The sequence below is a fragment of the Tigriopus californicus genome, chromosome 12 (genome assembly GCF_007210705.1).
Source record: "Tigriopus californicus strain San Diego chromosome 12, Tcal_SD_v2.1, whole genome shotgun sequence".
Lineage (NCBI taxonomy): Eukaryota > Metazoa > Arthropoda > Copepoda > Harpacticoida > Harpacticidae > Tigriopus > Tigriopus californicus.
In genome coordinates this window covers 8,585,558-8,657,646 of record NC_081451.1, presented here as the reverse complement: position 1 = coordinate 8,657,646, position 72,089 = coordinate 8,585,558, and the positions used below count along the sequence as shown (strand labels likewise).

The following is a 72,089-nucleotide window of genomic DNA, read 5'->3' as shown; positions in this document are numbered from 1 at the left end:
ATGGAAACGACGTTTTGCGACCAAAAATCTCAATGCGCGTACTCTTCTATTACAGTGGCTTCTATTTATCACCAAACCTTTCCACTAAGCTTGGCTAAAAGTGTTGCGGTACTGATATTTTATGAATGTCAATTATTGCCAATAGTTATTGTACAAATATGTGACTAATGTCATTTTTCTAACCATTGATCGCATTTTCTTCAAACAGGGAACACAATATACTTAAAATGACTTCAGATTACGGCTTGTAGTACAATTGCTGAAAAATACCAATTAGGTGTTTTGATAAAATAAGAAACTTGCTCTAAACATAATAGAGGTCATTTTTTTCTTTTGCCAAAAAAGTGTTTTGAAGACAAATGTTTCCAGCACATCGTGACCAAATTTCAAGTAATTTGGTAACCTTATTATGAAGCTATGGGTTTCACTCTGGGAATGGCCCTAAAACCAAAAGTAGGTATATTGTTGCTCAGAGCTATCATATTGTTCTTTAAATTCATTTGAAATTGTGTTATGATAAATCTTAACAAAAGGCACCACCTTTTTGCCTTTATTGGATGCTTTTGTTGCACCAAATTTACTGAGTCCAAAACTCAACTTGAAATTTGTTGCATTGGACTTTGGTACTATTCTGTATACACAGTCAGGCAGCCTTTATTACATAAGCTCACTATGAAGTATAATTTAATTTCCAGAAAAACCCATCCATTCTCTAACACTACCTGGTGTTTCTTTGGTCAAATGGTGAATAAGGCAAAATTATATATTGTCCATCCCAGATATTCAAAGTAAGTTAATGCTTATGTACTTTTGTTGTCTATTTCATCCACTTAGTCATGAAGTCCAGGCTCAGTGTAACTCCTCCTCAATTGATCTTAAGTATTTGTTTCTCTTCGTGTGTCCTACATAGGATCTTGTTCTTCTTGTTCGGTTCGATTTTTCACGGGCTTTTTAACCACTGGAAGGAAACATAATCTCTGATTTTATTAAAATGAAACGTCATATTTCATCTATTTTCACCTTTTAAATTAACTTTACAATGACATTTAGTCTTTCAACAAGTTTGAGTTGGTGACCGACCGACTAAATAAAACCTTACATTATTATCAAATTTAATTTGTTATTAGGGAAATGAAGCATTCACACACTTCTGATCTGATAAACAATAATTAGTTTTTTTGTGTGATGGCTTTACTCATTCAGACATACAAAGGCATATATTTGGCCAAATCAACATTAAGTGCTAGTTTGGAAATTGCTTTCCTACAACTTCCCATATGGAAAGGTCTTTCCCTCAATCTGGTCAACCTGAAGAAAAAGTTAGCGAGTTAATTTAAGTTATTAATGCTTATGTGAAGCTTTCCATCAATATCAGGTTGATTGTGGTTGTAGACCTCAAGACATCAGAAAAGGAGAGCAGACATGGAAGGCTCTTCCTCTTGCAAGGGGTTCTGTTGTCACCCGTGACATTGGAATCTCCAGCTTTGGTGTTGGAGTAGAGATACTTGGGCATCCCCTTCTAGGCTTACACAGGTTTCAATCACTAGAACGTGATCTTGACGTCTACTGTTTGTTGCGTTTTTTGCTCCTGATACGTTGAAGGAAGCAGGAACGTTCAAACGGAAATAGAATAAATGTGAAAAAATGCCCTGAATGTGTGAAAACCTCAAAGAAGCTGTATAAAGGGGAATAAATCCCAAAAAGTCTGAAAAAGTGTGGAAGAAGAAGAAGAAGAAGAAGAAGAGGAAATTACGTTTTTTTGAAGTGAATTGTCAGGAATCTTCGTATTTTTTCCTTTCAATTTGAGGGTGGTAAACGACAACATTGGATGTTCACGTCGGTTATGGCCATACTATCTAAAAAATGGTAAAAGGAACGAGTTTTGATTCCACACACAGCTTGACCATTGGGGCAATCTGATGTGAGAGTTCCAGAGGGCTGATATTTGAATCAGGACATGATGGGTCTGCCACAATCCGGTGCTTGGGCAAAATAACTCAAAACAAGTCAATCCATTATCATGTAGAAAGAAGAGAGAAAAAAATGTGTCAATGTTGGGAATGTTGCTTCCAATGTGATTTGCATAGCATTTACTTCGATTTGGTAATGAAATGAAAACTGATAAAGGGAGACAAGAGGGAAAATGTAATGCTCATCTCTTGAAATATAAGCGCCAAATCAGAGGTAGTTATTATTTCTAATGAAGTATTTGCTCAAGTGCCAAGATCTTGTTGTTGGTAATTTCGATCAATATTTCTTAAATAAACTTCTTAACGTACTCCCTGGGGACAGACAAGAAGAAGAGAATAGGTGATTTCGCTAGGTTGGGCTAACAACAGAGGGGAAGAAATAAGAGTCGGTCGACTACGATGACCTACTCTTGGCTGACCACCTACCTAGCTAGCCTCAGCCAACAAACACCAACTCGACTACAGGAACAAGCTAACATCAATGGAATGGAATCGAACAAAGAAGGTTCTAGAACCCAATTTTGTATTGAAAATAGGAAACTAAACTGATTGTAAACAACAAGAAAAATCGACTACATTTACAAGTACATAAATGAACAAACCAAACAATAAAAACAAAATGAACTACTCATTAAGCCAAACTACTTGAAATAACCTAGAATTGGGATAAAAAATATTGACAGACGAAAAAAGTGAAATACGACATGAGCCTAAAAATAAAAGATATAAGACTAAACTACTAGAGATAGGAAGAAATGAAAGCTAAAGAACAAAAGTGTCTTACCTTAAGCAGCCACGCGACCACTTACACAACACAACACACTCAGACCGGCCGTTTGAAGGGATCAGGAACAACAATATGTTGCGATTGCTCTCGACAAAAGACGGGACCGAACTGAACTGAATTAAATCGAAGAATGACCAAAGTGTACTTTAACTAATCATCAAAAGCAAACGGCTTTTAAATTAGAATTAGAGTTGGCTGATCTAGTTATCCCTTGAATATAAGGTTGATCAGGAACTTTAGTCAAAAACTTGACCAAGTCTGACTTAAATCCTGCTACTGGATCAACGCCTACATAAGCCCTCCGAGTATTTGAGGGCAGCAAATTGAACAATGAAGGATTCCGGGAAGGAAGAGAGTTGGACTTCATTGATTTAACTAGCCTGGATTCTCGAGGGCTTGAAGGTGCTCTCAAAACGCACGTTAAGCCTCTACGGTCACTAGAATTGACCCTAAATTCCGGGTTGGGACAAAGTTAATGAATGCTTTTGAAACGTACAATATCAAATATCGTTCGCACCTTCTCTGAATACTGTACAATCCCAACCTTAAGAGCTCTCTCATATCCTCAATGTTTCTGGTAAAACATCTTTGGACCTGCTCAAGCTTTTGCAAACCTGCTGAAATCATTGAGGCCCAAATGGGTGAGGCATATTCAAGATGCGGCTGGACAATTAAACTGTGCAGAGTTAGTATCGTAATGGTATTTATGTGCGATATATCCAACCACATGTTTGAAAAGATTTCCAACTTTCAACTGGATGTGCTTATCGAACTTTCCATTATCTTGGAGGGCTTCACCTAAATCCTTCATGGATGAGACCTGCTGAATGCCCTTACCTTCATCATCTAATAATAGAGTGTCTAATGGCGTCGACCCAAAGGTCATTGAGCTGAGATCGGCCACAAAGTCCATGAAGGTACTGCCATCCTTTCTTATTTTGAACAAAGCCAGTCGGCTTGTGAATAGCGGTTTGTGCTCTAAGAAATGGTTTTCGAAGCAAGATAACGCGCCTTAATTGATGCAACATCATCACATGTCGCTATCGCATGGCTATCGTTGATAGCAGCACAGAGGTCGCTGTGAACATTGCTTTTTGTCCTTCTGGGTCTAATGCTTCGATCTGTGAGGCCTTGTAAAAGGCCTGAAATTTTCCCAAGCACATTCTCATCTCAAAAGGTTCAAATTCGGCTGATAACATGGGGGGTTTCAAGTCCGAAACAAGCTTGAACTCCAAGTTCTTGTTCAGTGGCAACATTGTCATATAGATCCATCTTCTCATCAATCTTCTTTTCCGCGTCCGCAAGAGGACGCCACAACCTATTAACGTCGGCCTCTGGTTTGTTGAAATCGTAGACGAGTTCTAACTTTTTCGAAATATGTGCCTTGCGGTTGGCGATTTGCTGATTTGGCTCATTTTCACGACTTCGTGACGAAGATCAATGATGGAGACAACGAGCTCCTCTGGGTACTCTTGTTGCGTGTCGGCGGATTGCAGGGCAGAAGAGTGAATAGTTAGGGGCGTGGTACAAAAACTATTCGGACATTTAGGCAAGCGCTGGTACCAGCAAACAAACTTGCCTGCCAATGCCAGTGATGCAAAATTGGCGTTTCAAACTGGTTTCAACGAAGCTGAGTTTTCCTCATATAGCAATGTGAAAGAAGGGTCAGCTTGTCAAAAACGTGTATGAAGCCCCAAACTTGCATCACTGACACTTGTACCAGCAAACAAACGAACCTCCCAGAGCTTGCCTAAACGTCACCATTGTTGCACCATGTCGAGTATGTGTGAAAGAAGATGTGAAATGAGAACGCCGGAGGAATGGAAGTCTAGGGATGAAGAGCCAAGAAGTGATGGTATTTTCAACGGCGGTAGTTATGGATCGCACACGAGCACTTTTCTGGAGAGCGGAACTACAGAATGCTACATTTGCGAAGTATGAAGTTTCGAATCAGTTTATGAAAGTTTTGGGATTAAAATTGAAAGAATATCGTTTTCCTGGTTTTTTTCCTTCAAATCTTCTTGACGAACATGAAAGTGCAAAATAGGTTGCAGGTATATTAACAGCCAATTAGTTATATATTTCATCCAACCCTTTCATAAGGCTCTGTATCTCTTTGATCTTGAGATTTTTGATGATGCACATGTTAAAGGCTGGGACGGAGTTTCATTTGTGTAGTGTACTTCTTCCTGAAAAATCTGACTCATCCTAACATGTTTCTTTGGGTAATGCAATAAATGGTCAGAAGATTAATGATTAATTTTGGAATGATTTGTCGTTTATCTGTATTATGTAATGGAATTTGGTTTAAATACAAACATTTCTGTTATACTTTCTTTTTTTTGGTTTGGTTTTTCACGGACTTTTCTAACCGCAACAGGGAATGTATTCCCAAGTACTATTAAAGTGAAAGGTTATAATTCGTCTATTTATTACCTTTCAATCTTTATATGATTTTGGTCTACCAACGAATTTGAGTTGGCAGACCGAGCTAGTCCTTGATTGTAGGGTTGATCTGAAATGCTATCTAAAAATTTGTCCAAGTCTGACTTGAAGAGATGCAACCGGATATCAGATAACCGAATATCAGAGGGAAGCAAATTAAACAATGAAGGAGCCCGAGAAAGAAGAGAAGTGGACTTCATTGTTCGAACTAGCCTGGATTCTCGAGGACTTGAAGGTCTCTCAAAACGCACATTAAGCCTCTACGGTCACTGCAATTGACCCTAAATCCTGGGTTGGGACAAAACTCATGAATGCTTTTGAAAACGTACAATATCAGATACCTTTCGTACCTTCTCTGAACACTGTACAGTCCCAACTTTTTTAGCCTCTCCCAAGATGAGAGCTCTCTCAATCCTGCGATGTTCCTAATGAAACATCTTTGGACTAGCTCGACCTTTTGCAAACCTGCTGAACTCATTGGAGCCCAAATGGGTGAGAAGCATATTCAAGATGCGGCTGAACAATCGACTTGTACAGAGTTAGCATCATGATACTATTCTTTGGAGTTACATGTGCGATATATCCAACTACATGTTTGAAAAGCCTTACCAACTTTCAACTGGATATGCTCATCGAACTTTCCATTATTTTGGAGACTACACCTCTTTCACAAACGAGATCTGCTCAATATCTTTGCCTCCATTATCTATGAGTGGAGTATTCAAAGGAGTTGACCCGAAGTCATTGAGCTGAATTTCATTCCGTTCAGGGCGCATGTTACTCTTAGTAACCTAAGAATAGATTATTTCCTGTCTTTACAAGGCCACTGGAATCTTGGCCATCTCTACCAGAAACTAACTTTGTATCATCAGCATAAGAAGAGAGACTGACAGTAATACTAAGCTTTTGAAGCGGGGCAACGAATTATTATAAAAAGGAGGGTCCTAAGATGGAGCCCTGGGGAACACCTGACTTGACATCATGTATGTCACTAAGAGATCCTCAACCTTAACAATTTGCTTCCTATCATGAATGAAGCTTCTTATCAATTGAGAACTTGCCTTGAATCCCATGTCATGAAGTCTATTCAACAAAAGGCCATGTTCTACCTTGTTAAAGGCCTTGGCAAGGTCGAGATAAAGTACATCGACTGATTCATGGGTCTCCACTGCCTCAATAACCTGCTCTAAATGCTCAATCAGTTGGGTAACCGTGCTAAAATGTGCTTGGAACCCGTGCTGGCTAGGAAGAAGGACTTCATTGACCTCAAGAAATTCAACAAGTATTGACTTCATGATCTTCTCAAACACCGTTGCAATATTCGAAGTGAGAGAAATCGGCCTATAGGTAGTTTCTGGGGAGCGACTTATCTCCCCCTTTAAAAATTGGAACGTGAGCTAATTTTAGTGACGATGGAAACTTGCCGTGATCCAAGATGCAACGCATCAAGTACGAGAAAACAGGAGCAAGAAACATTGAGCATCTCATCAGAAACTGAGATATCACACTATCAGGACCAGGAGAACTCGAGAGTCTCAAGTCTCTGATGGCCTCTAAAGCATCTTGATCTGTAATTATGAGATCATCTAAACGCTCAACGTGACTGATCTTTTCAATCTCAACAGGCTCATCAATAAAGCAATGGACTGTTGCTTCTAAACTCAGTGGGGTTGAAAATACTTGCATTTTAGCCATAACCTCTACATTCTTAATAGCTTCCCCATCAACCTCAAAAGGCCCAACAGGGTGTTTCATTTTCTCTTAGAGTTCGCATAAGAGAAAAAAGCCTTCGGATTCGACTTGACCTCCTGAACCACCTTATTCTCAGTTTGTAAGTGGTCATATTCGATGGAGGCCTTTATTACCCTGATATTACCCTGAACTATGCCCAATTTATTTATTTTTTGAGACTACCCACAATGACTGGATTCGAAGTGCTCTTCAGCCTTTTTGCCACTTTACAACTCTTTTTGAACAAAGTCTTCCTACATTTTGGAATTTTTGTCGGTGTATCACCTTTCGGTACAAATTCAGAGATTGCTAAATTAGAGTAAACTTCCTTAAAAACTGAAACTAATTTATCAATGGCTGCATCTATGGACGATTCCTGTTTCAGAATTGAAATCAGGTCCAGTTCTTCAAGTCTTTCTATAATCAATGGCCAATGTTCATCTTTGAACTTGAACTTAGCCAAACCGACCTTTTTGGCCGGTTTTACTCTAGAGCCCCCCGGCTTTTGAGTAATGGTCGACCCTATCTCAAGAACATGATGATCTGACAGATTACTAGGTGTCGCATGGACATATTGCATCAGATCAGGGTCATTGGAAAAGACCAAGTCGAGGACGCTATTCTCTGTAGTGGCTACACCAACGTGCTGGGAGAAATTGCGCAAGATCGCGAATTCTTCCAGCTTTTCGAACGACTGAGATGTCGATTTCGGAATGGGAATATACCCATCGGGACGAGCCTCCCACTCTACAACGCTAGCCGGAAAATTAAAGTCCCTTGCAAAGAAAACCTTCGAGCAAACTGCCTTATCCAACTCATTTCCAGTGAATTGGAGAGCTGACATAAAGGAGCTTAATGAACAAGAAGGGGGTTTTTACATTGTTACAATAGACAGATCAAGCCCTCAGATATGACAAATCAAGATTTCTACTTCTCCATTCGACATTTGTACATGACTAATGCGCAAATCGTTCCTAATATACAGGCATACACCTCCATGTGGGATATGGGATTATCAGGGCGTATTCCATCACAACGGACTAATTTGAAACCAACTATGGTTAGTTCTTCATCTAAGACCCTGGCCGAAGCCAGGTTTCTGTTATAGAGATGAATGAAATCTCTCTCTCAACGGCTAGTTCTTCTAAGATCTTAACTTTTGTGATGTCTCTTTTAGAAATCAGACAATGCACGTTCAAATATAGCCCCTTTACTGGCCTCTCTTTTGACAGACCAATTTCACAAGATCTTGGACCATCCTCTCCAACCGCAAAAAATGCCTCTTATCAACAATGCTACGTTCTACTGGAGGCAAAGCATGAGCTAATGGGGATGGTTGGGTTTGAGGAATGGGTTGGGCAGCTACATTTGAATAGGAACGTATTTAGGAAATAGGGATGGGACAAGGAATATTAGGGAGGAGAGTATTTATAGGAATAGGGGTGGATTGGGTATTTGAAGGAAGAGGAGGTAATTGGGAGAGAGGGTGGGGGGTAGGAGGAGAGGGAGGGAGGAAGTTACATGGGTTAAGGAAGGGGGTGGGGTGGGAGTTGGTTTAGGAATAGGGTCAGCTCTAAAACTACGAAACTGAGCCTATCCTATTTCTCGGCTTTCTTTGCGTCCCTTCAACATGGACGGAAGTGCACCATACATTGAATGCACGTCTTAAGTCTCATGGACTGGCGGCACATGTACGGGTGAAAAAGAACAATCTACCTTCGAACATCCCATCTTCCTATTGTACTTCTCATGGGCGAACTTGAGAAGTTTTGACACCATTTAGGGTGGTCAAATTGACAGCCTTTTCCTTCTTCAGGACAAGGCTGCTTTCGATCAACAGGACAGACTGATTTCTCTACAGTGTTCTTATCCTTCTCTTTTTCGAGAGGAGCTACTACTTCAACCTCTTCATTGGTCAAATCAGTCGACTTCTCAGCTACTGATGGAGCCTGTTCTTCAAGCACCACCCTGGTTTCATTGACCCAAGCAACTAAAGCCTCTACAATAATAAAGGGCTTATTGACTACGGAAGGATCCTTCCCTGCTAAAACCAATTTCAAACATTGTCTAGCCTCTTTGCTGACTTTTCCAAAAAATAGCTTCCATCATGAATGCAGGAGGAACTATCTATGAGTAGCAAAATTAAGAGACTAAGAAAAAGAGAAAAAACGTAAAGAAACTAAAAGACTATGCAATCTTGTCCTGAGATACAGGACAACGAAGCAAAATAGGAATGAACTACTTCACATCAAACTAAACATATAATTCAAAGATGGAGATAGTAAACAAGAAGTAAGGGATAGAGAAAAGCAAGGAATCAAGGACATATGTAAACTAGGAAAACAACACAAAAACACAGAAATAAACTCAACAAACTGGTCTAACACAAAATGAAATCAATACACTAATTGAACGATAAATCTAACTGTCAAGGACCAATACAATCAAACTAAAGAACTACACATAACGATTTGGAACTAGAAATACTACAATACAAATCAGAGAGAAACTGCTAAAGCCAAACATAAACATAAATGAGCAATAAACTTATTAGGTTTTAAAGGAATTACGTCTTACCAAAGAGCATTGAAAAACCAAACCTAATTGAGTGATTTGAGTAATTTCAACCTGGCATTATCAATGTTTTGTTGCTTGACTCAGATTTCTTTTTGTTATGCAAGATTGAAGATGTGCCAGATGCTGGTCTGTCCGAGCAATCAAAGAGGCAACATGCACAAGGCAAGAATCGTGTTCAAATTTACTGGGTTCAAATTATGTTGCAAGACGTTATAATTGCCTTATTATGACTGAATATTCTTGCCATCTAAATATTGCTTAATAAGATAGACAAAAATAGCGTATGCAGCCCTCCAGAACATGTAGCGACCTTTGTATTTGGGCAAGTTGTTTTGTATTTTTGTGCAAATTCCTGTTGATTTTTTATGCAAATTTGCTTTCAATAAAGGCCATAATTATCTGCAAGTTTTGCCCGGCCCTAACAATGACAGCCCAGACTTGACGCACGTTTTGAGAGCACCCTTAAGCCCTGGAGAACCCACGCTCGTTAAAACTACATGTCCTTTCATTTTTCGGCTCCTTCTTTGGTCAATTTGCTGCCCTCAGATATTTGTAGGGAGTATGGAGATGTTAATCCAGTAGCAGGATGAAGTTCTTTTCGAGACAAGTTTTTGGCTGAAATTCCAGATTAGCCAACTCTAATTCGTTGGTCGTTCAAATAACTTATGAAAATAACGTTAAGTAAAATAAATAAATTTTTCGTCTTGAATTGCTGGGATTCCAACGTCAGTAACCGTAAGGAAGTCTGGAAAAAACCAATTGGAACCTAAAATGTGCCAAAGGATTTGCTACTACGCATCTTCCTTGAATAAATCTTTGAAGCGTGCAAATGCTAATGTCAACAAAAATAAAAAGCTCCTTAACGAACACCATAGCCCACGCAAAGGCAAGAAGGGGCAAATACTGATTTTAGGATTGGTCCAAAACTGTTAGGGATGGAAAATACATTGCAGAGAACTGCTTACTGATCGATCCACCACCATCGGGCTGCCACCTGGTACGAATCTTGGTGTAAGGCTCTGTGCAGATGAAATAGACAGATGGGAAACTACCGCTATCATAGTAGTGACTGGTTATTTCTTTGGTTCCTGGGTTATTGCACAATAGTTTCACTTGACAAATGCCCTTTCCGTCCTGCCAATCGATATTGAATTGGTTAACTTGGTATCCATTAGGACAATGTTCGAATCCTTCCCATCCACCTGCGCCATGGTTGGTCACAAGAAGCTCTGAAATGCCAAAAGAAACCGCGTGATTGATTGAAGAAAACATGATTTTAAGTGTGTAATCTCTGGGATTTCTGTTTTTCTGCTTTGGAACTTGCCAAGAACAGCCTCGCATGATTTCACTCTTATCTTTTTGACTTATTTTTTTCTGCTGGAATTTCGGACTCAAGCTTGAACTCGTCCAATAAACGTCATCTTTTCGTTCAAATTTCGCAATATGAGCCTTTTCGTTCGACTTGAGCACACTGCAAGGTCTTTTGTCAGACTCGAATGGAACTCTCCCAAGCACTAGTAATCAATCCTCAAACTGGATTCAACACTGGTTTTCCATCGGAATATATATTAATGTGTCTAACCACCAATAGGCAAGTAGCAGAGCGTAAAGCTCGAAGAGAGTTCAAACGTATTCTAGCGAGGTTTTGTAGAGCGATGCCTAATCAGATGCATTCGCGGTGAGAGAGTGCTCGATGAATTCTATCATCATGGTCAGCCATTCAATTACGAGGTATCGCAAAGCTGAAACGACTTCTAGCGAGGTTTCAGAGAGCTTTCCTCTCCGATACTAACGGCCTAACAAACTGGATTTTGGGCTGGAATTTTCCGAACCCTTCTCTTGACAGTCAGAAAACACCGAGCGGACACAACAAACCGCAGGGAAGGAGGGGATTACGGATTGGCAAGTGCTCCCCATAAAGAAAAGCAAAAGTTTTAAGATCGGAGTTGATTGGAGGGTAATACCAGGGGGCCCAAAAGTGGGGAATGTTATACTTTAACCAAATCATCAGCGTCTTGGCAGTGTGGGCCGGGTTGATAAGGGGACAGCGCAAATTTTTGCGCAGTAGCTTAATGGGAACTGACTAGGCAAGCATATACATTATAAAAATAAATATGATAGATAAAGTAACGGGTGACTAGGGTTGATTGATATGATGACTAGGATGATTGGCTAAGGTTATGTTGGAAACATTCTCCATCTGGTCACCACGTCCAGTGGTCCTCCCCAACCATCCAGGCATCAATGTCATCCCAAGCACCTTGGACACCCCACAGTCAACCTGGCCCAGTCACCATTGCATCCACGGAACTTCCACTGCACCCACTGGTGGGTCAGTGCGACCATGGCCATCCTACAACATCATGCCCATCCATTACATCCACGCCCATCCTGCACGACCCACGCCTCTCCTGGGCCCAAGTTCCACCCTGGTCTCCTCAGTCATGTGGGGGAAGGTTCTACCGCCAGGATGAGGGTACTACGGTCATGTCAGATTGCCGGATGGAGCCTAACTGTTCTTGCTCTTTGAATTAATATGGAAAATCATGAGTCAACTCAACAATGTACAAAAAATCGTGCTGTGGCACCTCCAATATCTCTTGACAAAACTGAATGGCATTCACTTTTGATGGAGTCTTAGACGCCTCTAATATTCTTCCTCTTTGAATGAAAATGGAAAATCATGAATCCACCAAACAACGTTCAACAATTCGTTCTGTTCTTGCTACAAGATCTCTTTCCAGACCTAAATGGAATCACGATAGTTGGAACCTCAGATGTCTCTTATATTTTCTCTCTATTAAATTAAAAAGGAAAATGATAGATAAACCCAATGATGCATCAAAACTCGTTCTGCTGTTGCTCCAAGATCTCTTACCAAACCTGAATGGCATTCACCTTTAATGGAATCTTAGACGTCTATAACGTCCATTCTCTTTGAATTAAACTAAAAAATCACAAATAAACCCAACAATGGACCAAGATTCGTGCTGTTGTTCCTCCAATATCTCTTGAAAGACCTAAATGGCATTCACTTTTGATGAAGTCTTACACGTCTCAAGCATTCTTTCTCTTTGAATTAAAATACAAAAACACGATTCAGCTCAACGATGTTTAACAATCCGTTCTGATATTGGTGTAAGATCTCTTGCCAAACCTGAATGGCATTCACCATTGATGGAGCCTCAGATGCCTTTGATAATCTCTTTCTTTGAGGTAAAATGGAAAGTGATAAATAAACCCAATGATGCATCAAAGGTCGTTCTGTTGTTGCTCCAGGATCTCTTGCTAAAATGAATGGCATTCACGTTTGATGGAGTCTTATGATGTCTCTTATGTTCTTTCTCTTTTAAGTGAAATGGAAAAATGATAAATTAACCCAATGATGAATCAAAATTCGTGCAGTTATTGCGCCAAGATCTCTTGCCAGACCTGAATGGCATTCTCCTTTTATGGAGTCTTTGACGTTTCTAACATTCTTTCTCTTTGAATAAAAATGGAACATCTCTCTTTTAAGTAAAATGGAAAAGGGATGAATCAACACAACAATGCATCAAAATTTATTATGTTGCTGCTGCAAGATCTCTTGCCAAACCTGAATGGCATTCACTTTTGATAGAGTCTTAGAGTTCTCCAACGTTTTTGTTCTATGATGTAAAATGGAAAATTATGATTCAGCCCAACAATATACCAAAATTCGTTCTGTTGTTGCTCCAAGATCTCTTGCCAGACCTGAATGGCACTCTCCTTCTATGGAGTCTTTGACGTCTTTAACATTCTTTCTCTTTGAATGAAAATGGAAAATCATGAATCCACAAAACGATGTACCAAAATTCGTGTTGTTGTTGCTCCCATATATCTTGCCCGACCTGAGTGGCATTCACTTTTGAGGGAGCTTATGATGTCTCTGATATTCTCTCTTTTAAGTAAAATGGAAAATGATAGATCAACCCAACGATGCTGGAATGATCGTATGATCGGATAAGAATAGTCGTGGTTATGGAGAACAAGGAACTTTATTAAAGGAGAACTATTGAACCGAAGTATCTTGGCACGTGGCCGTCTAGACCAGTCATCCTCGTCCCAGATTTCAGCTGGGGGAAATACCGTCCATAATGAGAGGTTGGGACATGTATATATATTACAAAACATTCTGTTCATTCCAGATGCATCAAAATTCGTTATGTTGTTGCTCCTAGATCTCTTGCTAAACCTGAATGGCATTCACCTTTTATGGAGTCCTTGACATCTCTATCATTCTTTTTCTTTGAATGAAAATGAATAATCACGATTCAACCCAATAATGTACTAAAATTCGTGCAGTTGTTGCTCCAATATCTCTTGAAAGAACTAAATGGAATTCACTTTTGATGGAATCTTAAACATCTGTATCAGTCTTACTCTTGAAATTAAAATGGAAAATCATGAATACACCAAACATTGGTCCACAATTCGTTTTGTTGTTGTTCCAAAATCTCTTGCCATACGTAAATGGCATTCACCATTGATGGAACCTCAGATGTCTCTGATATTCTCTCTCTTTTAAGTAAAATGGAAAAATGATAAATCAACACAACGATGCATCAAAATTTGTTCTGTTGTTGTTGCAAGATCTCTTGCCAAACCTGAATGGCAATCACCTTTTATGGAGTCTATGACATCTCTAACATTCTCTTCTTTCTCTTTGAATTGAAATAAAAAATCACGTTTCCACCCGACAATGTACCAAAATTCGTTGTTTCTGCTCTAAGAACTTTTTGTTGACTTGAACGAGGATTAATATCATTTTTAAATGAGTACTCCTTGAACCTGAAGATTATTCATTTGTCACTACTTGCGCTTTCACTGGGCAGTCAAATTTACAAGAGCCCAGTTTGTAAAGTAAGAATCTTGGTGAATCTTTCTTTGAGAAAATATCATGTTGACTAATGTGCCTTTTTCGCGATCTAAGATTCAGTCCTACAATTTCAAAAATTTGGCTCAACTCTTTACAATCAGATTCTAAAGAAAGCCGCTGTTCATCGTCATCTGAAAATTTTGTGACTTCAGCATTTCATACCTATAAGCAAGAGTGTCAAAATTACGTAAAGAGAAGAGCTGCTGAATGATAATTGATTAAGTCTCTTGCGTTAAACGTGTTAATATGCTGGCGGCAAATTATATGGTCAAGACATCAAGAAGGTTGCTTTGCTTCATGGTTCAATCCGCCGCAAGTACCTACAGGGAACATAGTTACCATAGAGACAATGACGAAAATAGACGCAATTTTTCTACATGAAAAGATCAAGAAAGTCGTCTTTTGTCGGACAGGTATTAGGCTTGACTTTGTCAGTGTGTCAACTGATGGTCAAAGCAAAAACAGGAAATTTTACCCCCCCTTCCCAACGCTGTCCTATAACAGATGAAAGAGAATAGTTTCCTTCCTCAAAATAACAATTTTCACCTTTGACAACCAATTATGACTAATGAAGCTTCAAAATCACGGCAGATTTAAGCGGCCCCGATCTTATGACTTGACCAAATTAGGACACACCACCACGTTAGGGAACTCAGAAGTGGCAATTTAACGAAGGTAGCTAGGGCAGTGTCCATGAAATTTGAATCCACAAGCTCCTCTTTTCTTCGCCTTATCAAAGTGACCTCGGTAAACTCAATCAATGAGCTAGTTGTCGGCTCAATACTATGTGAGTGCCATCCAGCCTTGACCTGCGGCATCCTGTCTTTCTCGGAGAATTTCTGGTTTCTGGAACCGACGTGTGTGAACACCAAATTATGGGGGAGTAACTACCTCTGTTTCTCAAGAAGAGGGATTTCGTGACCAAAGCCATTCAACTATGATATAAACTTCCACCCAAAGTAATGGGCGCTCTAAGTATTGAGGGTATTGACATTGTTAACAAAGGTGTGACAAGTTTTACAAAGTCCCTGCTTATTCAATCAATAAAGAGTGTAAACTACGCTAATCCTGAAATTACAGCATACTTCTTCAATTTTGAGACGGGTATTGTTTAGTCTGTACTCAAATTACAGCTACCCTGAATTGAAAATACCCGCGCTCTCTGCAAGACCAGAGATCAATTGAAAATTTCAAATATATGAAGCAAAATAAGTTGTGCAATATAATTCATCATGGGGGACAGAAAGATAAAGTTCCTCCACCTGATGCAAAGGGGCCAGAGCTTATTCAGGTTGGGATCAGTCGTGCAACTGCCTTTTGCTACAAAAATTCCCCAACCACCTCTAGGAAACCTACCCAACAAAGCTGTAGTGTTTGGACCACAAATCTAAAGAAGAAACTAAACCAGGCATTCAAGACTAACCCAGGGAGAAGTTTTTGGGAAACTACTCGGAGATACCAGATATCTAAGGCCAAAGTACGCCGGTTCACCGCCAGAGATAACGATTTTAAATAGATAGCAAGACGTAAAATAACGTTGGAGGGTCAAAACAGTACGGCTTCATTTATAAGGTTTCCTAGGAGTGCTGGGGGAATTTTGGTAGCAAAAGGCAGTTGCACGACTAATCCCAGCCTGATTAAGCTCTGGCCGCTCAACATGAGTAGGAGGAACTTAATCTTTCTCTCCCATGATGAATTGTAATTCACAAGTTATCTTGCTTCATATCTTTTATCTCTTGTGAGGCCAAAAGCGCAAGAAAAATATATTTCCTGGTATCTGGCATATGATTGATATAATATAACCCGTTTCAAAATCCAAAACACATACTGTACATAATTTACAAACAAACATTTTTATCCTATTTTTAGAAGTCGGTAGCTAGGGTCTCGAGAGCTTATTTGTTGAGCATCCACTTTTATGCACTCACCTCCAGCTGCATGAAATGCAATAATTCATAATCGTATTGTAAACAACATTCGTAAAATGAACCAAGCACCAGGTTACCTTTGCAGTCCTTAACACATTGCCGTTCTTCTATAGGATCTCCAGACGGACAAACTCCTCCAGGTTGAACATCGCAGGTTCGAGTCCGAGTTTCCTGACCAGGTCCACAAACTGTATTGTCGCAAATGCCCCATGACTCCCAATCAGCCCAAGTCCCAGGTGCTACAGAGACCAAAAAAAAACAGAGGGAGATGTGGACTCGCCATTGAAGGCACTTTGGAAGGTCAAAAGGATCATTTTGCTTACGAATACATGGAACAAAACAACTCGTGGTTCCTTGACCTAATCCCGGGCAAGGCGCTCCTCCATTTTTGGGAGGTGGATTGTCACAGGTCCTTGAACGAGATTTGGAGCCATCGCCACAATTGCCACTGATCGGACTGCAAACAGACCAAGATGCCCAATCCGACCATATACCCGGGCAAACAGCTTCAGCAGTGCATGCCCTTGATTCCTGCCCGGATTCAGAACAAGGATCTCCTCCATGTTTGGGAGCAGGATTGGTACATGACCGATATCGTTGCTCGGAAGTTTTGACGCAATCATCTCTACAAGAGTCCCATGATGTCCATTCCGTCCATTGTCCATGCACTGATAGAAACGTTTAAACGTGAGGTACACTCTTAAAAAGTATAATTGCCTTATCGTATATAATTTGACTCATGAAAAATTTAGAAGATTCATTGAATGAGGTTTTGAATACCTCTAAGCAAATGCCCATTTAAGATTAATATCTTTGAATTTTTGCTCTCAACTAAAATGAGCGCGAAAACTGATCCTCTTTTTTCAACCAAGCTATACTTTTTTTTTTGATTTTTTATTCCTATTTGTTGTTGATAAATAAGTCAAGCATGGAAAGTTACTATATAAAACAAGAAAACTATAAGGCAAAGTGAAATGCCGGAGCCAATCAATTGTCAATTTCTAAAGGGGTACGTACCTCTTCAGGCTAACTGAACTATGGCATAATAAAGACACACTTTTAATTGGAAAGTCGGTGGACACACATTTATGGAGAAATATTTTGCGTGGAAAGCCCCCGGAAAACATGTTTAAGTCTTCAGAAAGCTCAGGAATACAAAGTCTTGGGGACTTTCTTTTCTTCGTGGAAGAAAATGGAGCATTTTGGTCCCTTTGTTAAAATCCATTAGGAATGTGTTTTGATCAGGGAAATTTCTGCTAAAGCAAATATGTCCTGCAATGGAAAGTTACCGAGTCTAAATTTATTTCAAAAGCCACAATTCACAACAAAACCTCTCATGGGGTCTGACAAACAGGGTACGCAACGCATTTAGTTTAGTCAACCATAGACCTACGACAAAAACAAAATAATCCACGAAGATGCATTGAACTGACAAGGAGAATAAATTTTTAGCCTAGCAATAAGGATGTTTCATGATTTGGTAAAAATGAGTGTGGCCACAAATAGGAAAATTAGGATTAGAACTTGTTCTTTACAAAATGGCCCACCACTTGGATGACTTCATGGGCACCTAGGAGTGAATTATGTGACCTTGGTAATATGTGCTATTTGTTGAGGACAGATCAATTTAATATTATAATTGTTTACTAAAAGCTGGTCATTTTTTTTTCTTTTCTTGGAATCAAGACGTCCTCTCATTCTTCCATCTACACTCTCCTCTCCTTGACGGCCGGACGACCCTTCATTTGGCAGCTTTGCCGCGAGCGCTCTCTCAAGCCAAAGTGCTGGATTACAAAGTGGCGCCATCTGGGGGATCGGCCATAACTAAACTATGACCCAAAAAGTAGGAGCAACTGCATATCAAACAAGAGATCATGATTCTGATGTTTTCAAGCTGATGATTGAATGACAATAATCAAAATCAAGAAAATTGTTCAATTTCTAACCAACTAGGCTAGTTTAATCATTAAAGATATGGAAACTTTTGGCCTCATCAGTGAGTTGGGCAAACACATACAAACTGTTAGTCATAGTGACAAAAATGATAAGCTTAACATTTCACTAATCATACATTTCATGTGCTATTCCAAATTACTCATGAAAACATAGCTTTGAATGAGCTCATTCATGCATATTCGACCATTTCAGAAACATTTAGTAACAAAATTTTACAAAACTTGAAACATAACAATCAACATTCCTGTTTTGTTTTAAAACAGGAGCTTGACAATGGGACAAAGTTCTGAACAATTATTACATATTTTTTCTCTTCATGATTGAAAATCATAAAAGAGCTATTTGAATTGAAATATTGTATCATTGAAGTTCTATTTTCTTTTTACTTGCGCTGCAATATGATTTGGTTTTTTTTTTAATTTAAATTAGATTGGTGTTTTGGTTTATTGTAAAATAATAAAAAGGCAATGAAGAATTTTTTTCTGTGGCACAAAGAAACATTGATCATTGGTTTTGTTGAATGGAATATTCCATCCTCCTTACTAATTCCTCTGAGATATGTTTAGACCATTTTTGATTCTACACTCTACTTTTAAATGTATTCATGTGGCTGAAATATGTTAGGTTAATTTGATTTGAGAATGAAAATAGAGTTATCAAATGCAATTTTGAAGGTCTATGTTATTTTCAAGTGTATTTACTATCTTGCGCCACTTTGTAATCCAGCACTTAGTCTCAGGCTAGCCATGGAGTGCACAAGTACTGGAGTCGAAAGCTTTTTGAAACCTTGCTAGAACATGTTTCAGTTTTGCGTTACCTCCCAATTGAATGCTTGAACTTGAAGAAAGAAGTCACTGGGCACGCTCCCAACGTGAATGTCTCTGATCAGGAGGTAATGCATCGCTCTACAAAATATTGCAAGAATCTTGGTTCGAGCTTTCCGCTCGAGCACTTGCGTACCCCTTGGGCTAACACAGGCCATCAACCCCACCAAACCTTTTAACCCTGAGTCAAGTCAGTCAAGGTTCATTTTATATGACGACAATGGCTTCCCCATCTATTCAACCACTGTTTGTTTTGATTGACTCAAGAAAGATAAATGAATTTCATTGGTAATGAAGTTGCACGGAATTCAATTTGCCTAAAGAAAGATCTCACGATGCTCTCAAAGAAAACTAGCCCCAAAGTTGAAAAGCTTATAACCAACAGCCTTCAAAGAAGACGGATTTACATTGGGTACTCTACCAATTTAGACGTTTTCTTCGATTTTAAGATAACACCATGTTTTCGAAAAGTCCCGCCATTTTCTATCAAGAAACGTGTAGATTTCCAGCGGTCTAATTCAGAAAGTGACCAAATTTATTGTTAGTACTAGCGATGGGATCAAACAAATTTCCAAAATCAGGATCGCCAGGAAGCTAGGAAAGTCAAAGCACGGGCTGTTTCTAGCGTATCGTAGAATATTAGGCTTGCCCTTGCTTGCGCTTTGATCGGACAAAAATCAGGGTTACTTTTTGTGATTAACTAAACACGGTGGAATTCTAGGCACAAGAAGGTATATACGATGCTTACAACGAAATTCATTTGACCTGAGAAGTTTGTCTACGTCTCATATTTATGCTGACAAAATGTTAAGTTGCTGTACCTTTAAAGAAATATTATTTTTTAATCATTTGGCATTTACACCTTAGCAAATTTCAACCCTACAGGCTTGCGAGATCTGGACCGTCTAAATGCCAGATATGTTTCGATCCACAAACTGAATTTGAAAACTCAAATATTTCCATTCTTAATTCCTCGAGTTTATTAAAACTTTCATTTCAATTGTCCTTCAAATGTTGGTAATTTTGCAAATGGAGTCAGGTTGACATTATATTGTTGTCATTTTCAACTCCAAAATGGCGTAGCAGTAGATGCATTTACAAACTCATCGACGAGTGAATTGGTGTCTTCTCTCATCGTGCTATAGTCATTAAAAATCATATAATTACGGTGACCGTGTTTTCTCTCACTGGAAAGGACCTCTACAAGGATCGGAGATGGTGTTTCAACCATTACTGTGACATTAGAACGTGCGTGTGCTTCCCAATCTACGTTTGAATTGCGCTCAATTTCTCTTCAACCCCCTCCATCACATCAAGTTGTTGAGTCCGATCGAAGAATAACCATGTAAATTTATTAACATGAAGACAGAAGACACCCTTTTGGAGGCGCACAGTATTTCTAAGTAAAAGTCTTGTGTCTGAAACATCATTTGGTATTCCATTGGGATTGGCAATAAATTGTTCGTATTTTTGCGTTCAGTTGAAGAAAAACTATGTTAATTGGTGATTAACACAGATACATATTGGTTATAGCGTTGGCCACTGTAATGGCGAATAATTATCATTAATAATAACCTTTATTGCGACTCTTGGTCATGTAAGATAGGAAAATGTGTCAAACTGGATGCATAAATATCATATACCAAAATCGATACAAGAATAAAAGAATGCAGTGGTCAAGAATAATAAAAAAATTGACTGGGAAGTGATATCACACCAAAGATGACTAGAGTTGGTTCAGTGCACATGAAAAAAGTGAAGAGGGGTATCACAGACTGTATATTAACAGTTTGGTAGAGGTAGGTGGTGAAAATCTTTGCTCTTGCAGTACACGGTAGAGTAGGATTGAACAGATCTATTGTCAGCTCCAGTCGTTGATGGTATTGGGTCGGGAGCCGGACAAAGGTGCGTGACCGCCAATACTCCGAAGGGATGTCTGGCCAAGGACAATAAGGTGTTAGTAAGTCCTTGACCGGAAAAGATAACTTGTGTCCGGACATCACATCCGAAAAGGTCAGGTTCCCAATACTGGTGGACAGTAACCTGGCCAGCCATCGGGTGAGGGGCTCGGTTTCGCATAGAAAATGCGTCAATGTATTGTTAGCATATTGGGGCACGCACAGATATCTCTTGAGGAGCTTGGTGAAGGTGGCATCGGCGGATTTGAGGGCGGATTGGGCGGAGTTTGGGAGCTACAGGTGAAAGCCGTAGAGGAAAATTGGGGTAATGTAGATCCGGAAGAGTTGAAGAACTATTGGAAGGGGGAAGCTTCTTGGTTTGAAGTTTATTGCAGATGTATTCGATCCTAGCCCTGGCCTTGGTTATTGCAGAGTTCAGGTGATTAGTGAATGAAATTTGGGTGGAGAAGGTGAAACCGACATAGTAAAAATCCTTGAAGACTGGACTATAGTTTATATGGAAGGAGGTGGGAGGCAGACGACCTTTGTGGAACACCATGGCCTTCTTCTTGATTGTATTGACTTGTGGGTACACATTTTTGAAGCAAATCATGAACAGTTTGCATGTCGTGGGCAAAATTTGTCGCTAATGGTGAAAATTGCTGATATTGCCTTTGGCTTGCTCTCTCGTGAATTACATCCTTCTCTTAATGACTGTAGGCATATCAAACAGATCACAACACCTCGTGGAGTAAATCGCCATCATTTACCACACTTTGAAACTGTACACAGTTAGCGAAACTTGAATTGTCCGTAATAAGGCATTATCGGTGCCATTTTTTTTCTTTTGCCAAACTATGTGTTATTGGTTAGCAGGGATGCCATCCATATATCAATAGTGGGACAAAGCATGAACGTATTCTTTCTTATTCATTGTCAAAACTGTTTAACACGGCTCAATATAAAGCAGTTTTATAGGTTACCAGGCACAATAAATTTCTAATGGCAAGGGATATCGTTTTCTTCAAATGATTTTTTATGACTGGGTATTCAACCAATACATAACTGGTATGATGTTTATCTAGATCTCGCAAGCATGTAGGGTTGAAATTTGCTAAGGTGTAAATGCCAAATGATTAAAAAATAATATTTTTTTAAAGGTACAGCAACTTAACATTTTGTCAGCATAAAGGTGATAGGTAGACAAACTTCTCAGGTCAAATGAATATCGTTGTAAGCATCGCACATACCTTCTTATGCCTAGAATTCCACCGTGTAAAGGGTTTTCGATTATCCGCTAGCAATGCCGTATGCCATTGAAAATGTAAATTGGTAGCCCAATTTGCAACCTCCGGTGATTTTTTTGTTTGATCCCCATCAGTAGTTAGTACGCCACATGTGGGGGTGATCGTCTTTCATTTTTAAGTTCTCGGTAACTTTTGGAAACGTTGCCGATGGGTTGAAGGTTTCTTAGAATTGGGAAATTTTATCTATATATATTAGGAATGATGCAATCCAGGCTTTGTAGTGTTTGTTCGAGGTCACACTTTTAATTGAACGACATGTTGAACCCAACCTTGGTTGAACCTGACTTGTTGACACGGTTGTACAAAGTAATAAGTGGTATTCAACCTTCACACGTTGTGGAATATCTTATAGCCATGGATGGCCATAACAGATGCAGATAAAGGATTTGTCTTATTCGTTGTTCCAAGGCTCAATTATTCATCAAACCATTGTCAAAATACAAGCAGCTCATTAATGAGCTCGTGATTGACGGTTACTGGGCAACTGAGGTTTGCTTGCCTTGCTGATTGTGTCACTCATGCCGCATTAAACTTGAAGAGTTTGGAAAAGGAGTGTTTACCTCAATCCTTCCAGAATTCCACCTTTTCGTCCATGGAGTCATGGCGGTTCCGAATCAAATAATCCAAATCCGAATCGTGCGGTTGTGTCATTGAGAAAGTGACCAAATTTTTGTTGGTATGTCATATGTGGGTCGTGATTGTCTTTCATTTTCAAGTTCTCAGTAACTTTTGTAAACGTTGCCGGCGGACAAAAATTTAGAAAGATTAAATAAAATACTTGTTTATAAGAAAATAATGTGTATTTTTGGCTTAAATTCATTTTCAATCGAAACACAAACTTTGCCAAAGAAGATGGTAAAGCGTAGCCAAAATACTGCTTAAAATGTTGCTTCAATTATTCAACGTGTTGAATCATCAATGTAGATGATAGTAAGCTCTACTTAATATGATTTTACCTTTTCTAAGTCTTTAAAGACAATAAAGAATGAAGTCAGGATTAAGATTTGGCAGCTTTTTATTTGGACAAAGAGTGTTACAGTGCTTCTATGAATATCATTTCCCATAATTTATATAGTAGTCAAGCAAAGCTCGACGTAATTGGGTTGAATATGTCTCTTGGGTGACATCTTTGACGCAATATTGCATCCACGTTTTAAAAAACTTAGCATGGAGAGACTCGTTTGAATGCTTGCTGAACTTTGACAAATTTGTCGCTTTCTTTAGGCAAAATGGTAACACTGGCTAATGACAATATGAGCCTTTTGCGTTAAGTTCATGCCATAAAATCTCCAATTAGTTTTGAAAGAGGCAATGTCACTTTCCAATTGACGAAGATCAATTTGGCCTTGATGAATCTGGAACATGATATCAATTAAGGCACTGAGAGTGCAAACAACTTGCTACGATGGTTTCCCAATCCCAATGTGATGTTTGAACACTTAAGGTCTTGTGAAAAAAATACTCCAGATCAAGGGGGATTTGATCAAGATCAACTTTCTTCAGCATAATGTGGATGTCTTTGTAAGATTCCTTCTTAGGCGAGATCGCCAAAATGTGCACCATTCGCACACTGGTGGATTTGACCTTATTGAATTTGAAGGTGCTGTCTTTGAATATTAGACAACCATTGACTTTGAGATGCTCTTTTCCCTCGTCGATTGATACGCAATATTCCACATAGCGGTAGGTCACGCCTCAATCAACTATTATTGAGTCCAGAAATCTCTTGATGTCTAGCAATAAGCAATAGGAAAAACCCCATCCTCGGTCCTAACGTGATCTAGTTTAAAAAAGTTCCCGTGCTTGTTGATTGTCTTGGACAAATGTTGTCTTATGTGTGTCTCCACTTTTATCTCCTTCCCCGGTTCTTTGACAATCTTCATGGTTTGATTTTGGGAGAGGTCGAGGATTTGAGCCATTTCACTGACTTTGGTACAAGAAGAGGGCTCTTTTTTCTTTGGAAACGTTGATACCTTGCCATACACCACTTTTCGTCCTCCAGTCAAAAGCGTCACCCGCCTCTCTGGGTCTGTTTAGTCTAAAGGTGATGTGGTCTTCTCCAACAACTGAGGTGGTATGATTGTACGAACGTTATTCACAGCGGCTTTCTTATCACACTTGTGCAAAGTTGATTCAAATATCTGACCAAAGTACTTAAGACAAACCGATATGGCTTTGGGCGCAAATCCTTTATCTGCATCTGTTATGGCCATCCATGGCTATAAGATATTCCACAACGTGTGAAGGTTGAATACCACTTATTACTTTGTACAACCGTGTCAACAAGTCAAGTTCAACGTGTCGTTCAATTAAAATTGTGACCTCGAACAAACACTACAAAGCCTGGATTGTAACATTCCTAATATATTTATATATAGATAAAATTTCCCATTTCTGAAAAACCTCCCACCCATCGGCAACGTTTCCAAAAGTTACCAAGAACTTAAAAATGAAAGACGATCACAACGCACATGTGACATACTAACAATGAATTTGGTCACTTTCTGAATTAGGCCGTTGGAAATCTACACGTTTCTTGATAGAAAATGGCGGGGCTTTTCGAAAACATGGTGTTATCTTAAAATCGAAGAAAAGGTCCAAAATGATCGGGTACCTAATGTAAATCCGTCTTGTTTGAGGGCTTCTGGTTATAAGCTTTTCAACTTTGGGGCTCGTTTTCTTTGAGAGCATCATGAGATATTTCTTTAGGCAAATTGAATACCGTGGTTGTTCATGGCCACTGCTGAAGCACTTCAAAGTTATGGTTAACCTAAGAAAATTGAACAGAAACAACATCAAATCAAAGGGTAGCCAAGGTATGTATCGTATAAGCCATATTTCAATGTTTGAGTTAAATGGAGATAGCAGAAGTGACATCATCCTTTCCTATCTAATTCAGTTGTACTTTGTACTACGTACCAAGTAGGAACCGGTTTGAAGCGGGCAGAAACGTGTTTCTTTGCTTTACTTATGGGAGGCTAGTAGAAGCGGGTCGAAATGTTTTATAATTAGAGACAGGAAAAACATTTTGTTTTGGCGTTGAGTGTAAATTCCAGACGTTTGTCAAAACTAATTTGACTTGCAGTAGCGACTCTTTATCTCAGATCTGATAGCTTTGCTGCTAAATTGTGCACAGTTTTGAATGCAACTAGTTGTCTGAGTACAAGTTAACCTCACAAGAAGAGTAACTATTGCGAACAAGATTAGTTTTGACAAACGTCTGGAATTTACACTCAACACCAAAACAAAATGTTTTTCCTGTCTCTATTTATAATCTTCTTGACGTCAGAAGAGAGCGAGCAATGTTGGAATATATCGCATAGACATTAAAAAGAAAGTCCGCATGAGGCATTTGAGAACAAGAAAAGTTGATAGGAGCTGGATTCTTCGTTGATCAGCTTACCCCTCTCGTCTCACCATTGAGACGACTGCCACAGTGGTTCAAAAGCCTTTTTGAAGTCTATCAGGAGTACTCAAACAAATCTTGGTAGCTATTCGCCATATGAGCGTTAAATTTGAGCCATACTTTAAAAAATCAATAAGGTCAAAATTACTTTTTATGGTTTTTGCGAGGTAGAAGACTGTTAAGATGGATTTGCGAATTTTGCTCAGTACGTGACAAGGCTTTTTGACCACCCTGGTGAGACGGGTGAGACGAGAGCAGAGGAGACGACCGTATCCAAGAATCCAGCTAGGGTCAATACCACAAAACACGTTCGCCTTTTTGTTCCCTGTCTTGTGAAGAGAAGCTTTGGCAAACTCTCGCTCTTCTCTTTCAACTCAACGTCAAGAAAGGACGAACTCATTTAAGGTGTGTTGACCATGCATGCTGACTTTTTTCAAGCCTCGCTTTAATAAAATGTATGAAAAGAAAGTCTCTGCTCTTGAACAAATAGCTATATATTTGTACTCGCCCGTTGCCAAGGATGTGCCTCGGTCGCAATAAAAATGAATGAATGATGGATGTTACCTGGACAGCTCACTATAAGGCAATAACGAACACCGGTTAAGGTTCCTTTGCAATACAAATCAGGTTGGTCAGAGTCGCATGTTCGGGATCTCATTTTACGGCCTGAACCGCAAGTTTTGGAACAGGATGTCCACTCGGACCATGATCCCCAACCGCCATATGCGGCTTCTATTCGGGGAAAGATATGTAATGTTTTTAATAGTGCTGAGGCGCATCCGCACTCAAAACAGGGTGCGCTACAGTCTTTTACTTGATTTGAAGACATTGGCAGAATTGGAGTCTTTTGGCAAGGACAGAAGTCCGGACTCATCAGAAACAATATTTATTTTCTCTATAAACTTCGTCAGAAAACAGGCTCTTCTCCGTTGCGAATTGACCTTGTCAAAAAGCAACCGTTGAATGATGATTTTAGAAGCCTTGTTTAGAGTAATAATAACAAAATGAATCTTTTTCCAGCCTCGAGTCAGGCAAAGAGTGTCAAAGCACTTGCTGGATTCGCCCTATCATTAGTTTTACATGACATTTTTGGTCGTCAATATGTACATACTTATTTGGTCCTCAATTCGGAAGCTTTTCTCTTTGCTTCCAGCCTCGAATTCTGAGGTGGATGAAAATTGGATCAAGGCACAGCTACCTCGATCGGATAGTTCCAAGGGCTTGGATCGTAACGAAATCTCTGAAGTGACTCCACAATTCTCGCCATGCTCGAAATATTCAACTATTCGGGAATCGACTAAAATGAAAGCGCTCTGTAGCACCCAAATGATTGATACGGCCCACATCTTAGTACTAAGCGAGCTTGTCCGGTTTCAATAGTATTTTCCAATCACGACGACCACAATTAATATACAGGGTGGACGGGATAAAGTACTTCAAACAAAAGCATATATTACCTTTTTGAAAATTGTTCTACGTACACAAGATTATGTATTTAGGCTCCTCAATGAACTCCTTTTCAGTATAATACATATTACTCACATTGGTTGCTCTTAACCAAAAATATTTACAGAAAGCACCCACTGGCAGCCTCACCACTGGCACGCTCTGTACCGTCCTTAGAAATAACTTACTAACCTTGGCATCCGTTCTTCGAAAGTTGTCGTTCAATAAGTGTCGCAATGGTTTTAATGCAAAGCGAATACCGTTGGCATTTGGGGTACCAATTTTGAAAGTAAATGTTTGAGCCATATAGTCACTTTTGCCAATGCAAATTATGTTACACCTTGTAAAATCCACCCTGTAGATGTGTTAGACAGAGCAAAAATCACCATATTCTGCTCAAGTGCTGAGTTTCGTCAGGTATTTAAAACTATCTTATAGTCAACGAATATTGCTCTACGGAAGGCAGAAATAAATGCAGCAAACTCGCGCTCTAAACCTGTAAGGTTATTGTATATCGGAATACACCTCGTTTCTTTGCAATTTCTGGTATTTTCTATGAACAAAAGTGTAATGATGCAGTCAAGCAATGGCTTTGAGCCTACTAAGACATTGGAGCAAGCCGGAAAGGAAAATGATGTCACTCTTACTTTTGTGGTTGATATTTCTTTGTTAAGAGAGAAAATTTGAGTTCCAGTTCATTTATCCAAGAAAGGAATCGTTTATTTTGCGTCGTGTTTGACAGACAGTTTTAGTCATTTTCATGCACATATTGTAGATTTTTTTAACTCAACGAAATATTCAAGTAACTCCAAAAATGTTTTACTGAAAGCTTTGAAGGAATGAGAGAACTCATGTAATGCGAGAAGTTAGAAAAATTGGCACTAAACCGTATGCAAAGAAGATATGGCAGGTATTTGATACTGCTCGTTATGAAAGGCATTCATGAGTCTTGTCCAAACACGATTGTGAGGATCAATTAAAATATAGTGACCATGGAGACTTAACTTCGACGTTGAGTGTACCTTTAAACACTTGAGAATCTAGCTAAATTCAGACAATGAAATCCACCTTCTCTCTTCTTTCTTGGGTTCTTTCATTGTACAATTGCATCCTTCTGATATTCGCAGAGATTTCAGGTCTGATTTGAATTTAATATTTGACCAACCTTTTAGATTATCCTTACATTCGACAGCTAAAATTGTTGGTTGGCCAAATATGATTGAAAATTATTTGTAACTGCTAGTGAATCAAGTGAAAAAAAATAGAAAATAAAAATAGTGATGACAACCGTCAATATCAACACCTCTATCATAAACAGCTTTATAGAGCAAAAAACAATCACGCAACACCAATCAACACAATCTAATATCGGATTCTGATGGTGCGCCGGATTGTTTTTAACGTGATAGCTGATTTGAATATGTCAATAACATGTTGTCAACACGCTTAGAACCTGCCAAATGAGGTATTAAGAATGGGAAACTGCTTTGTTTGATCTTCACAACCCATGGAAAAGTATAACATGCTAGAAGAAAGATTCCAATTGTCCAAAAGCAGGATTTTTTAAAGTTAGAAGGCCTAGTCAAAGATATGATAGCACTAGTCCATCAAAGGACAATAAACCCGTAAAAGGGCCTTATCTGAATGTGCATTGTCATATTTCCAAAAAGGATAGCACAAAGATCAAGGTTCTTGAGGAACTAGCTTTTGATAGGCTGGTCTCGTTCATTTCCATGGCAGAAACCTGGCTTCGACCAGGGTTCTTAGGTAAGGGCTGGCCATGATCGGCTTCATTTTAGTTCGATATGATAGAGTATGCCCTGGCAATCCCATTTTTCCCCATGGGGGCGTATGTCTATATGTTAGAAATGACCTGCACACTAGTCATGCAAAAATGTCGAATGGAGAAGTAGAGGTCTTAGTTTGTCACCTCCAAGATCTTGATCTGTCCATTGCAACAATATACGTAGGCCCCCTCTTGTTCACTTGTTCAGTAAGCTCGTTCTTGTCAGCTCTCAAATTCATAGGAAGTTTGCTAAAAGGTTTTCTTTGTAGGGGACTTCAATTTTCCGACTAGCGTTGTAGAGTGGGAATTTAGTCCGGATAGGCATATTCCCATCTCGAAATCGACATCTCAGTCGTTCGAAAAGCTGGAAGAATTCGCGATCTTGGTATATGAGTAAGTGTTTTGTTTTGAACTGCAGGGATTTCCATTTCCGGTGGCTGTAAGGTTATCTACATAAAAGACATGAACCATTAATCAAATAAAAAAGCCAAGAGGTACAAAACAATCAGTTTTATATTTTAATTGGCACTCATTTAAGATAAAGTGATTGTGGCAATCGGCAGCATTTGATTTGCACATCAGTAATTCCCAAATTGTCGCTCCAATGGTAATAAGCTTTGGTTGCAATTCCACACACGGCAGTTTCATCTGCACAATCCTCAGTGTGATCACCGCCCTCATACGAACACTCTGATGGAACATGCCATTCACCAGAGGTGGGACAATACAACTCCAGGCAAGTCAATCCTTTGTCATCTGCAATGAGGATGGACACTCCCGAGTAAATTTGAAGTAAAAAGAAAATGGGTCAATAGCATGCAGCTCAGCCATGCTTGTTTGAAAAAAATCCAGGGACGCTGCAATGGCCGGTTGAGTGTGTATTAAACAATTTATGCTGGACGACATTTCCTTGCTGGAACACGGATGGAAAATTAACAGAATTAGCAGTGTTTGAAAACGGGGCGAACTTCAAGCTATGAGAAGTAAATTTGGCGGAATATGAATGGGCTGATTCATTTGATTGTTTTAACACAATGCTAAAATTGCTTTTTGGTGATTTTGACTAAATTTTTGGCCCCAAGACTTTTGATCATAGACAGAAAGGCAAGTTTCTTCTTGAAGTTTTATTTCGGGCAGATCTAGGCTTGACAATAGTATGCTAAACAGATGCAATTGCATGTTTGATTAAAATTTCTATTTACACATTTTTGACCCAAATCCTTTATCAAGTTTGAGAAATCCCGATTTTTATATACTATTTGGAGTGCAAGTTTGCAATTGCAACTGAAAAAAGCAAGGTTGCTCCTGACTATTAACCAAGCCAAAGTATTTACACATAAAAAATGATATGATTGGCTTCTCTAGCCTTAACCAGTGTAAATGATTGGTCACGCCAATAAATTCAGCCATAGTTATACATGATTTTTTACTCTTACCGACAAATGCACCCCCGTCAGGTTTCCAGCTCACTTTGACCTTGGTGTATCCCACTGAGCAAGAGAAAAACTGGGCTGGGAAGTCTCCCCCACTCTCATGGCTGTGTGCGATAGTAGCATCCGGATCATTGCAAACAAACTGTATTCCAGTTACTCCTTGATGATTAACCGTTTTGACGTTGAATTGGGTCACTTGGAATGTATTAGGACAAAATTCCCAGTCATGCCAATTCCCAGCGACAAAGTTGGTCATTTGCATTTCTAAAATGGTTCTAATATGAGTACAGGGGATCGTAAAAAGGAATTTTATTGCATGAGTAAAATACAGTCAATTCAAAGATAAGGCAAATTAATTGTGCGAAAAAGTGCGTTAAATGACAACATAGACTCATTTTTCATAAATTTCGAAATATTTCTTTTTTCCACATCTTTAAAATCGCCCCTGCCCCTTGACATTATGTACTCTTCATAGAAATGATTACGACCCAAATCATTCGGGAATGATTCAAAAACAATAATGTTGGCAGATGAAATTTGACCTCGAGCTTTTGCTTCAAATTTGGTTAGTCTTGATGTTCTTCATGTTTTCTCAGGGTCAAAAATAGCAAATTATGTTCATATTGGTTCCTCTTGCGTTTAAAGATTTGAGATTTCTATTGAGCTCATTTTCTAGCTCTGCCATTTGCAACAAATCCCATGATCTACTTCAATGTGGTAGAGGACAACAGATAGAAGTAACTATTTAATTTGCATATTGCCTTAAAAAGTACTAACTTTATCATATTTTGATCATCTCAGGTTCTTTACAACATTTCTGAACCACTATCAATTATGAACGCTCACTTTCGACAAAAGGCTTCCAATTTGGTTAGCCGACCTGAGAGATTGACGAATAACAATCAATTATTTAAATTCTTCTTTCTGAAAGTTTATTCTCTTGTCCAGATTCCGTACCTCTATGCTTTAATACCACTCTGATCTGAGCCATTTTCTTGAACATGTGTCCTTGGAAAAACGTTTTATCTATTATCTGTCCTCACGATTTTATGTTTGATAAGAATGGCCAAGTACCATTGACTGGAAGCAGAAATCAAAAAATGTATCTTATAATACACTAAAAATATAATTTTTGAATGTACATTTTATGATAATAAAATAGTCGCACAGTTACACATTTACTTGAATTATGAAGACAATGCATAGATCAAACAACCGTTTTGATTTGGGCTTTTCTTGAACCCTTTGTTGAAACTGATTAAAAATTGCTCCTTTAAGGCTTTGTCGTTTTTTATTTACTTTTTTAAATTTGCAATGGTTGTTGAACTCGGTGTGCTTTTCATGATTCTTGAATAATCAATAATCAATATTTAAGATTTTCATTTTCGGAGACTTTCTAGAAAGGTCCAGCAACGTATTAACTCTTTTTAGATTGTTTAGGAAAAATAAGAAAAAGTCTTTTATTTTGGTGATGTTAAAATCCGCATCAATTCTTTTGTAAAATTATCGTCCAACTTAATTGGACGATTAAGTCCCACATCTCTAAGTAACGGCTTTACATATAAAATGATAGTGTCTAGGTCAAAGCATACCAAGTGCCCTCCCAATTTTCATTAAGAAGGATTTTGAAAATCATCAGATTTTATAATGTTTTATACGCGAATAAGATTTTCAAAGAGGCTGCACCTTCATAAAGCAATAAAACCAAAGTTGTTCCATGTGGTTTTCTGAGGTAGAAAAATGCCAAGATATGTTTGGGTATTTCCTTCAAAACTCTAAAGGTAACTTAAGTTGTTACTCCTGAAGTCTGTGAAGTAGGAAACACGCTCGAGGACAGTTAGTCTCCATTCATATTATCCATAACGTCTACATTATCTGAGGCTTCGCCATTGATCTTACATGGAAAAATGTAGAAACACAATGTTAAAAAGGTTACGCTCAGGAACGTTTTGAAATTCTTCATTTACCATTTTTGAAGGCTGGTAGCAATTTGGTTGTCAAAACTTTGAGATAAGTCTCTTCATAAGTACATTCGAGCCAATCGTTAATCAAGCAATGTGATTCAAATCCATTTGCACCAAACTCATTGGTTATTTTCATCATACTCCCAGACCTAGTGCTCATAAGCAATGTCCAAAATCGGTTTAGCGTTGAGTTCTTTCGTTGGTTTATAAATATCACTTAAATTTAGACTTCCTCAAAGACTCCGTATTTACATACCTGAGGCTGCATGCAGAAAAAAAATCACAGTATTACTTATGATCCAATCAAAAGAGAGGTTCATTTTACCCTTGCAATCTTTTTCACATTCTTGAGTGTCAACTATAGCATCTTCAAGTGGACAGGGCTCTTCATTGGATGAGGCGCCACAATCTCGGCTTCGAGATTCAAGACCTTTTCCGCACACAGTGTTGTCACAATTGCCCCATGGGCCCCAAGTATTCCACTCTCCAGGTGCTACAAAATTCAGAAATGTGTCTTAACTTTTTTTAACCAAAATAAAGGTGGCCTGTGATCGTAATGGTTAAGCGGAAATCCATAGCTTTTGCCACAGACCTAAACTTCAAAGTGAAATTACATTAAAATCAACCTCCTTCAGGTAGGTACTAAAAATGCATTTAAAAGAGGCAAACTATTTATGCTTTGTTATGAAGCCTTGACTGTTTAGGCAAAAAGCTATTTTTCATCAATGTAGCCCCCTACAGCCACCATAACCCGTTCAACCCGGCCATGGAAGGCCCCACATGCCTTCTTCAAGTAGTCCGCATCCATCGCGGCCCAGGCCTTGTCCATGGCAGTCTTCATGGCCTCCAGGCTTCTGCGGCGGACCTTGCAGGTCTCAGCCGCGATCTGAGCCTAAATTGAATAGTCCAAAGGGTTCAGGTCTGGAGATTGAGGGGGCCAAAGGCCATTCGGCCAGAACCCAATGAAATTACTTTTCAGGAAAGTCTGAGTTTGATTACCAATATGGGCTGGGGCACCGTCCTGCTGGAAGATATGCCCCATGTTCTTATTGGTGAAAGTGGCCTTGAGCCACGACAACACCTTGTACTGAAGAATTTTGATGTAGGCCTCCTGGTTCAGCCTGTTGTCCTGCTTGAACCAGATGAGAGGCATCTTGCTCCCATCATCAACCACAATTCCAAGCGCCATGGGGGACGCAGGGTGCTTGGTAGTGGTCTGGCATTGGTTGTGATCATCTCGTGCAGTGTCAGGGAAGGCCACCATGCGGTCGTTTTGGCGCTTGTAGACGGGGTCGAGGTTGAACGTCTTCTCGTCCCAGAAAATGGTGACCACATGCTGCCGACGACTTTTAATCTGGTTCATAAGGGACCTTGAACGTTTGAGCCGTAGGGTTTTGACCCAATGAGACATCAGGGGCGGCCGGAGTCGCCTTAGAGACTTCCCCTGAAGCTGTTTGATGGACTTGGATATGGTTCTTTTATCCACATTCATGTCCCTGGCCATAGAGGTGAGGGTCAGCTGTGGGTTGGCCTTGAAGGCTTTGTGGACCGCGCCGTTGTCTATCTTACTCGTAAGACGCCCAGCGGACCTCCCGCCAAGGTTGTCGTCAGTGTTCTTGTCCAATCTGGCCTTGACCCTGGCCTTAGTGCCCCTAGAAACTTCGGCCACCTCACCTATCTACTTTTTGGAGAGCTTGCCGCAGAGGAGAGCAATGACTAAGTTTCTTTTGGCGGCTATTGTTTTGTTGCCTTTAATTTGATTTTTTCTATTGTGGTTCCAAAAGAAGCGGGAGAATCTTAGCTTTTGTTTAAGTCTATGGACAGTTTCATAGGATTTCTTGAAACCTCTTGACAAACCTTTTTCTGCATGTTCTATTTCATGAGCAACACCCGGTATTTTTAAGTGGCCATTGCTGTATGGCAAGGAGCACCATCCTGACCCCACACAAAATCATCACCCAAAGTTAGCTTTAGACTTGGGCAAGATGTGACGGTCAAGGAGGCCATTCTTGTAGGCGGCATTGAGCCTCCATTTCTTGTCAATGAAGATTGGAGGGCAAATGAGGCCGGTGGTTGAAACAACCCCTGTAAGGTGGTCTTTTTTGGTTTGGGGTGTAAAGGTCAAAGGGGTGAGCTTTGTCCAGCCAGCAAAGCCGGCGATCACATCGTCCACTTCCAAATCTTGTTAGGCAGAATCATGTATGTGGTGGATTGAGCGCATGCTTGTGCTCATCCACATGATACAAGTCAATTGTTATGAACACGCTCTAGTCAGAAAATACATGAGTGATCAAGTCCATCCAACACACGGCGCAGTTGGTTGACTGGCTGCTGCCCAATGTTGCTCTCCTTATTGGGAGGATTGAGTTGTGAAGCTCTTGCCGTTGAAAAAGATTAAGAGTTGTAGCTGTGCTCAGACGAGATTGAGTGTGAAGGTAGAGGGCCTAGCAATTGGCAAGAGCCTGTGGGTGGCCCTCAGGGCTGGTGGACCCTTGTTGTGGGCCAAGCCTCAGATGGAGGGGCAAATTCCTCAGATGGAAGGCAGATTCCTCAGGTGTCAATTGTATACAAACATGCTCTAGTCAAAGAAATACATGAGTGATCAAGTCATAATCGCATCCACATTGGGGCTTAAATACGCAATAACTGAGAACTTGTGGTGCCACCATTTCCTCTCCAGATTTGCTAATGCATCACACAAAAGACAATGACCATTCGCTACCTTGATTACCGGCTTGTTAGAAGGGTGGACCACGACCCCGTTCTCATGCATGAGGCTGAATGGAACGACGCAACATGTTGCTCTTGTGTCGGGCACACAACCACCCGAAATGGCTTCCTCATCTTGGAGCAGATCATTATCCTCACTCGAGGGTTATCAACCATAGAGTAAGCCTAATCACTCTTACAGTGGACACACTCACTCTACTGACAACAAGCTCATCCCTTTTCTCGTCATCTTTGTGGTCATCTGCTTGACACAAAAATTGGAAATATCCACGCTCACCGCACTTGACGCAATGCTTGGCAAAAGCAGGACATTTCGGCCCCAAATGTTCGGAAAGTCCACAATTTCCGCATCCTACTCTATCATCCATCTGGCGAGGTACAACTCTAGCATCATCTTTGCCCAACTTGGACGACGAGATCAGATAAACACTCCCCTTGGATCCGTCATGGAGAGCCGTCAGATTGGAGCCACTACGATTCACATTTGACCTTGACGTGGGCAAGTGTTGGCGCATCCGTGCACAACAACTTACATTGTAACTCGCGATTAGCCATGGCCACTATCAATGAAGGCGTGAGTAACTCTTCATAAAAGATATTGGAAAGGTGAGCAAACTTTCCCACCAACTTGAATCTCACAAAATGGTCGCAGAAAGAGTCGCCCTGCTTCTGACTTAAAACATTAAAGTCATGTCGTCTCCGGACAATGTTGATGAATTTAGCTAGATGGATCTGCAACTTGGCCAGGACATCCTTCACAGGTTCATCTTCCTTGACGTCAAGTTATTGCAAGAGGGTTTGGATCGTCATCCGGTTCGACATATAGAAGTCCGTAAATTTTTGCCGCCGTACTTGTAATTGGCCAAAGAAACGCACGCTCGGTGTCCTCATTATGTCCCCACCTGGAATCGAGGCCTCAAATTGACATCGCATGATGCGAATATCCTGCTAGACCGAAAACACATAGTCTTGGAAATCACGCACAGTTCGGGAATCATCATGATCGGTAGCCCCATCGTCATCCTCAATTGAGTCCGTACATAGGACGTTTACTCGTACATGAGCCTCAGCATAGGCTTCCACACATCTAATGCCCTGATTTCATCCTCGAGGCACGACAATTGCCAAGCTTACCAGCTGGTTACATTCATCACTTTCAAGGCTTAAATAGGTAGTGAGGAAGGTTTACAGTCATGCGTTTCTTTATGTCCCTGGTCTCATTTCGGATTTTTCTGTTTTTGCATGCTGTCGGCCTGGAGCATCCCAAGATCTCAAAGATGTTAGTCGGTGGCAATCCACGATAATGAAGTTCGAGAATGACAGTCCGTCGGTTTTTCATTGAGTAAAACTTTGGTGTGCTACAAAACCGAATTTTAGCTAAAGGCGAGTTGCTGAAGCAAGTCATGTGAGGAAATGAAGAAGCGCAAAAAGTGAGATGCATTTCTACAACTCTTAAACTATTTCCATAAGTTTACAGTTCAGTGCGCCCATCCCTGTTATTCTGACTCATGCTTTATAACATCGCCACATGGGACCCTGCAATTCAAAGTTGCGTTTGTCTTACGTCCACATGGGACCCTACAATTCAAGGAATCCCGGTCTTGACCATTGCATGAATCTCCTCCATTCCTTGGAGCTGGGTTGTCACAAGTTCGAGTTCGCGATTTCGCACCATCCCCACAATCGCCAATGGAGGGATTACATGCACTCCAAGGTACCCAGGCCGACCATGATCCTGGAAAGGATATAGTTGCAATAGTCTTGGGATCTCATAACAAATGTCACAATAAAACCTTACCTGGGCAAATGGCTTCACTGGTGCAGTTCCTCACTTCTTGTTCTGATCCAAAACAACTATCCCCTCCATGTTTGGGAGCAGGATTGGTGCAAGAACGAGATCGCGTTTCTACTGTCATATCACAGTCAGTTGAGCAAGCGTCCCAAAAACTCCATTCCGACCAATGCCCATTAACTATAATTGTAATTGGTTCAGCCATGAAAGTTCTAAATGAAACCTGCGAATGGCTTGGTTGGCAATTGAGACACAAAAAAATGATTCGAAGCTTTTCAATGTCTTTAGGTCTTTAATCAGGAAAAAGAATTCAATAACACATATCAGCCATCCCTTGATCCAAGATTTAGATCATTTTTGAGTCGTTGCGTTGGTTTTGAGTTAATCTTGAAGACCTTGAGGATTGCAGTTCAATCGAACAATCAGAAAATTCTCATAGTTTTAGAATCTTCAATGCTCATTTTACTTCCCTGTTACTGTATTAGTTAGACATACCCTCAGTTCTGAGTATCTAAACACGTCTCATTTAACATTTTCTTCAAAATACTTGGATAGCAAATCTTGCCATGCATAAATGTTTAAGAGTGTATATCATGTATCAAACTCAGTTGGTGAACTATCTAGCGAAATAGTCAAAAGTCAAGTCAATTTTTTCGAATTTATTTTCACTACCAATGTTAACAATGACCAAAATGAAAAAGTAAAGAGGCAAAATGATCGGTCATCCTATCATAAGTTTTCAAAACCTGATAAAACATTGACATTAATAAATTCACAAAACAGTGAGATTGAGAGTCTATCCAAGGACGACTTTACCACTGGACAGCGACGGTGGTGGGGGAAAATGAGTAATTCCAATTCCAATCAATCAAATGCATTTCTTTTTACACGTGCACACTCAGTTGCAGCCTCGGAAGGCATTACTCAGTTTTGATATCAATCGAACGTCTTTGTCAAAAGTTATGAGCATTTAAAACTCAGACCATGGAAGGCGCAATTTGAATTATTTAGCACCACATTGGTAAGATCTTAGCAAGGTGGTGCTAAGCAAGTTATTTTATTTTGTGCCCACGTCGTACTGAGTTCAAGAACTCATTGCATTTGACCAAGGACGACTTCACCACTGGACAGCGACGGTAACTTTTATCCAAATCAACCGAATGCATTTTCTTTCACACAAGTACGACGTTATTTGACTTTGAAAGCGTTCGCCAATTTTGACCTCAATCAAACGTCTGCGTCAAAAGTAATGAGCTCTTGAAATAAAGTACAACATGGGCACAAAATGACTTGCTTAGCACCACCCTGGTAAGATCTTACCAACGTGGTGCTAACTAATTCAAATTGCGCCCTCACTGGTCTGAGTTTGAAATGCTCTAACTTGTGACACCGACGTTCGATTGAGATCAAAACTTGTTAGTGTTTTCTGAGGCTTCATGTGAGTCAAGACGTGTGGCAAGAAATGAATTTGATTGATTGGAATTAGAATTACTCGTTTTCCCCACCACCGTCGCTGTCCAGTAGTAAAGTCGTCCTTGATTTGACGTAGACGTTCAATTGGCGAACACTTTCTGAGCCAACAAAGGTCCTACTTGTGTGAAGGAAAATGCATTTGGTTCATTTGGATAAACTGACGCTTCCCCAACCCACCTCCCTGTCCAGTGTTGACGGCGTCCTTAGTCTATCCAAAGGATGAGGGGGCCTCATTTTTCTATCTTAGTATTCCATGACTTAATGCCGAATATAATCCTCTGTTAATGAATAAACTTAAAGAATACATGCAATTTATCAACTTCGTGCGTGCCATTCTTTCAAATGCAAAAATGACAGAATAAGTGCCATCAACCATTCCATCCTTAATCGAACAATAAATCAGAGACTTTTTGGTTTTATATTTTCCTTTTGATCATTTTAGATTTTTGCAGTGCGACGTCAGTTATCCTAGAGCCACTATAATAGAAAGAGTACATGCATGAGAAGCGACATCTAACGGATGGAAGGGTGAACTAGCGCAAGTTTCCAAAAGGAGCGCCCCACTGTACTTAGAATTGACGGATTCAAGAATATCTCGTGGCAGGCCTCAAATTTGGGCAAAAAAAGGTCGTTAGAGGGTTGGAAGACATTTCTTAGACATATTCATCGGTTTTCTCACAAAAATGGACAATTTACTGAGCATCAAACGTGATTTGAAAGGGTGAGGACTGATGGGGAAATGAAACTCTGACTAAAGCGTTAGATCGGTGCCAGCAGCCAGGTGTTGTTGCCCCCAACTGCCTCCGCGAAATCACTGCCTCTGTTGATTGTTGTCCGCGTCCCATTAGTTAGATATTGAGGAGTTTGTTGATCCTGTCAAAAGTCGACCTCTCGCCTCTCGCCTCTCGATGGTATGGCGGGAAAGATTGGTCAAAGAGTTTTCCCCGTTTGCCCTTTGGGTAAGCTGAGCTACTGCCTGGCACTGCTCTTCTTCACCCACCCTTCTTTTCCTGCCTGTCTAGCCTCAATAGAGAGGTGACCCACTCAGCCAGGGGAGTTTAGTCGGAATCAGTTGGGGGCAACAACACCTGGCTGCTGGCACCGATCGNATATGTCTAAGAAATGTCTTCCAACCCTCTAACGACCTTTTTTTGTCCAAATTTGAGGCCTGCCATGAGTTATTCTTGAATCCGTCAATTCTAAGTACAGTGGGGCGCTCCTTTTGGAAACTTGCGCTAGTTCACCCTTCCATCCGTTAGACGTCGCTTCTATGCATGTACTATTTCTATTATAGTGGCTCTAAGTTATCCAAGATCAAGATCCCCGTTGTACAGAGACCGTAGGGAGGGGGAAACGTACTCTTCTTAATTCAGATGCCAAATGGACTTGCTTTCGCACGGAAAGAGTTCGTCAATTTTGACCTTAATCATTCGTTTGTGCCAAAAGCAACATGCTCCTGTTACTCAAAAAAACGACGTAGACCCAAAATTCAGTTCTTGAGACTCTCTGCTCAATAAATTGATAATTTGCTGTCGTTTATATTGATCACTTTGAGCTTGGCTATTTTAGCCTGTCATGTGATGACTTTTCATTGTATTCGTACACTAATATTCGATCAACAAGTTGTTAATTGCTTTGCGTAGAGCATACTCGCTTCATCGGGCTCAGGAACACTTTAGGCTAGCTCAAAAGTTAAATAAGCAAAAGAAACATAATCGTGTGGAGTACGCTTTTTGCGGTGTTCCTTACTGCTACTGAGAATGGAATGCCCAGCAATTCAAGAGTTTAAGAAGAAAAACACATTTATCTAACTTATTTTTAGGGTCATTCATTCTTTGTTCGATCAACGAATTGGAGTTGTCAGATCTAGTTAGCCTTTGAATGTAAGGTTGATCAGGAATTTTAGTCAAAAACTTGTCCAAGTCTGATTTGAATCCTGCTACTGGATCTAAGCCTACTAACATACTGCCTATGAATATTGGCGGGCAGCAAATTGAAAAATGCATTATTGAAGGAGCGCAAGAAAAAAGAGAGTTGGGCTTAATTGCTCTTACTTCCTGGATTCTTGAAGACTTGAAGGTGCTCTTAAAACCCACGTTCCGCCTCTGCGGTGACTACAAATGACTATAAAACCTGGGTTGGGACAAAGCTCATGAATGCTTTTGAAAACATACAGAATCAAGTCCCTTTCTTATATTCTTGCTCTCATACATCTTTTCAGATATGACCTGACCTCCTGAACGGCCCTCTCTGTTTCCAATTGGTTACATTCCATCGACCTTTCTGGCCGGTCTTGCTTTTGAGCACGCCGGTCTTGAAATAACCTAGATGTGAACACCAAAGGATTTGTCCGAAGGCAGGATTGAACTCATATCCTTGGGGGACGAGCATCTATCACGTGTTATAAATCACCCGGTTACTATATTTTCTTGTTCATGATGATAATTCTATGACTTTTAAACCCACTCAACAACCAAGAGTTCTTTTGCTAAGGTATGTACTATAATGTAAACCAAAGAGAGGGATTTTCAAATGAGATGTAAATTTGAGCTGAAGATAGACATCATGATAGATGCTTTAAGGTACCATTAGAGGGTTCAAATGAACACGTAAATATGTTTTATAAATGATGAGATCCCTAGGGCCCCGAATGAACCGTTCGTTTTAGTGGCGGACCTTGGCTAGATGTGACAACACTTGATTATCAATTAGACTATCACTACCAGCCCATGTAGTTCAACCTTTGGTGTCTGAGGAAGAAATCACAGCTTGCACGAATAACAATTCTTTTTGGCACAGTTGGCTGAATATAAGCCAGTGATTGTTTTTGTCAAATGCAATTACTGTTTTGGGAAAAGTCTCCGCCTTTATCTTGGTCTCGCTCATAGATTTGTTCCAAATATTTGGTCATGAAAATGCTGGCAGCCGTTGATACCGGGACAGTTTGGAAAATGGCAATTCAAAACATATCGTTCTCACCCGAACTATCTTAAAAGAGAAATTGTTTACAACTTCAGAAGCTGGAATGCTATCTAAAAAAATTTCCAAGTCTGACTTGAAAGATGCCACCGGATCACCAAGGCCTACGTATTCCTTACGGATATTAGAGGGAAGCAAATTAAACAATGAAGGAGCCCGAGAAAGAAGAGATGTGGACTTCATTGTTCGAACTAGTCTGGATTCTCGAGGGCTTGAAGGTGCTCTCAATACGCAAGTCAAGAAAATCGATTTGTACAAAGTTAGCAGCGTGACTTAAATGTCTGAAACATCCAACCACACGTTTGAAAAGCTACAAAAAGTAGCCCTGATTTTTCTACGATCAAAGCAGTGTTATATTTTTTGTCAAACCTAACCTTTTACGGTACATTGGAAACGGCCCGTGCTTTGATTGTCCTAGCTTTCTAGCGATCCTGCTTTTGAAAATTCATTTGATCCCATCACTAATAAAAAGGGCCATGCTTTGAAACTTTCTTAAGTGATTATGATCTTTCTACTAGTAAAGGATCAAAAGGTAAAGAAAATGTTGAAATATTTTGCATAAGCAGTCGTAAGAATTCAGCCCAAAGCGACAAAGAAATACAAGTGTTTGAGTGCACATGTAAACTCATAGCTTGACCATGCTCTGGGTCTGGGGTTTGTAACGCAATAATGTAATGCAAATTCTTATCAATCCCCCAAGCTGAACATAACATTTACACTTACCTGGGCAACTCACTACGAGACAATAACGAACACTTGTTGTGCCTCCTTTGCAATACAAATCAGGCTGGTCAGAGTCACATGTTCGCGACCTCGTTTTTTGGCCTGAACCACACGTTTTGGAACAGATACTCCACTCGGACCATTCCGCCCAACCGCCAAATCTATTCTCTATTTCAGTAAGAATTGAAAAGTTTACAAGATAACTCCATACAAACCAGATGCTATCTACGTACTGATTTGGTCCGCAATTCGATAATTTTTCTTCTCATTTTCAAGCTCAAACTCGGCTGTGGCTGGAAATTGAACCAAAACACAGCCTTTTTGATTGGAAATCTCCAGGGGCTTAGAATGTAGTTTTATTTCCGAAGTCACACCACAGCCTTCGCCAAGCTCGAAATATTCAATCATTCGAGCATTGCCCAAGGATAAGAAACTCAGAAGAACAAAAAAGGCCAAGAGGACTCTCATTTTTGGAATGAGCTTGTCAAGCTAGTTAAATGGTTTTGATTAAAAGACGACACAAAGGTCTGAACCAAAGACCCTTCGGCGTTTGATAGATGTTTTGATTAGAGAAAAGCTTTATTTTTTTTCAAAATAGGTATTTCTCAGGTCATACGAATGCGCATGGTTCCACAACTTTCACTTAAACGGGCGGAAATTTTCCATGGTTAAAAAGGCGGGACTTTGCGATATAAAAATTTAAAATCAGCGTGTGGCTCTAAGACTAAGCTTCAATGGATTTCGATTAATGATCTAAGGGTTGCAAAATAGGGTGTCTATTTCTTCATAACCATGATCTTCAATGAGTATTATGACTTGTGCCAATCAGAAGAAAACAAGTATCAACGTCCTGATGAGATCAAAATGCACATTTGGTTTTTTGAAGTAATTCTCTCTCTATTTCTGAATGACTTTGTAGTAAAACATTTAATGAGTCCCTTTTCCGAATGTTTGCTTTCCTATGCCAATTATATTGTTTATTGATTTGTCCTGACGATCATGAATAATGAAATGTAAGATGAATACGGATTCCCAAACGGATCTTGAACACGCCAAAAAAGGAATGATAAAGGCTCAGAAAGAACACAACACAAATTGATATGTCTTTGATGAAATTTACACGTAGACGTCTTAGTTTTGGTTCAAAACCATCGCATTCAGGATTCAGGCAATGTCAGGGCTAAAAAATCAGAAAAAAATCAACAGCCCAATCTGGTCTCAGTCGCCTTACGCTTCCCAAACGGACCCATGACACACTTTAAGCCCTGGGGCTTGTCAGAGAAATGTCACTCCAACCAAGCCACTTGAGACTTTGCTTTGCACACATTTTGGTAGTTGGGCAGCAGGGTGTCAGGCTGATCGACTTCTCTTGCCTTACTCAAGTTCAACCGAAGCAAACAAACGAGCCATCAACTCACTGGCTCCCTGAATTCGGAGCTTGATTTTGAGTATCAAGTAACTAAATGTGTTCAAAGCCGATCCTCATCGCACACACAAAGCAGCCACGCGGGAGCCAAAAAAATCTCAGAAATCTCACGAGTGTCGCTTCTCTGACTAGCCCGCTAGAATTACCTAATCCTTTAAAGTAGTGATGTTACTAATCTGCACTGCGCAGGCAGATTGATAAACGTTATTCTCCACCAATTAGTTGGCGGTGCTCATTTTTAAATTTGTGGCTAAATGTTAAATAGTTTAGAGAAAGACTTTAAGGGTTATTAATATCGTGTTAGGTTCGGTTGGGTTAGGTTAGGTAAGGTTAGGTTAGGTTTGATTAGGTTAGGTTAAGTTTAAAAAAGTACCACCGCCAACTAATCGTCTTTACCGTCACAGGCAGATTGGGTAACATCAGTACTTCAAGGTCATCCCTTATTGGGATTGGTCACTGTAGTGATAGGATCAAATAAATAATCACGGGAGGCTGTCACCAGGGTTACCAATATCCATTTTCAATGACTATTGACATTACTGGAATGTCGAAAACTCATTAGTCAGCCTAAAAAGGTAACCCTGATTTTTTCCACCGCCAAACTAGGGTTAGTTTTTTGCTCGGACCTAACGTTTTACGTGAAGATGGAATAGGCTGGCTCTTTCAACTTTCATGTTTTTTGTCAAACTTGATTTTGAAAATGTATATGATCCAATCATTATTTGTTAGAGATATTAAAGCGTGCTTTGTTCTGTTTACGTGTCATTTGACAACTTCAATTTTTCTAAAATTGTTCTTTGTGTTTGCAAACAAAGATTTTCATCGATTTTAAATCATGTTGAGCCAATTTTTTTCGTTGGGTTATAAGCAAACATTGGACTAGCTTAAACAAGGCAAGGATTCCCCAGGAGTTGCGGATTAAACACCATCATCTGCATGATGTCATTAGGGCATTTCCTGTTCTCGAGTACCTCATGCAGACTTCCTTTTTATCGACAATAGAGACGTGAAAAGTACCGGATCGAATTTTAACTGTGTGAGCCAGTCAGGCTGCGCCACAATCGCGGCAAGAACTACCATGATTTTAGTACATCCAGTGCTTCCAAATCTTCAATGACAAATTTTTTTGCCATCTTAGTACGTCGTTTGACAATTATTTTAAGCCATTAAAGTCCAACATTCATTTGCTGAAGATGCAAGTCACAAAAACATGCAAAAAAATGCGAAAAAAATATTTGGTCCCAAAATTTTGCCATTATTGAGAAGTGTGGTGACACTTCCTTCATGATGGAACCTGAGGGCGCACTAGCATGAAATCCCAAAGCATTACACTTCTCTATGCCGTGCGTTCAGACATTGCTAGTCTCAGCAGTGCTGGCAGTCAAGCCGATCTATAAGTACCGTTGCTCCCATATGTGCCAGCTGACAAGGCGTTAGTAAAGTAACATTTTATGTCCTGCTTATTACCCGTTCCTACTTAATACATAAGTAGTTGTGATGGATTTGTAAAACGTGATCTCCTTTCACCTATTCAATCTGTGTGCTACCTTCCTGAAAAAGAGTTTATCACTGTTGAATAAATCAGTCTTGTTTCAATTACCATGCGTTCATTACATTACGTTCTACCTGACACAGAGGCGACAGACTCCATTGTATCAGATATTTTGATGTAGGGAAATGGTATAGTGATCGATAAAACACGTACATGTCGCATTATTGCAGCCAATGGTAGCCAAATGCGCTGCACAGGAGTAGTGGGACTCCCTGCTGAATGGGCTGGATTTGTGGCGGATATTACTGCATACGTATCGCCGGACACTCGAGACTTTATTTTGTCATGGCATGATCCCGGAAACAATCCTTCTGACATCACCTTCTGTTCAGACTTGTAAAGTACAAAAGGCTGTGAAATTTGCAGATACCTTGAACCAGGATCCAGATCTTGGCTTAATTGAAAAGTGGAAGAATGCAATCATATTCAAGTATGCGGACGTTTTTGATTCCACCTCATCCTTTAAATGAATATGCATTGGTGCACTGCTCATGGGTTTAAAGGACCTGGGAGAAGAAAGACTCACCCATATTACAACCGCAAGACCTGTTTCTTATGCATTTAGGCATGAAGCTAAAAAGGAACTGGAATACATGGAAGCTATGGGCGTAGTGGAAGACGCAGATGAACCGTCAGAATGGGTCTTACCCTTTTTGGCTTTGCCAAAACCGAAGGGACAAGGGGTATGACTGGTCGTGGATTACCGCAGTTTGAACCGGTTTGTCCGTCGCCCCAAACATCCCTTCCCCAGTCCCACCGAGATTACGACATCCATTCCACCAAAAGCAAAATGGTTTGCAAAGCTGGACGCGGCCAAAGGCTACTGGCAAATCCCATTAGACGAAGAAAGTAAAAAATTGACTACCTTCCTGACCCCATGGGGAAGAAAGCAGTTTGCCAGAGCGCCCATGGGCCTAGCATCGTCGGGCGATGAGTACTGCCTACGTGGTGATCGCGCTTTGGAAGGAATCCAAAATATCAAGAAAGTTGTGGATGACATCCTTTGTTAGGGCGAAACTTTCCAAGAAATGTTCAATATTGTTCTTAAGGTCATGGAAAGATGCCGCGAGCATAAGATAACCCTTGCTCCCCACAAATTCATGGTTGGGTCTGAGGTAGAATTTATTGGCTATTTTATTCGTCAAGGTAAGGACATTGAGTAGGTCTCATCCATGAAGGATTTAGGTGTACACGCCTGACCCTGATTCCATATTAGGTATATGATGAGGGAGAATCATTTTGTTCAGGGAGCCCGAACGAGCTTTTATAGTAGGACAAATTGATGTTCAATTAAGTGCTCAGATTAATAAAATGGCAAACGTTTCAAAATTGACCATCGTTTTTTAGCATATTCAAAGTCAAATGAGTTGAAATACAATTCGTTCAAATTGTATCATTGGTGGCTCTTTGCATCTTTAAAGCATAAGCTAGTTTTCGCCAACCTAAAAAATCTCCTCAGGGATAAAAAGTATTCACCCATATTAACCAAATTACTAAAAAGTCGAAAATTTTGAATCGTAGAGGAACTTGATATTGCGTCTGCACGTAGGCTCATCCTTCCTTAACACGGTAGGCCTAATGCCGTTCGTTGAAAGCATCATATACCTAATATGGAATCAGGGTCAGGCGTGTGTAGTCTTCCAAGATAATGGAATGTTCGATGAGCATATCCAGTTGAAAGTTGGTAAGGCTTTTCAAATATGTGGTTGGATATATCGCACGTTTAAGTCCAGAGATAGTGTCACGATGCTAACTCTGTACAAGTCGATTGTTCAGCCGCATCTTGAATATGCCTCTCCCATTTGGGCTCCAATTAGTTCAGCAGGTTTGCAAAAGCTCGAGCAGATCCAAAGATGTTTCACTAGGAACATCACAGGATTGAGAGAGCTCTAGTATTGGGAGAGGTTAGAAAGGTTGGGATTGTACAATACTCAGAGAAGGTACGAAAGGTGTCTGATATTGTACGTTTTCAAAAGCATTCATGAGCTTTGTCCCAACCCAGGATTTAGGGTCAATTGTAGTGACCGTAGAGGCTTAATGTGCGTTTTGAGAGCACCTTCAAGCACCACGAGAATCCAGGCTAGTTAAAACAATGAAGTCCAACTCTCTTCTTTCTCGGGCTCCTTCATTGTTCAATTTGCTGCCCTCAAATATTCGTAGGGCTTATGTAGGGGTTGATCCAGTAGCATCTTTCAAGTCAGACTTGGACAAGTTTTTGACTAAAATCCGGATCAACCTTATATTCAAGGATTAGCCAGATCAGCCAACTCCAATTCGTTGGTCGATCAAATAATGCATATAAATAAATTGCAAGTATAATAAATAGTCTTTTCGTCTTGAACTGCTGGGATTTCAATCCCGGTAGCGTAAGGAAGTCCGCACCAAAAAAAAAAAAAAAAGACGGTGTGCGTGATGATCCTTCTAAAATCGACGCTATTTCCAAATTTCCAACCCCGTCCTAAATTTCGGAATTGAGCAGCTTTTATGGAATGGTGAACTGATTAGGTGCGTTCTTGCCACAAATAGCATCGATTTCAGCACCACTTCGTGGTTTATTATCGACCAAAAATCAATTTCAATGGCTCAAGGAGCATGAGGAAGCCTTTGAAAAAAACCAAGAAAGAGCTGTCCTCCCCGCCAGTGCTTGTCCACTACAATCCTAAGCTCGCAACAAAGTTGTTGACAGATGCCTCAAAACTTTATGGGATAGGGTAAGCATTGACTCAAGAGCATCTAGAAGGTTGGCGGATTGTACAATGCGGCTCCCGTTACCTATCTGATGCGGAAACCCGTTACGCAACCTGTGAAATAGAGCTTCTGGCCGTTCAATGGCCAGTAAATCAGTGCAAGATTGTACGTGCTTGGTCGTGATAATTTTGTTTGGTGACAGATCACAAGCCATTGTTGGCATTGTCAAAGGTTCTAATTTGGATTCAATTGGCAACCTCAGGTTACAACGCATACTTGAAAAATTGTCGCCTTATGTGTTCACAATGGAATGGGTTAAAGGTAAAATGCAGTGCATTGCAGATGCTCTCAGCAGAGCCCCCATGGGTCATCCCGAAGAGGATTTCGACAAACACTGTTCGTGCAATTGTCACCTCAGACCTTCCCTCAACGGATGAAGACACTCAAACACTCCCAAGAACAACTGGATTCCTGAGTGGTCGGGTTCCTGAACAATTGCCTTTGGATCATCCTGCTCATCAGCATCGTAAGGAATGGGACCGTTTAAGTGTAGAGGCCACCGGATTAGTTCTTTTAGACTCATCTCGAATTGTGATACCATCCAAGGCCCGAAGATTCATGTTGGATCGCCTACACCTGGCTCATCATTGAATCACACGGACCAAAACCGAGCACTTAGTACGGTTTATTGGCATGACTTGATGAATATAGATCGTCCAAATGGTAAACTCTCGCATAAAATGTCAGACGTACCAATCAAGTCAAGCCAAGGATCCCCTGGTCACGACGGGACAAACAAACTTCCCGTTTTCAGTCCTCCAGCATGGACCTATTTGAATATGGTGTGCCCAGTTTCTGGTATATTGTGGACAGGTATTCGGGTTGGCCCCTTGTTTCTTTGTACAAGTGTTGCCCATCTTCAAAGCACGTTATTGTGACACTTCGAGGATTCTTTGCCCTTTTTGGTGTTCTGTGCTTGCTAAGGAGCGACTCGGGGCCCTCAATTCCGATCACAGGAATTCGGCGACTTTTGTAAAAAGAATTGACATTGATCACGTTGCTTCGTCAGCTCATTACCCTGCTTCAAACGGCCACGCAGAATCATCAGTAAAGGTTAGGCATTAAGGATTTAGGCAAGAAATGTTGGAAAACGAATGGTAGTTTGGATCAAAACTAGTTCGACAAAGCCATTTTGGAGTGGCGGAATACTCCACGCGACGATGGATGTCTCCGTCACAATGGCTATTGGACGCAATTTGCCGACCCTAATTGCCGTTCACCCGGGCTCACTAAAAAGGATTGATAACCACCATCTAAACCAAGCGAAATCACGAAGGGCAGAGAAGGCAGATGGAACAAGATCCGACATGATTTGACCTCCAGATCGCTCTCTCCTTTTCAAATTGGAACAGAGGTCAGAATTCAGGATCCGAAGTCAAAAATATGGAATAGACCGGGAATTGTCGAATCAATCAGAAATAATAAAAGATCTTATGTCATTGCTAGCAACGGTAAAAAAATATTGAAAAACCGTTGCTTCGTAAAAGCCACGCATAATTCGGGCAATTATAGCGATACCCATACTCTTGCAAATAAACCAGATGCGATTGAAGTCACTGCAAAGATAGCCCGTCGTAGTAAGCGTATCTGACATTTCCCCAGATAGATTGCAAGCATCATGTACCAAAATAACCATGACAAACAACTCAGAGGGGAATTGTGATGGATTTGTAAAACATGATCTCCTTTCACTTATTCAATCTGTGTGCTGCCTTCCTGAAAACGAGTTTATCACTGTTGAATAAATCAGTCTTGTTTCGATTGCCATGCGTTCATTAACAGTAAGTGTGGCTTCAGGTTTCGACATAAATAACTAAATTAGCTAAGCAAGGATGATAATGATGATGCCGTCTCCGTCTCCATCAATGGGCCGTGGTCAAATTTTGAAACATGGCTCTTTTTGTCAGCTGACGCCTCGAATGGCGGACGTGCCGTTTTTACTCCTCCGACAAGAATCTTGTTTTAATGGTTTTAAGTCAATAAAATAGTACCAACTGTGATACCAGTGGCGGGGCCACGCCCCACGAACAGTGGCCCCCCATGAATCTGTGATATGCCCCGTTCAATGCACCCTCCCCTTCCAATCCTTCCTCTGCCCATATCCCCGGCTCACGTCTTTTTCAAGACGTGAGCTTCTAGCCCTCCAACGCTCTTCCTCTTCCCAATCATCCCTTCCTTCCTTCCCCCTCAAATGGCCATAGTGATATCGCGAGGAACCAGCATCGGCGGCAACAGCGGATCAGCAAGCGGAGACTAGGGAATCAACCGTGTCGGCCTGCTTTCTCAACTGTCATGGACGGGCGAACATGCTGCTAGTGGCTGGTGCGGGACGGTTGTCTCAACAAGATCCGAGGACACGCCTTCACCTTCTTATCTGAGACTTGGGGTCAACGAGGAGAAACACGAGAGTTGCTTTCCTGGCAAAACAGAGCTTCGTAGTTCATGCCAGGAAGCCCGCTGGGCGTGGTTCGGCCCAGCGGTGGTTGGAGCTCTATATTACCAAACGCTTTGAGCCCACCCTTCTCTCATCCTCTCCTCATCACATAGCCGTGGATGCCCAAGGCTTTACCATCATTGGCGTCTACTATCAGCCAAACCACGGACTATGATGATCTCGTCTCGGACCTAACTTCCATTCCTCAGAAGGTGAAGAATCCGGAGAAAGTCATCATTGGTGGTGACTTCAACATCCCGTCCTGACTCGAGTGAATTCTCGAGCCGCCCCAGATCCTGAGCCAATGGAGAATCACTCTGCGCTCTGACCCGGAGTCCAACACACCACCCTACTCCTGGGGCGCCTCTGTACTTGACCACATTTTCATATCAGAAAAATATTCCATCTCCCGGCCAGTTTCGTCCATCCACTGGCCGTGTCTGATCACCTGCCCGATTTCAGTCACCTTCAAGATGCCCAGAAATTTCCCACTCTCTGGGCGTGACTCGAAATGGGAAGGTGCGTGGTCAATGTGCAGAAGTGCGCGGCTCAACTTGAGGCCCTGGAGCTATCCATCAACACCGGGGTTGTGAGCAATCCAGCTGCAGTGGCCCAAGGCATTTCGCAAGCATTTAAAGAGTCCTCTTTGGTGCAGAGGAGGAGAGGAGGACTCAAGACCCCGTGGTTCTGTCCCTACATCCAGAAGCTGAGGGGTCAAATGCTCCAAAAGTGGCAAAGTGCAAATCAAGCCAAACACCATTCAACATCGGAAACAGTATTGGAGGAGGTCCAGGCTGCCCAGAAGAACACCACCCACTTTTGCATCCCTTCACGGAACCCGAAATGAACGTGGTCTTCAAGAGCAATGAAGAGCAAAGCCCCATCAACATCTGGGACTCTCCTTTCCAACTGTCACTTCTCCGGACCCGAGCCCCTGCCACAATCCTTCAACATCTATTCAGCCTCGCCCTCCATTCTTCCTTCTTCCCACTAGAGTTGGATGGAGTCAGCTATCATCTTCATCCATAAGAAGGGGCCCAGGGACATTTCCAACACAACCATCGGACCATTGCACTGGAGAACCCCTTCTTGAATATGATGTCCCACCTTACTAGCTCTCGCTTCTTTCCGACTGCCGAGGATAAAGGGCATCATTCTTCTCTCAAGTTCCTCAATTCGGCTCTTCCGGAGAGCCACTCTAACCACCAATACGGCAGCACTCGTCCTCTAATGATATGTGCCATTCTAAACATCAGCAAACAAGTAGGAGAGTGTAGCGCGATGCTTTGTGGATTTTCCAAAAGCATTTGATAGGGCTGGACCGGAGACGCGATTAATTCCTGCAAAACTCCAAATATGGGGCAGTTCGCGTTCAAATCTGTGTCCTGGCTGCCCCAACATCTAATGCGGGACTCAGATCTTCGCATTTGATGCTGGTTAGGACCTATCCCCCTGTTATTTTACTTCGTTGTCTTCCCGCAGCGGGGACTCGCACTATGTTCTTACTTACATTTCAAGATGATTAAGATGGATCCTTCTAAAGTCGACGCTATTTCCAAATTTCCAACCCCATCCAATATTTCGGAATTGAGGAGCTTTCATTGAATGGTGAACTAATTAGCTGCGTTCTCGCCACAAATAGCATCGGTTTCAGCACCACTTCGTGGTTTATTATCGACAAAAAAAGACGGTGTGCGTGATGATCCTTCTAAAATCGACGCTATTTCCAAATTTCCAACCCCGTCCTAAATTTCGGAATTGAGCAGCTTTTATGGAATGGTGAACTGATTAGGTGCGTTCTTGCCACAAATAGCATCGATTTCAGCACCACTTCGTGGTTTATTATCGACAAAAAATCAATTTCAATGGCTCAAGGAGCATGAGGAAGCCTTTGAAAAAACCAAGAAAGAGCTGTCCTCCCCGCCAGTGCTTGTCCACTACAATCCTAAGCTCGCAACAAAGTTGTTGACAGATGCCTCAAAACTTTATGGGATAGGGTAAGCATTGACTCAAGAGCATCTAGAAGGTTGGCGGATTGTACAATGCGGCTCCCGTTACCTATCTGATGCGGAAACCCGTTACGCAACCTGTGAAATAGAGCTTCTGGCCGTTCAATGGGCAGTAAATCAGTGCAGATTGTACGTGCTTGGTCGTGATAATTTTGTTGTGGTGACAGATCACAAGCCATTGTTGGGCATTGTCAAAGGTTCTAATTTGGATTCAATTGGCAACCTCAGGTTACAACGCATACTTGAAAAATTGTCGCCTTATGTGTTCACAATGGAATGGGTTAAAGGTAAAATGCAGTGCATTGCAGATGCTCTCAGCAGAGCCCCCATGGGTCATCCCGAAGAGGATTTCGACAACACTGTTCGTGCAATTGTCACCTCAGACCTTCCCTCAACGGATGAAGACACTCAAACACTCCCAAGAACAACTGGATTCCTGAGTGGTCGGGTTCCTGAACAATTGCCTTTGGATCATCCTGCTCATCAGCATCGTAAGGAATGGGACCGTTTAAGTGTAGAGGCCACCGGATTAGTTCTTTTAGACTCATCTCGAATTGTGATACCATCCAAGGCCCGAAGATTCATGTTGGATCGCCTACACCTGGCTCATCATTGAATCACACGGACCAAAACCCGAGCACTTAGTACGGTTTATTGGCATGACTTGATGAATGAGATCGTCCAAATGGTAAACTCTCGCATAAAATGTCAGACGTACCAATCAAGTCAAGCCAAGGATCCCCTGGTCACGACGGGACAAACAAACTTCCCGTTTCAGTCCTCCAGCATGGACCTATTTGAATATGGTGGTGCCCAGTTTCTGGTATATGTGGACAGGTATTCGGGTTGGCCCCTTGTTTCTTTGTACAAGTGTTGCCCATCTTCAAAGCACGTTATTGTGACACTTCGAGGATTCTTTGCCCTTTTTGGTGTTCTGTGCTTGCTAAGGAGCGACTCGGGGCCCTCAATTCCGATCACAGGAATTCGGCGACTTTTGTAAAAAGAATTGACATTGATCACGTTGCTTCGTCAGCTCATTACCCTGCTTCAAACGGCCACGCAGAATCATCAGTAAAGGTTAGGCTATTAAGGATTTAGGCAAGAAATGTTGGAAAACGAATGGTAGTTTGGATCAAAACTAGTTCGACAAAGCCATTTTGGAGTGGCGGAATACTCCACGCGACGATGGATTGTCTCCGTCACAATGGCTATTCGGACGCAATTTGCCGACCCTATTGCCCGTTCACCCGGGCTCACTAAAAAGGATTGATAACCACCATCTAAACCAAGCGAAATCACGAAGGGCAGAGAAGGCAGATGGAACAAAGATCCGACATGATTTGACCTCCAGATCGCTCTCTCCTTTTCAAATTGGAACAGAGGTCAGAATTCAGGATCCGAAGTCAAAAATATGGAATAGACCGGGAATTGTCGAATCAATCAGAAATAATAAAAGATCTTATGTCATTGCTAGCAACGGTAAAAAATATTTGAAAAACCGTTGCTTCGTAAAAGCCACGCATAATTCGGGCAATTATAGCGATACCCATACTCTTGCAAATAAACCAGATGCGATTGAAGTCACTGCAAAGATAGCCCGTCGTAGTAAGCGTATCTGACATTCCCCAGATAGATTGCAAGCATCATGTACCAAAATAACCATGACAAACAACTCAGGAGGGGAATTGTGATGGATTTGTAAAACATGATCTCCTTTCACTTATTCAATCTGTGTGCTGCCTTCCTGAAAACGAGTTTATCACTGTTGAATAAATCAGTCTTGTTTAGATTGCCATGCGTTCATTACAGTAGTGTGGCTTCAGGTTTCGACATAAATAACTAAATTAGCTAAGCAAGGATGATAATGATGATGCCGTCTCCGTCTCCATCAATGGGGCCGTGGTCAAATTTTGAAACATGGCTCTTTTTGTCAGCTGACGCCTCGAATGGCGGACGTGCGTGTTTTACTCCTCCGACAAGAATCTTGTTTTTAATGGTTTTAAGTCAATAAAATAGTACCAACTGTGATACCAGTGGGCGGGGCCACGCCCACGAACAGTGGCCCCCCATGAATCTGTGATATGCCCTGTTCAATGCACCTCCCCTTCCAATCCTTCCTCTGCCCATATTCCCCGGCTCACGTCTTTTTCAAGACGTGAGCTTCTAGCCCTCCAACGCTCTTCCTCTTCCCAAACATCCTTTCCTTCCTTTCCCCCCCTCAGTGGCCATAGTGATATCGCGAGGAACCAGATCGGCGGCAACAGCGGAATCAGCAAGCGGGAGGGACTAGGGAATCAACGGTTGTCGGCCTGCTTCTCAACTGTCATGGACGGGCGAACATGCTGCTAGTGGCTGGTGCGGGACGTGTCTCAACAAGATCCGAGGACACGCCTTCACCTTCTTATCTGAGACGTGGGTCACCGAGGAGAAACACGAGAGTTGCTTTCCTGGCAAACAGAGCTTCGTAGTTCATGCCAGGAAGCCCGTGGGCGTGGTCGGCCCAGCAGTGGGTTGGAGCTCTATATTACCAACGCTTTGGCCACCCTTCTCTCATCCTCTCCTCATCACATAGCCGTGGATGCCCAAGGCTTTACCATCATTGGCGTCTACTATCAGCCAACCACGACTATGATGATCTCGTCTCGGACCTTACATCCATCCTTCAGAAGGTGAAGAATCCGGAGAAAGTCATCATTGGTGGTGACTTCAACATCCGTTCTGACTCGAGTGAATTCTCCGAGCCTCGCCCAGATCTGAGCCAATGGAGAATCACTCTGCGCTCTGACCCGGAGTCCCAACACACACCTACTCCTGGGGCGCCTCTGTACTTGACCACATTTTATATCAGAAATATTCCATCTCGGCCATTTCGTCATCCACTGGCCGTGTTCTGATCACCTCCCGATTTCAGTCACCTTCAAGATGCCCAGGAATTTCCATCATCTGGGCGTGACTCAAAATGGGAGGTGCGTGGTCAATGTGCAGAATGTGCGCGGCTCAACTTGAGCCCTGGAGCTATCCATCAACACACGGGTGTGTGAGCAATCCAGCTGCAGTGGCCCAAGGCATTTCGCAAGCATTTAAAGAGTCTCTTTGGTGCAGAGGAGGAGAGGAGGACTCAAGACCCCGTGGTTCTGTCCCTACCATCCAGAGCTGAGGGGTCAAATGCTCCAAAAGTGGCCAAAGTGCCAAATCAAGCCAAACACCATCAACATCGGAAACAGTATTGGAGAGGTCCAGGCTGCCCAGAAGAACACCACCCACTTTTGCATCCCTTCACGGAACCCGAGATGGACGTGGTCTTCAAGAAGATGAAGAGCAAAGCCCATCAACATCTGGGATCTCTCCTTTCCAACTGTCACTTCTCCGGACCCGAGCCCTGCCACTCCTTCAACATCTATTCCAGTCGCTCATGCTCTACTAGAAGGAAGCGAAGCTCGACGACCGCGGTTTTAGGCATTTCACCCTAGCATTTATTCCTCCTCGCCTAGTCTTTTTGGTTACCATAGAATTTTGTTGTGAAGATTTGGGTACGAGAAAATATGGAGCGATACTGACTTTGGCCGTACGCAACAATTGAGATCATCGCACTCTCAGGTATCATATTAACTCGATTAAAGAGAGCAAGCAGTGGGGAAGGTTGGACAGCACAGGCACTTCCCGAGGGAGGCCCCATTAAGACCGAGAGCCACATATTGGCGCACGGGAAACAACACTATTGTAGTGACAGACGAACAGACCCGACCATTTGACATCTCCTAGTCTAAGAGACAAGCTGGGGCGAAGTAGCATGCCTCCGCATTCATTTGCAATCTGTGCGATTCTCTTGTCGGTATTCGTGTCGCATTATTTCGAGTGAGCAAGAGTGAGTAGCGTGTGCAACGCTTTACGGCCCCCCTTCGCCTCCGCTCTCTGTCGGACTTGCCCCTCTCCGAAGACGCGATGTTTTTCAAGCACTTGGTGTGAGAACTTCGTGTTCATATACTGCCCTCCACAATTTTACGTTTCACGCGACATCTTCCTTCATGCATATTTGGTGTGTGTATTGTGTGCTTCTACTCGTCGTACACCTTCTCCTCACACGCTTCATCTCGTGCAAGGGCATGAGTACAAAAATGCCTTCGGGACGCCTTCATATTAAATCAGTGAGTGAACCACTTGAATGGACATTCAAGGTACCACCGAAGCACACCACCACACGAACTCAGAGCGTGCTGATTATGGACCACCTCTGTCATCCATCTATGTAAGTACGTGTATGTACAGTATATATATCTTATACGATTTATGTACTACGTTACAAGGCGCTTTCCGGCTTAACAGCTTTGCCAAACCAACTAAGTATCTAGGTATGCAGTGGATGCCAATTTTGAATTCTTGGTTTCTGGCAATAACTTCCATGCATTTTATAGCCAATTTGTGCAAATATGGAGAGGAGCGTTCAACTTCAGTTCTTCAAGTTCTGTTCTCTCGATTGAGACATCTAAATTTATTGGGACTGGGCCACACTTCGTCCGTCTCATTGGAAAGTCTTTTCCTCTCGCGTTCTCCGGGCAGGTATCGTCCATGTTGGAAATGAGGCCCTTTCAAATTCGAAATTTCGACACCCTTTAGAAATTCCTTTCGAAAAAAACATTGACATTGTGTTAGCTCTTCGGGAAAGTAAAAAAAACGATCTCTCGTGTCGGTCGTTGAAGTTACACCTTGCAACATGCAGTGCAATTCTCGATGATTTCGCCAGAACCCTGAAAACCCGTTTCTGGAAATCTCCGAGTTCGTTGAAGCATGTTCCGAAATGTTCCCTTGGCCCCTCCTGGGCAATTACAGAATTGAGTAATTACATTAAGAAGCAATTAAGCAAGTGGGGTTGTCAGCAGGACCTCAGGTGGGCATAGATTGCATGGCTTTCATCTTATTTCTCTAATTGTAGGGTCCGGTAAAGGTCGAGATCCATATCTCGGTGCCGAAAACGATGGTCACTTTATTTCAGACCTAAATGTCCTAAATTATGGAACGAACGATGATAATTCATCTTGATTGGACTGGCCCAATGCAAGTTCATCCCAATCGAAGATGTTCAAAGACATATGGCCATTATTATTTGTTTGCAAAGGGAAGAAGGCTTAGGAAATTGAAACTTAATTTAGTTTTTGTGGGCGTTAGTGTTTCTAGTCCACCCCAAAACCCAGTCTCAATTCACTCTACATCCGTTTGATTTCGACAAGATAAGCGAAGTGCAAGTTTCCATCTACAGAATTCCCGGTTTCCGGAGAAGCCACTCTACCACCTCGGCAGCTACTTCCCTCTATGAAATTGTGCATATCTAACATACAGCAACAAGAGGAGAGTGTACGGATGCTTTGTGGGATTTCTCCAAAGCTTTTGATAGGGTGGACCGAACGCGATTATTCCTCAAACTCCACTATGGGGAGTTCCGCGTTCAATCTGTGTCCTGCTGCCCAACATCTATGCGGACTCAGATGCTCCATTTGATCTGGTGAGGACCTATCCCCCTGTTATTTTTACTTCCGTTTGTCCTTCCGCAGGGGGATCCACTATGTTTTCTTCATTCAAGATGTTAGTGGGCTAATCTACAAAATGTCACATAAATTGACCTTCATTAATACAGGGACTCTTCTAGTGTCCTTAGATAATGGTATTAAGGCCAAACATAGCCATTCAAAATATATGGCACTTCTTTTTTGTGAAAGAAGAGCATTTCCCAAACTTCATTATGACTTTCTTTGGCGCTGTATCATTTTGATTTTATAGCAAGCCTGTTCACCTGCGTTTTAGTCTCAGAAAAAAAGACATCCCCTCTCTGAAGACCACAAGAGCAAAATGAGTGGTAAAACGAATACCCCGCGAAATGTGTAAAAACTTTCAAAACTCTAGTTTGGTCGTTATAAGCATATTAAGTAATACATGTTTATAACTTATTAAAATTCAAAGAACATCATTTCGTAAGTTAGTGAATGAAAAACGAGCCAATTGACCTCTCGAGAAACGGAAAGTAGCGCCCTCTAAGAACTGAACTTCGGGAGTCCTCTTGGCAGATACGTAGCTTTTGACGGCAGTACTTCCACACGAATGGCGAATTAAAGTGTCAAATTGTCAAGCAACGCAAGAAAAAGCCTCGGCTGACAGGACTGTCCTACATTGTATTGCTTCACAGGACATATTCTTTCTTATTCCTTTCTACAGTAACACAAAACAGGATTTGGGCAAGGCTCGCTTCGCAAATGCAGAAGCAGGGCTTCTTGGGCAATAGGCTCTACAGATATATTCAAATGATAATGCTTGCAAGGAACAACCCATAACTGCATTCTTACAACATAAAAACTCATCCATAATTCCAATGACAATATATTGGCGTCTTTTTTTGTCAACATAGGCCCCATTTCCATGATATTCAAGGACAACGGTGGAGCGTCCTCTTTTTAAGGTCTGGTTTTAGAGGACGCTCTTTTTACTCTCAACCTCAGTTAAGTGCATACTTGTTTGTTTGTAGCTAAATCTCAAGAGTCAATAATAGCCCCATGAGCAGCACCTGTTTTACAACTTTTTGGGTGTTGACTCAAGGACACTACAGCAAAGAAATGCTTTATTCTTGTCCTCACTAGAGCCACTATCATAGAAGAAAACGCGCATGAGATTTTTGGTCCCAAAATGTCGTTTCCATTGTCCTGTGGTTCTTCAGTTCACCACCAAGGCGGCTTTTTCTATGTTATGTAATTACTTCATTGTTGTAAAACGAAGCAAGAAAATGAATCAGGTGCATTTTTTCAAGACTTTGTTTCTAATACTAGGATGCAGTAAGAAACTAATAGTTTTACCGAAATATTTTTGTGTGCGTGTTATTAAATGAATTGGATTATCTGCATGACAAGTTTCATTGCCCCTTTTTGAGTTGAATTGGGCCATGTTTAGAGTTCACTTTGGCAATCCTGAATGCAAATCAAAGGTTTCTAAGTTCAGCGCACATGAGCCGAAAGCGGCGATACAAAAGGGTGACTGTATATAGTTTTGTAAGCTGTTTGAAATGATGATGGTGAAAGATTTTATATACAGTTGGAGCCTATTTTCATTACATTTGTGGTATCCTTTTTGGCTTACTTGTCTACATTTATCCATCAAACAAATGTTTCGAGTATTGATTCAAATGTGTAATCAAACTCGACCTGATTTAACCTGGTCTGACGCATAATACAGGGATGTAGCCCTGAAGGCGCGTTGGAGATTTATTAAGAATTTTGTGTCCGCCCATTAAGTAATGCCAAATTCGCATCGGTGCATGTTTTAGATGCCAATATTCTTGTTATTTGATGTTTTCAACAACGTTTCAATTTTTACTCCACTCTCAATTCCATTACATTGACATTTTTAAACAAAGGAAATGAATACGAATGATATTACACTTACTTCGACCTTAAATTGAAGCTTGGCAAATGGTAGTTTTAACAAATTTGGCATCACGTTTGCCAATCCAGGGCTAAGGTTGCGTCAATTGTGAATCTGAACCTTCCGAATCAGCTGAAGTACTATTTTTTTACGGTCGTAGAGACTGTAGAATTTAAAAAACTTGCGCCGATTTATGTTCTTGCCGAATTCAAGAATAATGAAGTAAATACACAACACAGGAAAAGCCGCCTTGGGGGTGAACTGAGAACCAGAGTACAATGGAAACGACGTTTTGCGACCAAAAATCTCATGCGCGTACTCTTCTATTACAGTCAGGGTGGGCATTCATTTTGGACACTTTTGTCCACCCCTGTCCAAAAGTGTCCAAAGTGTCAAAAGTGTGAAATAAGGGTGGATAAAGTGGACAAAAGTGTCCAAAAATGTCCAAAAATATGAACCTTTAAAACTACAAATATAAAGGATATTCTGTATGAAACCTATCCTCTACTTCAAAAATTGCTCATTGATGGTTCCAAGAGCAAGATAAGTCTTCAAAACCTTTGCCATATACCTCTAACATACCCAAAAAAGGTATTTGAAAGACAGGTTCTTAACTCTTTTTTTCTTACATTAGATTAGAAAGCAAGCAGGGAACAAAGTCTCCCTCTAGTAGAATGCAGCTGTTGCAAAGGATTCAAGAACTGAAATAGCTGAACATTATATTCTGGTTATCTGGCTTCATTTATTCAAACTTATTAATTTTTGCAAAAATTTTTACTTAAATCATTTGGTCATTTGGGATTTCTTCTTAAAAAGTACTAATATTAAAAATTGAATTTCTTACGAATTGCTTAAATCTAATAATGACATATTTTCCTATACTTATGGTTTTTCTTCCATAAGTAAGTTAATTGAGACATTGTTAGGCATATTTCTAACTTTTAAAGATGCGCTGATGTCAGGAAATGAGATTCCAATGTTTCTTAAAGAACATATATCTTAGTTTTTAGATGTATTATAAAAGAGTAATTCATGCACTCCTTATAAATATGTTATGTATATTACAATATGAGAAGTATTATTGGATATTTGATATTCAGCTCCTAAGCTTTTTTAAAATTAATTTTTTTTAATCTTTGTTAAAATCATCCCAGCCAAATGCCCTGATTATAGTGTGGCTTTGACTTATTAACATTCAAATATATCAAAGATTTTTGTTTTGACTTTATAAAGTTGTATTGTATCAAGATAACGAATTTCGTTAAGTGTATATCTTGGAAATTAAAAACGTTAGTGAAAAGGCTAGTTGGTACTTCATATTTATGTGTTTGAAGAAAGCTTAATTTTTTTGATTACTGATTCTATTTGCTGGTTCACATCTAGATTTGGTAAAGTAACATGATTTAGGGTTTAAAAGTGTTTGCTTGTCAATTCCTTTTGCACAATTGTACTTAATTTTGGACACATTCTGCCCACTTTTGTTCACTTTTGTCCACTTTTTCAATTTTGTCCACTTTTGGACCTTTTGTCCACTTTTGTCCACTTTTGGACACTTTGTCCACTTGGACACTTTTGGACACTTGGTGTCCAAAAGTCACGCTAATTCTCAAATTGCCCACCTGTTCAGAGGGCTCTAGTTATCACCAAACCTTTCCCACTAAGCTTGGTCTAAAGTGTTGGGTACTGATATTTATGAATGTCAATTATTGGCATAGTTATTGTACCAAATATGTGACTAATATCATTTTTCTAACCATTGATCGCATTTTCTTCAAACAGGGCACACAAATATACTTAAAATGACTTCAGATACGGCTTGTAGTACAATTGCTGAAAAATACCAATTAGGTGTTTTGATAAAATAAGAACTTGCTCTAAACATAATAGAGGTCATTTTTTTCTTTTGCCAAAAAAGTGTTTTGAAGACAAATGTTTCCAGCACATCGTGACCAAATTTCAAGTAATTTGGTAACCTTATTATGAAGCTATGGGTTTCACTCTGGGAATGGCCCTAAACCAAAAGTAGGTATATTGTTGCTCAGAGCTACATATTGTTCTTTAAATTCATTTGAAATTGTGTTATGATAAATCTTAACAAATATGGCACCACCTTTTTGCCTTTATTGGATGCTTTTGTTGCATCCAAATTTACTGGAGTCCAAAACTCAACTTGAAATTTGTTGCATTGGACTTTGGTACTATTCTGTATACCTCAGTCAGGCAGCCTTTTACATAAGCTTACTAAGAAGTATAAATTTAATTTCCAGAGAAAACCCATCCATTCTCTAACACTACTTTCTTTGGCCAAATGGGTGGATAACGCAAAATTATGTATTGTCCATCCCAGATATTCAAGTAAGTTAATGCTTATGTACTTTTGTTGTCTATTTCATCCATTTCTTTTATTATTGGTCAGTGTAAGTCCACATCAATTGATAAAATAATTCTTGTTTCCAATTTTCTCTGACAAGTGTTTCTTGTCTTAAGATTCCGTGTTCTACTGTGTACTTCTTTCATTTCTTCTTGTTCGGTTCGATTTTTCACGGGCTTTTTAACCACTGGAAGGAAACATAATCTCTGATTTTATTAAAATGAAAAGTCATATTTCATCTATTTTCACCTTTTAAACTTTACATGACATTTAGTCTTTCAACAAGTTTGAGTTGGTGACCGACCGACTAAATAAAACCTTGTTCTTGACACAATTGATGGGGAATCTTTGGGAGGGGCTGATCACACAATTCCAGGGACTCTCAAACTTGACCCATAAAGCATCTCAGCAGGGGAATATCCGGAGTTGTCTTTGGGTGGTGTGCAAATCCCCAGGAGAATCCATGGGAGATGTTAAAACCAGTTGACTCCCGTCGCAAGATCAAGCAAAGCATCCTTGAGTTGGCGGTGAAGTCTTTCAACCAATCCATTTGATTGGCGATGGTAAGCATCACCAATCAGGTCTGGCAGTGCTGTGGGTTAATAACAATGAGTCTAAATTGAATCAACGAACAATGGTAGATTTCTGAGAGAGCGAGAGAAAGTACCTAGCGAAGTGTCTGCAAGTATTGAAAACAAACAACTATTGGCATCATTAGTTTCCTGACACATTCAAGCACCTATTGATATAAGTGACTCTACCTCGCGCCAGCCCCGAGAGAGACACTACAACGCAAACACACTCTGAATGTAGATTTCGTTGATTTTAAAAGTGCGATTTAGCGTGGGTAAGTGCTGGATGGCCGTATTAGACCGGTTGGGAAACAAGGCCTGGACCATCAAGAAGAAAATAGTTAAGTTTTAAGATTTGGGCATGGCTTTGCAAATTAAGGAGAAGGAGAGAAAGGCTGATAATGCTATGGGTCAAAAAAGTTAATGCCTTCATGGTTTCAGCGGTCGGTTTGCGGTTTTTTTCACTGGCACCTTCATTCCATTCAATCAAGAATTCTTAGGTATTCTCTACCAACAAGATCTGTGTAGGTTGCGTGAGCCAAAAAGGCCAATATTTCGTTGTAGTTTCGATTTCCATAACAAGACATACAAAAGCTAGACGGTCGTATGCATGACCTATTAAAGGTAAAAAGACTTATAGACATAATTCTCTAAAAGTGGGTGACTAATTATCACTCAACTACTTAAACGTCTTCAGTACTTTTTTTGTGATGTTCAACCACCATCAACTTTGGGCTCATTGTAATGTGTGCCCCTTTTCCATACACTTGACAAAAATGAATTTATTGCAGGAAGCATGTCTCATTGGATATATAAGTGGTATAAGTCAATGGATTATAAGTTTTTCCACTACTGGCACTTGCGGCAAGAAACACGTTTGAGATCAAAAACATTGACAGATACACATTTTCATCCAAAATCAATTGATCAACAATTGGCAGTGAATACTAACTGTTGAAATTTAGATGAGCTAAAGACAACTTACTTTTTTATTAACAATGTCCAATTCATTTGCTGTTGGTCAGAGTAGAGTTTTGAGTTCAACAGAGGGATAAGTGGTGAAAATGTTATTTTTTTTTGTTTTTTTGCGGACTTCTTTACCGCTGCTGAGATTGGAATCCCAGCAATTCAAGACGAGAAATTTATTAATTTATTTATCTATTGGTGGATAAATATAGGTTGTGTGACCAATACCATTACCTTCCCATTTGCCCTTTGTCCTTCTTACACATTTCGCTTCTCTTGGTCATTCTTCTCCTGTCCGTCCTCCGAGGCAGGCCATTACCGAGCCACCCGAAATTTATCTTCTATAGTTGTACTCCACTTCACGTATGCGGAACAAGACATCATTCCGTGGCGCAGTCGGTTGCCCAGTTATTTGAGGAGGTGTAACCGACTTGCAATTGACCCTGAGGACCTCGATTGGTTGGACCATCACCCCATTTTCTGGTTCGCCCTACACCCCTGGTTGAGGTTTTGGATCTGGTGGTCAACGGATTTATTCTGGTCAATCTCCCTTTGTTACTGGTTGTACAAGTATTTGCGAGATATATTGTTCGTCAAGCTCTTCAAGCCTACTCCAGTTCATCTCTACCCCACACTTTCACCAGTTGAGTACAATTCCATAAACCCCATCACAATTACGTGTTTCCATATTCTACTATGAACCATGTCTAATATGGAGGAGGTATTTAATCTAAAAGCTACTGGCAAAGGTTACAAAGGTTTAACAACTAGAGCTAAGCAAGCTGCATTAGATGCGCTCGAATCTTATACTGAAAGTGAAGATCCACATTACCTAGAGTCCCAAGATTCGTTCATGGGAGACTAAGCTGAACCAATATCGTGATGCTGAGGCCAAAGTAGTGTGCCATCCCGCCGCAGATGAAAACGACGTGGATAAGGAGTTGGATATCCACGAGGACATGTTTGATAAAACGGAGTTTAAAGTTCGAGGTATACGTCAGTGTGAGACGAGACAACGAAGATCCTTTCGTGTTTGACCGAGACTACTGACTGAGTGTATTTCACGAGAGTACAACCGACAGCATACACGTTCTCTCATAGAGGTAAGGTTTTATCCCACAAGCAAGAACCCCCCCCCCAGACCACTCGACAGAGAACACGTACATCACAAGGCTTTCTCTCATGCCTTGCAACCTGTCATTGGTTAGGGAGGAAAGTGGCTTCTCAAATATTCCCACCAATGGTCGATGATCGGTGACAACTTTGAAGCCGCGAAGTCCCCTGAGATAAAAGTGACACTTCTGAACCGCCCATAAGATCGCCGAGCACTCCAGCTCTATGGTTGCGTAGTTTTTCTGGGCCGGCAACAAGGACCTTGATCCGCACTGGATAAGCAGGGGTTGACCCTGCAAGTCTTGTTGAAGCAGAGCATACCCTAGCCCATGCAATCAGGAAGCATTGGTCAAAAGCTTGGTCTTCAATGTTGGATCAAATGGTTTCACAACCGCGGGGGAACATAATAGATCCCAAGCCAATTGGAATTCTCTGTCATGCACATCAAGCCAAGTGAATGAATTCTTCTTCTGCAGGAGCTCTCTCATCCTCACTGTAGCGTGTGCCAAATCTGGCAAAAAGTGGCCAAGCTGGTTAGCCAAGCCCATGAACGATCAGAGCTCCGTGAGGTTAGTGGGGGCAGGAAACTGTGCAATGGTGGCCACATTGCTCGGGTCAGGCTTAACTCCCTCAGGGCTCACGACAAATCCAGCGAATTTCATTGTTTGTCCGACCGCCAACTTCAACCATCGCCCCAGAACCTCCCAGAGCCGGACAAACAACAACTCTCTTGTTGGCGCTTGTATCAGCATGTTATCCACAATTTTCAGAAGGTATTCAAGTCCACACACTGCTTTGTCTGACCGACAGTTGAACTCATCGGAGCTGGCATTTAATCCCATAGGGGCCACGTTATAAAAATGCGGTGAGGAGAGAGCTCTTGTAGTCCAGCAGGACCTGGAAATATCCATGAACAGCATCGCGTTTAGCGAACCACCGGGAATACGGCGCTATTTGCCTAATGAGATCCGGTGGAGAGAAAAACGGATGAACAGGGTGTTGGACAATCTTGTTGAGAGTCCGATAGTCCGTAACAAGGCGCGCCTTTTTGCCCCCAGACTTCTCAACACAGTTGGCCGGAGACCTCCATTCAGTTGGTTCCCTGCACGGTGTTATAACATTGGCAGTGAGCAACTCGTCAATCTACTTGTCTGTCATGCTCTTCATGTGGATGGGCACCTGACGAGCCGTTTTCACCTGACACGGCTTTACAGTGATGTTAGGGTCCAAGTGAATCTTCATCTTAGGTAGGGCCTTTGATGGTTCCAGATGCCTCGCCAAGAGAGTCAACAAGCACATCAAGGAAGTCTTGCTTGACTTTTTCGACAATATCCACCTCCACATCGTCCGTCACTCCATTGATGCATGGAAAATCCGGGGGCAGGATATCTAGCAAGATCATGTCCCGGAAACTAATGAGCATGGGACCTGTCAAATTCGGGGACACCACGGCCGAGATAGTGATCGGTATTCCTTTGGATGTTGATACAGTTAAATCTACAGATCCTGCATTGGCGATTTCCGTTCCATTGGCCGCAGTCAGACGCGTCCAAGAAGGTGTTGGCGTGATTCCAGGGGGCAGTAATGAACCGGGATATACAGTCTGAGTAGCTCCCGTGTCCAGGATGGCAAGCATTGATTGCAATGCTCCAGACGAAAACTCACACACAAGCGTGGCTGTGGGAGTTTTTGGGATGGAGTCGGCCACCGTAGCGGCTTTGACCCTGGAAATCCTCGCATTCGACGGGCTCCCGTCTGACCTGTCATCAATGCGACGCGCATTCCGCGACCACGGCTGCCGCCAGAAGGGCTCCTTCCTCTCTCTCGACTGGTGGATCGTTCACCATGGTTCCGGTCCCAAGACCAACTTCTGTCTCTTGTCCACGACGAGGGCAGTCCCTGGCGAAATGTCCCCCTTGCCCGCAGTCATGACAGGCAACACCCCCAATATGACACTGGTCCCTGGAACATCCACGTCGTCCACAACAGCCACATTCCGCGCTTACCGCCGAGATGGTGTGGGTGGGGATGGCCTGCTCGCGATTCTCCCTTGCTGCCTCAAATGCCGTCGCTGCGGCTAGAACGCCCTCCAATGTGGGATGGACAATCTCCAGGAGTTTGATAAACAGATCGGTCTCGTGTTTGCAGGCCAAAATCAAACTGAACATGTATTGTTCATCCACAGTCATTTTATCAAGCTCAGCCTCATCTCCAATCGCCCGCATCCGACTGTAATAATCGGATAACTTCTGAGTCTTTGCCTTCTTCATTTGCTTCCAGGTTAGACGTCTCCGGAAAAGTGGATGGATTAACAATGCGTAACAATACCTCAAGGATTGTGAAACCCGTTATACCATCGTTGACCTAGAGTCCTTGGCGATTTATTGGGCTATACAGAAATGCCACCAATACCTGTACACCTTTGATATTGAGTGGAGGAAAGGGATCCAACACTCCATCCCTGATGCTTTTTCAATAGCACCTGTCTCTGACCGCGACTTTTTGGACAATCTTGATGGCCCTTCTAGCCTCGTCCTTGGTGACATCAACTTGGAATGCCCGGATCTTTTCATGGAAGAGATCATAGCTCTGGCTGAAAATGACCCCGATTATGCCGAGCTTCAATTGGCTATACAGGCCAATACCATCACTTCTCAAAGATCGGGAAAAGTATCCCTGTTTAAAAAAGGTGGTTCAAAACTCTCTGTGGAAGAGGGCACGGTCCTCAGAGGCAGCCGGATTGTTGTTCCTCCGTCGGCTGTAAAGTTAGTTTTAAAGCGACTTCATGCCAGTCATCAAGGAGCTGAAAACAAACAAAAAGGAGAGCATGTCCAATATCATTTTGGCCAGGCTATACATCGGACATTTCCAATACCATTTCGGTTTGTGCCCAATGCATATATTTCCGCCCCTCCCATCCACCTGAACCACTCCTTCAGGATACATCTCCAACCCGCCTTTTCCAAGTGACCAAGGCCGATTTATTCTCCTTTGGAAAAAATGAATACTTAGTATACAGTGATCATTTATCGGGATATCGCCTAGTAGTGGCAAAATATTCATCTTCTAATGCGTCCTCACTTGTGAAAGATCTTTCGCGTTTCTTCGCATTATTTGGGATGCCAAACATATTGCGAAGCGATAATGGCCCACAATTTGCGTCCAAATTGTTTGGCGATTTCTTGATGAAGTGGGGATTATCATCAGTGCTGCCAGGAGGCGACAGGCTAAAAACGCCAGATGACCCCCCCCTAAAACGCCAATTCAAGACGTTCACAGCCAAATGTATTTTTAAAAAACGCCAGAAAAACGCCAGATTCTCTCTCTCTTGGTATTCTAGCGCACTTCAATGTATCAGACGGACTTTCCGAGTCCGATTTTGGTACTTTAGTTGCATGATCACAAAAACGTGGCATTACGTTGGATGCATGGTTTTGATGCACACCCTGACAGGTTTCATGAAGCCCCACCTTTGCTACTTTCAATATAGCAAGACCAAGCCAAATCAGCCATAGGTTAAAAGGAACAAAGGGGTGTGATTTACTTATCTTAAATGTTTCGAGGAAATCTATGGAGAGTTAACCTCGGGGAGTAAAATCAAGTCTGAGAAATAAAGAGTGTACTTTGGAGGCTTGTATCCAATGGTCGATTCTTAACATGGACATGGAGTCCAGAATGAGTGGTCTTGACGGATTGTCTTACGAACAATTAAAAAGGAAGTGGGTAGCCTTCAAAGGACATCTTACCCGTGCAACGAATCAATTCGAAGCTGCATTGGAGTTACCATTTAGGATTGATCAAGCTGATAGCAAAGTGATGATCAAGGTTAGCAAAGCGGAGGAGGTCCTCGAAGCTATGGAGGCCAAAGGAGCCACAGAAGAGCACACCATAGAAGTCAAGCGTGGACTCCAGGATTGCGACCAGCTGATGAAGTGGATAGGGAACAAGTTGAAGAGGCCGATTACATACAGGTCGAAAGTGCGGGCGGGAGTAGTTGATGGACTGGAATCCGAAACAAATCCATCCCCGACTATGGGCAGACCAAGGATTACAATTCGCCAGCCAGACTTACTGAGAGGTGATTCAGACTTGAATACATTTCTGGAATGGCGATTGATGTTTGCAGATTACCGGAAGTTGGCAGAAGTGAACAGGTGCAACCAAGAGTAACAGTTGGCAAACCTAAGGTCATTCTTGGATTCCGAGATGCGGGAAAAGTTGAAATTTCGATTGAAGTCTCGGATGACACAGATTTTGACGATGCAAGTGTCAAGAGAGAGACACAAAGAGTGTCAAGACGATTGACGATGGGATGATTCCCAATCATTGAATCACTCCCAGTTGTGACCGGGATCTTATGAAATAAAAGACATGATTTTAAGTATCTTTGTATTGTCACTGCCATGATATATCTAACCAGATAGGCTTGACCATAACTCAAAAGCCGGCGTGCTCTAGAGTAAAACCGGTCAAAAAGGTCGGTCTGGCTAAGTTCAAGTTCAAAGATGAACATTGGCCATTGATAATAGAAGATTTGAAGAACTGGACCTGGTTTCAATTCTGAAACAGGAATCGTCCATAGATGCAGTCATTGATGAATTCGTTTCAGTTTTTAAGGAAGTTTGCTCCAGTCTAGCAATCTCTGAATGTATGCCGAAAGGTGGTGGACGGACAAAAGTTCCAAAATGTAGGAAGACTTTGTTCAAAAAGAGTTGTAAACTGGCAAAAAGGCTGAAAAGCACTTCAAATCCACTAATTGTGGGTAGTCTCCAAAAAAAGTTGGACATAGTTCAGGGTAAGATTAAGGCCTCCATTGAATATGACCAGTTACAAAGTGAGAGTAAGGTGGTTCAGGAGGTCTGATGAAATCCAAAGGCTTTTTCTCTTATGCGAACTCAAAGAGAAAAATGATACACCTTGTTGGGCCTTTTGAGGTTGATAGGGAAGCCACTAGCAATGTAGAGACAATGGCTAACATGCTTGGAAATCAGTTCTCCAGTGTGTGTTTTCAACACCACTGAGTTCAGAAGCAACAGCTCATTGCTCTGAAGATGAGTCCGTTGAGATTGACAAGGTCAGTCAAGTTGAGCGTTTAGATGACATCAAGGACTTGAGGCTTTCAAGTTCTCCTGGTCCTGATGGCGTGACATCTCAGTTTCTGATGAGATGCTCACTGGTTCTTGCCCCTGTTTTCTTGTACTTGATGCGTTGCATCTTGGATCAGGGCAAGTTCCCCTCTTCACTAAAGTTATTTCACGTTACTCCAATTTTTAAAGGGGGATATAAGTCGCTCCCCAGTAGCTATAGGCCGATTTCTCTCACTTCGAATATTGCAAAGGTGTTTGAGAAGATCATGAAGTCCAAACTTGTTGAATTTCTTGAGGTCAATGAAGTCCTTCCTCTTAGCCAGCACGAGTTCCGAGCACATTTTAGCACGGTTACCCAACTGATTGAACATATTGAGCGGGTTATTGAGGGACTGGAGAGCCATGAATCAGTTGATGTAGTCGATCTTAATTTTGCCAAGGCCTTTCATGAAGTAGATCATCGCCTTTTGTTGCCTTGGATCCCAATAGCATGGAGTCTATTCAAGGTTCTCAATTGGATAAGAAGCTTCATGATAGGAAGCAAATTGTTAAGGTTGAGGGATCCCTCAGTGACATACATGATGTCAAGTCAGGTTTTCCCCAGGGCTCCATCTTAGGGCCCCTCTTGTTTATAATATTCGTTGCCCCGCTTCAAAAGCTTAGTACTACTGCCAGTCTCTCTTCTTATGCTGACGATACAAAGTTAGTTTCTGGTAGGAATGGCCAAGATTCCACTAGCCTTGCAAAGGACCTAGAAATCTATTCTTGGTTTCTAGGAGTAATATGACCCTGAACGGAATGGAATTCCGTTCCATGACCTTCGGGTCAACTCCTTTGAATACTCCACTCGTAGATAATGGAGGTAAAGATATTGAGAAGATCTCATCTATGAAAGATCTAGGTGCAGTCCTCCAAAATAAAGGAAAGGTCGATGAGCATATCCAGCTGAAGGTGGGTAAAGCTTTTCAAATGTGTGGTTGGATACATCGCACGTTTAAGTCCAGAGATAGTATCACGATGCTAACTCTGTACAAGTCGATTGTCCAGCCACATCTTGAATATGCTTCGCCCATTTGGGCTCCAATGAGTTCAGCAGGTTTGCAAATGGTCGAACAAGTCCAAAGATTCTCAAAGTGTTCTCAATTTTTTCATTCCTCGCTAGACAATTGAACAAATATCAATGCTTTTACGTAACCTTAACAAATATTGCCATTTACACCCGGACCCTGTAAGAGAAACCTTATCAAAAACTTGAGTCACTCCGGTTCAATATTTGGGTTGCTTGGGCCGCCGTTACAGGACGTCTTCTAAAGAGCCTTCTGTAGAGTTGCAAGCTTTCAACGCCGGTTGGAGGATTGATTAACGTCAAAAGTGGTCACATCGGGTAAACTTTTCATTCCTTTGCATCGATCTTGCAATCTTATTCGCTACTTTAAATCATATATCTAATTCCTTGCAAGTTACTACCAAATGACTATTTTAGTCAAAAAGTGTTACACACAAATGCTCCCTGCTAGTCATGGGATAAAATTACTTTCAAAATGAGGATCGCCAGAAAGATATTCAAGTCAAGGCACGGGCCGTTTCTAACGGGCCGTAAAATGTTAAGTTTGACAAAAAGGGTAACCTCTTTTTGATTGAAGAAAAATCAGGGTTTCTTTTGGTGACTAGCTAACGGGTTTCTGATATGCCGCTAATAATACCCTATGCCATTGCAAATGTATGCTGGATTCTTGGATACAGTCGTCTCCTCTCCTTTCGTCTCGCCCGTCTCACCACGGTGGTCAAACAACCTTTTCAAGTATTGAGAGAAATGCGTAAATCCATCTTAACAGTCTTCTTCCTTGCAAAAACCACAAGAAGTAATTTTGACATGACTGATTTATTGAATTCTGGCTCAAATTTGGCGCTCATATGGCTAAAAGTTAACAAGATTTGTTGGGATATTTCTGTTGTACTTCAAAAAGGATTTTGAACCAATTTGGCAGTCGTCTCTCTGGTGAGACGAGAGGGGTAAGCTGATCAACGAAGAATCCAGCTGTAAATTGGCAACCTCCAGTGGTTATTTATTTGATCCCCGTCAGTACTCCCAACGCTAAAAATACCAGATTTTTGGCACCTGAACCTGTAAAAAGGTCAACTTAAAATAAATGAGGACAGAATCAACTTTGAGGAGAATGGTGAATCAAATGGCACGAAAAGAGCGAATTATTATTATTATTTGATTTTTGGTTTGTTTTTACGGGCATTTCTAACCGCTAGAGGGGATGTAATCCCCACTATTATACTTTTAAATACTAGTGTATTTTCGTACACTACGAAAATGGAAGGTTATTGATCGTCTATGTACTATCTTTT

The 72,089-nt window shown here is 41.2% G+C and overlaps 1 protein-coding gene and 1 long non-coding RNA gene across 3 annotated transcripts; both read right to left on the bottom strand.

The window, feature by feature from the left end:
* Window positions 1-29,301: 29,301 nt before the first annotated feature.
* LOC131892039 (coadhesin-like) lies at window positions 29,302-42,520 on the bottom strand. Of its 2 annotated transcripts, XM_059241763.1 has the most exons (7): window positions 42,286-42,520; window positions 42,053-42,220; window positions 36,884-37,057; window positions 36,650-36,820; window positions 32,681-32,848; window positions 30,395-32,617; window positions 29,303-29,714 (listed from the first exon to the last, which is right to left on the bottom strand). In XM_059241763.1, the coding sequence occupies exons 1-6, from the start codon at window positions 42,518-42,520 to the stop codon at window positions 32,604-32,606; spliced, it is 930 nt and encodes a 309-aa protein (XP_059097746.1). In that variant the 3' UTR covers window positions 29,303-29,714; window positions 30,395-32,603. The 2 variants fall into 2 exon arrangements, with proteins under 2 accessions (XP_059097745.1, XP_059097746.1); XM_059241762.1 differs by having other exon boundaries at window positions 29,302-29,714; window positions 30,395-32,848.
* Window positions 42,521-62,047: 19,527 nt separating this feature from the next.
* LOC131892293 (uncharacterized) lies at window positions 62,048-64,674 on the bottom strand. The gene is made up of 4 exons (XR_009374545.1): window positions 64,364-64,674; window positions 63,766-64,047; window positions 62,243-62,585; window positions 62,048-62,180 (listed from the first exon to the last, which is right to left on the bottom strand). It is a non-coding gene; the product is annotated as an uncharacterized LOC131892293 (long non-coding RNA).
* Between the last annotated feature and the right edge of the window lie 7,415 nt (window positions 64,675-72,089).

Coding starts and splice junctions, on each gene's coding strand:
- LOC131892039 (XM_059241762.1), bottom strand. CDS start 42,520: ATGAGAGTCCTCTTGGCCTTTTTTGTTCTTCTGAGTTTCTTATCCTTG. Junction 42,221..42,285: donor TCGAATTGCGGACCAAATCA/GTACGTAGATAG, acceptor TTACTGAAATAG/AGAATAGATTTGGCGGTTGG. Junction 36,821..36,883: donor CAGTGAAGCCATTTGCCCAG/GTAAGGTTTTAT, acceptor TATCCTTTCCAG/GATCATGGTCGGCCTGGGTA.